Raw genomic sequence first — 72,089 nt, 5'->3', positions numbered from 1 at the left:
AGCACATCAGAGAAATCTGTTCCCGTGATGCCTACACCAACTAGAGAGGAAGCTGATGATGATGATCATGAAACTTCAGATCAAGTTACTACTGGACCTCGTAGGTCGAACAGAGCACGTTCCGCACCAGAGTGGTACGGTAATCCTGTCCTGGAAGTCATGTTACTAGACCATGGTGAACCTACGAACTATGAAGAAGCTATGATGAGCCCAGATTCTAATAAATGGCCTGAGGCCATGAAATTTGAGATAGGATCCATGTATGAGAACAAAGTGTGGACTTTGGTGGACTTGCCCGATGATCGGCAAGCCATTGAGAATAAATGGATTTTTAAGAAGAAGACGGACGCTGATGGTAATGTCACCATCTACAAAGCTCGACTTGTCGCGAAAGGTTTTCGACAAGTTCAAGGGGTTGACTATGATGAGACCTTCTCACCCGTAGTGATGCTTAAGTTAAAGTCAGTCTGAATCATATTAGCAATTGCCGCATTTTATAATTATGAAATCTAGAAAATGGATGTCAAAACTGCATTCCTTAATGGATATCTCAAAGAAGAGTTGTATATGATGCAACCAGAAGGTTTTTTCGATCCTAAAGGTGCTAACAAAGTGTGCAAGCTCCAGCGATCCATCTATGGACTGGTGCAAGCATCTCGGAGTTGGAATATAAGCTTTGATGAGGTGATCGAAGCATATGGTTTTATACAGACTTACGGTGAAGTCTGTATTTACAAGAAAATGAGTGGGAGCTTTGTAGCATTTCTGATATTATATGTAGCTGACATATTCCTGATTGGAAATGATATAGAATTTTTGGATAGCATAAAAAGGATACTTGAATAAGAATTTTTCAATGAAAGACATCGGTGAAGCTGCTTACATATTGGGCATCAAGATCTATAGAGATAGATCAAGATACTTGATAAGATTTTCAATGAGTACATACTTTGAAAAGATTTTGAAGGAGTTCAAAATGGATCAGTCAAAGAAGGAGTTCTAGTATGTATTGTAAGGTGTGAAGTTGAGTAAGACTCAAAACCGGACCACAGCAAAATATAAATAGAGAATGAAAGTCATTCCCTATGCCTCGGTCATAGGTTCTATAAAGTATGCCATGTTGTGTACCAGACCTGTTGTGTGACTTGCCAAGAGTTTGGCAAAGGGGTACAATAGTGATCCGGGAGTAGATCACTAGATAGCGGTCAAAATTATCCTTAGGTACCTAAAGAGGACTAAGGAAATGTTTCTCGGTTATGGAGGTGATAAAGAGTTCATCGTAAAGAGTTACGTCGATGCAATCTTTGCCATCACACTACTAGGGAAAACCTTATACATAGAATCTTACCAGTAGCGAGGGACAAAAACAAACGCTACTAATACTTACCAGTAGCGCGTGGCATTCAAACGCGCTGCAGCTAAGTTCATAGTAGTAGCGCGTCTCAGGGAAGAAGTGCTACAACTATAATTCCCCTACTGTTCTCGGCAGGCTACCAATAGTAGTAGCGGTCTTAGGAAAAGCATGCTACTGCTAAGGTTGTTGTAGTAGTGTGTTTCACGGGAAAAGCGCTACTGCTAATGAAAGGAAAATAAAATGAAAAACATATGGAAAAGTAAAGGAAAATGAAAGAAATAGAAAAAAGGGGAAGGAAAAAAAGAAAATGTGAAGGAAAACAAATGAAAAATAAAAATAAAGGAGAAAGGCGTAGCAGCAGCATGCTTTCTGGACAGGCGGTATAGCTAACTTAGCAGTAACGCACTTTGTCAGCACGCGCTATAGCTAAGTTAGCTATAGCTAATGTAGCAGTAGCGCAATTCCTTGAATGCGCTACTGCTACTTCTGACTTAAACGCATGGTTCTTTCTTCCCCACGGCCACTTCCCCCAAATCGAAATCCTCCGCTGTCCCTGCTGTCGTTGCCCAGCATCGCCTTCGGCCACCGCATGCTCTCCCGTCGCCCTCCGCATGCCCTCGACGCCGCCCCCAACCCCGACCTCGACGCCACCCCGACCCCAACCTCGACGCCGCCCTCCGCCGCGCGCCCCAGCCCCGACCCCGACCTCGACGCCGCCTGCCCCTCTCTCGCCGCCAGCACCCGAGGTGAGCATGCCTCCTCCTCCCCCTCCCCTACCTCTGCCTAGCTAAAGTTCCTAGGGTTCATCAAATTTTCGAGTGCATCAAATTAGTTAGGTTTCATCAAATTAGATGCTAATTAGGGCAGTAGTTCCTAGGTAGGTTCATCTAATTAGTTAGTAAGAACTAGGGCAGTAGTGTTTAATAGAATTAGTAAGAAAATTAATAGAACTAGTTTATTTTTAGTAAGAACTAGTTGACTTAATAGAACTAGTGTATTTTTAGTAAGAAAAATAATATAACTAGTTGAACTAGTTTATTTTTAGTAAGAACTAGTTTATATTTATTTATAGTAAGTTTATTTTTAGTAAGAACTAGTTGAATTAATAGAACTAGTTGAACATGTCACATTTGTTGTTATTTTTTTAGGTAAAGCAATTATTCCCGCATCGACGTCGACGATACCTATCCCGCATCCTCGTCGTCCTATTCTGGAGCTATGATCATGTGATGGTTCCTTCTCTTTGGGTGTCCACCGCCCGCGCCGATACCCGTCGTTCGCTAGGGTTTTAGTTGTATTAGTGATGTTATATGTATGATACTATTCGACATGTATTAGTGATAATATTCGATGATGTACGGACGCAAGAGATGATTTACTTTTGCTTATTGAATGCATGCTAATTTGAATACTTATTTATTTTACGATTTGGTTTTGCTTATTGAATGCTCAAATTGGAGAAGTACTCCTATTTTGAATGCTCAAATTGGACCCCCACTATGCAAGGCGTATGCATTTGATTAGTTGATAGCTTATAGGGTTTTTGTTTTTGCAGAAATCTAGGAGCCCCTCCATCATCCCCACCGTCGTCCCCGTCACCGACCCCCTCCGACCTCGAGGTGAGATCAGCCAAATCTCCATGTCAATATGAGTCCTCTAAGATATTTTAAAATGTTTTTGCTCATATTTTCAACCATTGAAATGCAATGACCATCAAGTTTGAATGATCATATGATGTAGATAAAAACATGTATATCTTGTGTTGCTCAAATAGGATATGTGCTTGCCCAAGTGGTCGGTCATGTTTGCAGGTTACACCTCCGAGTGACCTATGTTTTGCCGGAGTGTTGATTAATTTCCGTTCCGGCAAATTTCAGGCGCTCAATATGTCCATTTTTACCAAAGGTCATGCCGGATTTTTCCGTGAATTTTGGCATGACTTGTGCTAGAATATGTAGGAAATATCGAGTGGCCTAGATTTTCTAGAAAGATAATTAAACGATATTTCGGGTTGACTTTAAGTCTGTCGAGGCTCCACCATATATGAGAGGACGAAGAATCTCGACTGTTGTCGTGGGGGTCGTTTCTCCTTCTTCTCCTTGTGCTAGACCTTTGTTAGGCACTAGGGGAAGGAGGAGTAACGACCATCACCGACAGTCGCAAATGTTAGAGAGGAATCAGTGAGGGAGAGTCTCCACCATATATGAGAGGACGAAGAATCCCGTCTGTTGTCGTCGGGGTCGCTTCTCCTTCGTTCCTGTGTGCTAGACATTTTGGTGTAATGCACTCGGGGACGAAAGGAGGAGCGATCATCACCAACGGTCGAATGTATACACCACGTGAGCTGAGAGTTTTCAAGAAAAGACTCGGCAGACCGATAGTCAACCCGTGATGAATAATAATGATCTAATTTAGTTTTTGTAGTACATATATTTAATTGTACAAGTTTAATATTTGAATTATGAACATATAAAATGTCGTACTCGGACGACGAAAGTCTCCCGGGGGAGTGCGACTGGTGCAACGATGACCGAGGTCTGTGCGACAGGCCTCACCTGGACGAAGATCGGCGCTTCAGCATTAAGCTCCAGGAGACCTTCGATGTTGAAACGGTATGCAACGACGACAAGTGTTTTTTTGTAATTAAGCATGACTTCAACTATTTCAACGTGTAATTTTCATCTTTTTCAATTCGACTAGCTTATCTCATGCCATGCAAGACGCTATGTCTTGGAGAGGATGGGTTTTGAAGACCATGAAAGTTTCGAAACAAAGAAAATTCACCTAAGGACCCATCATGGTATGGATTTTGAAGTAAATCTGTACAATTCTCAGAGCGTAACCCGTTTTGGTCCCACAAATTGGGAAGCACTTTGCAAGATGTATGGTTTTTATGAGGATATGCTTGTCACCATGGATCTTGGTGATCCTGACATCGAGCAAGACAATATGGACATTTGGGTCCTTGTTCATACGCTTCCAATTCTACCGCTATGAGAGTTTCTCAAACATAGTTATTAACTAATTTATATTGTTTATTTCAAAATAGTTGACAGCTTATTTTCATTCTTCAAACAATGTGCGGAAGATGGTAGACAGAACCTACTACACCGATGGCTCCGAATTAACTTATCAGGAGAAAAATCATCTGATCGCATTTTGTACTGAACTTGAGAATTACAATATCTATTATCAAACTCCTCCGCATTATGGTCAATACGTGCCACTAGTGCACGTGTTGAACCACGGTAACATCCATGGAGATGCCATGGTAAGATGTTTTACTATTACGACATCCGTGCATCTTTTGCATACTTCCAAAACTGAACTACATTGCTAACTATGAAGTTATTACTATGTTTTCAACATAAAAACTCGAAGTATTGTGTGCCTCATCTGATGTATCAGAATGGTCGCCTTGATGTTTTGAACATACAGCCGTGTCATCCTACGAATCTCACATGTCCATATCGGATTTCTAAAACCGGTGAACACATGGTAATCAAAGAATGGAAAAAATGTATGGACAGTCGTAAGGAGGTTCTTGGAAGCAACATTGTGTGAAAGGCAAGAATTGGAGACAGGATAATCTCCATTCTCCATAATGGAGAGTCAGGGGCTATCTTGTTTTATGCTATTTTACCTAAGAAAATATAGTAGGTCCTAAGAGAATGTAGTAGGTCCTATGAGGTACAATGTTTATTATGTGGTACAATGTGTTAGAGCTGATGATGAGGAGTAGTTGTGATTATGACTAGTGACCAACTTGCTATGTGATGTCTCATTGATCAAAACGATGATCATGAGGAGGTGTTATATGACAATGATGTATTATGATGATAAGTTGTTAATGATATGATGATGATGATATTTATAATATCATTGGGTGAAAGAACCGCGGATTAGTTTCAAGTGCATGTCCATCCACTTGAAACTAGTCGACGGTTCTTTCACCAAGTGATGTAATAACTCATTATGATGTAAAAACAATGTCAAAATTGCTGCTGTATGAAAACTTGTATAAAGGTGTATGAATACAACATGAAATTAAAAGGAAATAAAATACGGAATAATAGTAGTAGCGCGGGCTGGGAGAGGCGCTACTAGTAATTACCAGTAGCGCTCTTTGGAGAAAGCGTTACTACTAAGTCGATATAGCAGTAGCATGGGTTAACCCATGCTACTGCTAACCTTTAGCTGTAGCGCCGTACCAGTAGCGCTTCTTCCCGCCCTACTGATAGGCCTAAAACACGCGCTATTGCTAGGCTTTTCCCTAGTAGTGTCAATCCGGATGAATCTAAGTCTCGATCTGGATACATATTGAAAGTGGGAGCAATTAACTAGAGTAGCTCCATGCAGAGCATTATAGACATAGAAATTTGCAAAATGCATACGGATCTGAAAGTGACAGACCTGTTGACTAAACCTCTCTCACAAGAAAAAGATGATCACACCTTAGTACTCTTTGGGTGTTACTCACATGGTGATGTGAACTAGATTATTTACTCTAGTAAACTCTTTGGGTGTTGGTCACATGGCGATGTGAATTATGGTTGTTAAATCACATGGTGGTGTGAACTAGATTATTGACTCTAGTGCAAGTCGGAGACTGATGGAAATATGCCCTAGATGCAATAATAAAATGGTTATTATTATATTTCCTAAATCATGATAAAGGTTTATTATTCATTCTAGAATTGTATTGATGAGAAACTTAAATACATGTGTGAATACATAAACAAACACCGTGTCCCTAGTGAGCCTCTATTAGACTAGCTCGTTGATCAAAGATGATTAAGGTTTCCTAACCATGGACATGAGTTGTCATTTGATAACAGGATCACATTATTAGGAGAATGATGTGATGGACAAGACCCATATGTCAGCTTAGCATAATGATCGTTCAGTTTGTTGCTATTGCTTTCTTCATGTCAAATACATATTCCTTCGACTATGAGATTATGCAACTCTCGGATACCGGAGGAATACCTTGTGTGCTAACAAACATCACACTGTAACTGGGTGATCATAAAGATGCTCTACAGGTATCTCGGAAGGTGTTTGTTGAGTTGTCATAGAACAAGATTAAGATTTGTCACTCCGAGTATCGGAGAGGTATCTTTGGGCCCTCTCGGTAATACACATCATAAGCTTGCAAGAAATTACTAAGGACTTAGTCGTGAGGTGATGTATTATGGAACGAGTAAAGAGACTTGCCGGTAACGAGATTGAACTAGGTATGAAGATACCGACGATCGAATCTTGGGCAAGTAACATACCGATAGACAAAGGGAATTACGTATGTTGTCATAACGGTTCGACTGATAAAGATCTTCGTAGAGTATGTAGGAGCCAATATGGGCATCTAGGTTCCACTATTGGTTATTTACCGGAGAGGTATCTCGGTCATGTCTACATAGTTCTGGAACCCGTAGGGTCCACACGCTTAACATTCATTGACGATATAGTATTATATGAGTTATGTGATTTGGTGACTGAATGTTGTTCGGAGTCCCGGATGAGATCACACGGACATGACGAGGAGTCTTGAAATGTTCGAGAGGTAAAGATCGATATATAGGACGATGGTATTTGGACACCGGAAGTGTTTCGGGACGTACCGGGAAGGAATCGGGTCATCGGAAGGGGTTCCGGGCACACCCCCCCCCCCGGCAAGTTATGGGCTTAATGGGCCAAAGGGAGGGACAGACCAGTCCAGTAAGGGGCTAGTGCACCCCTCCACTTCTTTCGACAGCCCTAGGCAGGGAAAAAAGGGAGGGCTAGCCCCTCCTGCCTTTCCCTCTCATGGGAGAAAGGAAAGGGAGGGGTGCCACCCTCCCCTGCCTTTCCCCGCACTCCAAATAAGGAAAGAAGGGGGTGCGGCTTGGGAGGGACCCCAAGTAGGATTCCTCCTATTTGCAAAATCTCTCTGGAATTTCTTAAAATGGGCATAACTTTTGCATACGAACTCGGATGAAAAAGTTTTTTATATGAAAAATCATCTACTCGAAAAGTTACATCCGAATTTAACGGGGGGAACCTCGTTAAACATTTTCAAAATCCTCAAAAACCTAACAGAAAAAAGTTACGGGGCTTTTAAGATCTGGAGAGGCAAAAAATGCAAAAAAAATTCAAACTGTGGTCAAACTGTGGTCAAACAATGGTCAAACTAATTATTCTAGAATATTAGTGTTACTAAATAATTATTTCAGTTTTTTTGAATTTTGGTCAAATCTGGTCAAACTGTGGTCAAACAGTGGTCAAACTAATTATTCCAGAAATATTAGTGTTACTAAATAATTATTGTTTTTTAAAATAATAGTTTCAAGCTCAAACAGTGAAATGTGTCACTTCATGCTCAAGCTAAATTACTGAGGGTTAATAGGATTGACATCTTACTATTGTCAGGAAAACAACATGTGCAGACTTGGAAACGAGGGAGAATAGAACCCGGAAGTTAAGCGTGCTCAGGCTGGAGTAGTGAGAGGATGGGTGACCGTCCGGGAAGTTAGATGATTTGGAATGATGAGGGTGATTAGAGATTAGAGGATAAATTGAGCAGTGATGAGGGGTGGTGATTAGAGATTAGAGGTTAAAATAATTCAGAAATTTGAAATTCAAAAAAAAATTCGCAAAAAAAATTTTGAATTTTTTTTTCATAAAATCTCCTCTAGTCCCGGTTGGTGTAAGAACCAGGACTAAAGGGGGGAGGCATTAGTAACGACCCTTTAGTCCCGGTTCAAAAACCGGGACTAAAGGCCCTTACCAACCGGGACAAAAGCCCCCTTTTCTACTAGTGGCTCCCGCCCTCCCACCTACATATATGTGAGAGGGGGCCGCCTAGCACAGACCAAACAATTGCCAACTCGTGTGCGACGCCCCCCTCCATCGTTTACACCCCGATCATATTTTCGTAGTCCTTAGGCGAAGCCCTGCGGAGATCCACTACTAGAAAAAGGCTTACTAGTGGCGCACCAGTTTTGCCTACTAATGGCGCACTACTGGTGCGCCATTAGTATCCCACAGGTGCGCCATTAGTAACTGGTATACTAATGGCGCACCAGATGGAAGTGCGCCATTAGTAGCATTTTTTAAAAAAAATCGTTTTTTTCTTAATCTCAGGTCACTATTTCACATATGATATATCCAACACATATATATACAACAAGCATCCATATAACTATCATATCCAACACACAAGTTTCATCATATATACATACATAGCCAACACATAGTTCCATCGTTACATATTACAAAAGTTTCACATTGTTCATCCAACATCGTTATCCATCCAACACCATATTACAAAAGTTTCACATAGTTCAGTTCTCATTGTTCTTCTCCTTCTCCTTCCTCAGCCTGATGCGCCAAGAGCGGCGAGGCGGTGGAGGCAGCTGTGGGATGTAGTCTTCTACCACAATTGGCGTGGTCATGTCGCCCAGCTGTGGGATCGCCGGCGCCACCACCGGTGCGTGGTCATTGTCAGGCACCACCACCATCGCGAGGCCACCTTCACGCAGGATGGGCACAACCATCGCTAGGTCATCCTCAGCCACCACCATCTCTTGCCCATGGTCAGCCACCACCATCTCTTGCCCATGGTCAGCCACCACCATCTCTTGCCCTTGGTCAGCCACCACCAGCGCTAGGTCATCCTCAGCCTGATGCCCATCGTCATCCTGCAGCGGCCCACTCTGCTCCTCTTCTCCCCCACTCCAGTCCGGATCATCCTTCTTGTTGTCTTTGCTGTTGCCAGAATCGCTGCTGCTTTCGCTAAAGCCAGAATCGCTGTTGCTTTTGCTACAACCATAATCGCTGCTGCTTTGGCTGTAGCCAGTGTCGCTGCTGCTGCTCCCATTGCCTGTCCAAATGCAACAATGGCCGTTAACAATCGATGTGAGACAAAGCCAAATGTAGAGGAATAAGAAGAGGCAGAACGCACTGGCATCTTCGTCGTCAGTGTAGCGCATGCGACACATAGTCGTGTTGAAAACCTTCACGATGAGCATTGTGGCGTCATCGTCGTACCTGAAGAGAAGAAAGTACCCGGTCCGTAGGTCGTAGGCACTGTAGAACTTCTCCCAGCCACGGCACAGGTACATGTGGCCCTCCTCGATCACCAACTCCACGTCCCACAGCCTGCGAACCCCGCTGCCGGCCTGTCGGAGCTTCACATTATGTGGCGGATCTTCACCCAGCATGTTCATAAAAGTGTCAGGCAGCCTCTGCAATTTGGGACAAGGAGTGATGTAGCAAACAACAGAGTTATCATAATGAGATGGGTGAAGGGGAGATCTCTCGTTTTATATACCTGCCTCGTGGCTGATACTGAAGTCCCAAGTATGATACTGAAGAACTCGAAAGCATCCAACTCGTACTCCGGTGAGGCAGAGCGGCGGTGGCTGCTTCCCCCCATCTCTGATAAGCAGCAGAAGAGACCAATTAGTACCAGGATTATACATCGACTAATTATACATCTGACCCAATTTATAAAACATGCGATGTATTCCACAATACAAAGAACAACTACCATTAATAGGTTGTTGTTTAGAAGGTTTCCCACATGTGTATCAGAGAACAAACATATGATCTAAGGTGAAACATTAGTGCCATGGTTAGTGGTAATTGGTAAATGCTATTTCTTTCTTTAGTCGATTTCATTTGCCTTGGTCTGAGAAAAAAATGCTACAGTTAGGAAATGCAAACATCAGATTAGAAATTATGTAGAATAGATAATCAACTTTGCTGATTCCTAATAATAGACTTATTGATTGACATTTAGGATCAAAATGCAACCAATGAAAAAAGAAAACAGAGGATCAGAGACAAGCCATGTCTTGCATTGTTTCTATTTTTGTGTTTACGGAAGTACCTAATGGTATTTTTATGATGTTTTGCAGCTGGTGAAAACGTATGAAATTGCATTGTTTTGCAGCTGGTGAAAGAAGCACCTAATTGCATTAACACATGTCCAGTTCCAATAGAAATCTTGGGGTACATTCATGCTTGAGACCCATAACAGGAGCTTACTAGCATTAACACATGCATTAACACATGCATCAAGCACCAGCTGCATTGTTTTGCAGCTGGTGAAAGAAGCACCTAAACTACAATACCTTACATGTAAGCAGTGCAAAAGGAGATGAAGAAGATATCAGTTGCTAAACCCGACAGCAATTGTTACACCGCTTTAATATCTCTCAACACTTTCTAGTAGCAACTAACAACCTGTATCATCACATAAGGTTTGCCCTATTGAAGTTTTGCACGATTTGGAATATATAACAGTTAATGATGTAATATGGCAATGAAGCAATTGCATTAAAAAAACTAAGACATGTGGAAGAGTGGACATTGTACCTGTCAAGGGAGAGGATTGCTCTGCGACACCACCACTTCTCAAACTTGGCCTTCACAACACACTACATAGACAGATGTAAACTAAAATATGAATTCCTTTGCACTGGGATCATAAAACAAAATATTTAGAACTGAATCATATAGTAATTAATCACAATCTACAGGGCTGCTGCACTCTAATCTTTGCAAAAGAACAAAAAAATAACATTGTTTTAACCTAAACAGAAGTGCCAAATACTAAACAATGACCATTGTTGTTATACTAGTGAACTATCTGCTAGAGATTCTACACCCATACTGAAAGCAATGTACGAGGCTACGAGCTGCCACCTTTTTGGCGCACCAGGGAGCTGGAGTGGCTGGAGGTCGAGCTGGGCTGCTAGACGTCGACGGGGCGGATCTCGACTGCGAGGGAGTCAGTCCATGGTGATGGAGTCGGCGCTGGACAGGTGGGAGGGAATGGGGAATGGTGGAGAGAGGGAGGAAGGAGGAAGGAGGAGAGGTACCTGGTCGCCGGAGGGGTCGGGGTCGGGGTCGGCGAAGGGGTCGCGGTCGGGATCCGAGCTCTTCCGGGTCCTCGCTCGCCGCGGTCGAAGGAGAGTAGGGGCCGGTGGCGGAGGACGGCAGGGGCAGGCGGGATGGGCGCGTCGGGGCCGCGCTCGCCGGCTGCTGCAGGGGCTGGAGGAGGCCCTCGCTCGTCGGAGGGAGGAGGAGAGGAAAGGAGCGGGCGGCGCGCGCTCGGCCGATCCCGTTCGGGGGGCGCGGGGGTGGCGGGGGTGGAGTCCCGCGGGGGTCGGGGCGGCGTCGTCGAGGCAGCGCAAGACCACAGCGGCGGCGGCGTCGCCGACGGCGTGCAGGCGCGGCGGACGGAGGGGGCGGAGCAAGGGGCGGCGGCGTACGGTTGGGGTCGAGTGGATCTGGCGAGGGAGGGAGGGAGAGGCCACGCACAGTGCGAGGGGAACAAGTGGAGTGGGTTAGCAATGGCGCACCTCCCCCTACTGCGCCATAAGTACGTCGATTCTAATGGCGCACCGCCCCCTGGTGCGCCATTAGAATTTTGTTTTAATTACTAGCCCGACTGCTCAGGTTATATTTCCACCTAACCCTATCTCCATCAGAACACGCCTACTAGCCCGACTGGTCAGCATGCAGCACACACACTAGGAGGTCCTGGGTTCGATTCCCAGGCTCCCAAATTTTTGTTTTTATGCATTTAAAATGCTGTTTGATATTTATTTGTGTTTAAATATGTTCAAAGTTGTTTAAATCATAACAGTAATAATTTTTATAAAAAATGCATTTAAAATGCTGTTTGATATTTATTTGTGTTTAAATATGTTGAAACTTGTTTAAATCATAACAGTAATATTTTTTTTATAAAAACAGTAATAATTTTTATAAAAACAGGGTGCGGGGAGAGGGTGCGGGGGTGCTCGGCGGCGGTGGAGCGGGGGAGGGTGCGGTGGGTTGTCGGGGGTTGCGGGGGGTGCTCTGTCCTTGTCGTTACTGGTGTAGGATTCCATCGTTACCCCGGAGTTCTGATAACCATCGCTCTTCATGTCCTTGTCCTCGGTGTAGAATGTGTAGCTGTTGAATGCGAGGCGGAGGTTGCGGCGCGCGCGGGCGAGGGCGAGGTTGGTGTCGGCCTTGCGGCGCTGCTCCGGCGAGAGTGGGGTGGGGTCGGAGGGGAGGATGGGGAGAGGGAGGCGGCGGGGGCGCGGATTGGGAGCGGACGGAGAGGAACTGGCGCGGGGGAGAGGGACGAAGGGGAACTGGCGAGGGAGAGGGAGGAATTAGCTATAGCATTCATTTGTGACGGTGGAGCAGGCCGGAGAGGGTGCAAGGGGTCGGCGGCGGCGGTGGAGCGGGCCGGGAAGGGTGCGGTGGGTCATCGGCGGCGGTGGAGCAGGGGAGCTAGGGTGCGGTGGGTCGTCAGCGGCGGTGGAGCGGGGGAGGGTGCGGTGGGTCGTCGGCGGCGGCGGTGGAGCAGGGAAGGGTGCGGTGGGTCGTCGGCGGCGGTGGAGCGGGGGAGGGTGCGGGGCGTCGGCGGCGGCGCCCGGTGGAGCGGGGTAGAGGGTGCGGGGGTGCTCGGCGGCGAGGGGGGCCGGATCTGGCGAGGTGGGATAGCGATCGAGATGGAGGGGGATCACTAGTAATGGCGCACTGCACCAGGTGCGCCATTAGTAGTTTTGCAAAAAGGTAAAAAATAAAAAAAAAATTAGTGGCGCACTATGCTGCTGGTGCGCCATTACTAGTTACAACTAGTAATGGCGCACTATGTCCTGGTGCGCCATTAGTATGTCTGGCAAAATAAAAAAAATTGTTACTAATGGCGCACCTTTTGTCTGGTGCGCCATTAGTGTCTTTCACACTAATGGCGCACCACATGTCTGGTGCGCCATTAGTGGCCATTCCATCTATAGCCCTTTTCCTAGTAGTGATCACTTCACCATCACTGTCACCATGCCGTCGTGCTGATGGAACTCATTTACTACCTCGACGTCTTGTTGGATCAAGAAGACGGGGGACGTCACCGAGCTGAACGTATGCAGAACGCGGACGTGCCGTGCGTTCGGTACTTGGTCGGTTGAAGCGCGAAGAAGTTTGACTACATCAACCGCGTTGTGAAACGCTTCTGCTTATGGTCTACGAGGGTACGTAGACACACTCTCCCCCTCGTTGCTATGCATCTCCATGAATAGATCATTGCATGTGCGTAGACTTTTTTTGTTTTCCATGCAACGTTTCCCAGCATTATGAGTACCACCGCCTTAATGCCGCTTGCACTTGCCAGATAGCACATTGTGTGTGCGACGGAGGAATATGTACTTCCTCTAACTTGGTTTATGGGCTAGTTTCGTTTGAGGCCTGGACTTCACACCTGGGAGAAAATGGAGCCTGGCCATGGCCTGGAGACATGAAGAAAATTGCCTGGCCAGGCCTGCCTGAGTGCTATGTGTTTGGTTCATGTCATGTGCCCGTGGAGCAATTGTTAATGTATCAGACTATAAATAGCTGCTGGCCCACAAGAAAAAAGCAGCATTAGAACCCTAGGCTCGAGCCAGGCGAGCGGTGCAGAACGCCTGGTCCAGGCTAACGATCATGCCTGATGTTTCAGTCAGGCTAAGGACTATAGCAGGAGCTCCAGGCCAGGCTAGTATTTCACTCTTCAGGCACCAACCAAACAATTTTCAGGAAGGTCTCAGGGAAGGAGGTCCAGGCCAGGCAATTTTTTGCCAGGAATTGAACCAAACTAGCCCTATAAGTCGCGCACTTGTTTTAATAAAAAATCTTTAATTTTATCAACAAAATATGAGTTATATGTATCAATTATACTCCCTCTGTCCCAAAATAAGTGGCTGAACTTTAGTACAACTTTATACTAAAGTTAGTACAAAGTTGAGACATTTATTTTGGGACGGATGGAGTATTATTTAATTGTTCTCTTGATTGTGATTCAAATGATACTATTTTTCTAGGTCTAGAGTAAACCTGAGCATTCGTTGGGCCAGGCTCTGTAAAGCCCGACCTCAAAATCTCAAGCTCGAGCCCGACCTGGTCCGGCAAAAAAACATGTGTATAATGTCCTTTTTAAATTAAAATAAATAGTTTTGGGATAGTTAAATAATATGTTGTACCTATATTTGTAATAAAATAGTGATTTATGCCCTTTTGGGCTTTTGGGCCAGGCTTCGGGAGGAAAAGTTCAGCCTGAGCCCGGCCAGGATGTCAGGCATTATGGGCCGGGCTGTCCATGCCCGGGTCTAGTCTAGAGTTTGTATAGTGAGTGAGAGTTCATATATATCCTTCACAGAAATCATTGTTTAGGTCAAAAGCATACATGTATGTCAATACTTTTGAGTTTGATTTGTGCCATATAGTTTGGGTTTGGGGAATAGTTTATTCATTAATTAAGATGGCGAAGTGTTATCAACCAGATATGTTCACACATACACGCACATACTTTAATTAACCAGCTTTGTTGATTACATAGGATGAGATACATCATGCATGCTTCCAAAGTCTCCTTGATCGTCTCATCAGCTATGCCTTTTTCTTTTCTAATTTGCAGCAAGATAGCTGTCTCATTGTGTGTGGTTCTGTTAACTAGTTCTTGGTGTTGTAACGGAAGCTTTGAGTTAAAGGCTTAAAGCTGCATTAAAAAACTGAAATGCATGATGGGTGCTTGAACACATCACATCGGCATGAGAACTATATGTTGCATCACGTATCCGATATCATATTCAGGGCATGCATAAACATCAACCCGTGCACGCGTGATAGGGTGGCGTAAATAATGTTGATGCCCTCAGCCCTCTCTAATTAGTTAGGTGAAGTGATCCCTTCCTAATGGATGCTCTCCTCTTGTGAGATCTGGAAGGAGCTTAACGCGTGAGAGAACAATTGTTCCCTGACGAGTGCTTTTGGTTATATAGTATCCTGTATTTTTTTATTTTTTTCTGCTTTAGATATCATATATAAAAATGAGATCAACCCAAGAGCTAACCTTCATTGGCATTCTTTTATAGAAGAAACTTCACGAGCGCCGCGCGTCCAAGCCGGGGCTCAAACTTGGGTGGGCTGACAGCTACCCCAGCTGCCCACTAATTTACTTTTGTGAACATGTAAACATGTCACCTCAATATGCAAACACGCATTAGAAAATGTCCACCATAACGTGCAACCATGTAGAGGAAAAAAGGCATGGTCAATATGACCCGAATATCTAGTGAATGTTAGATTCTTAGACATGGCAAATCGAACCAATTTTCGTGGCAAACTATTTTGCTTAAATGACAAGTTTAGTTCGCGAGCAGGGCAAATGCGTCTCAGTTCATTTTTTTGCCAAGAAATTGCCGTGCTTACAAACTAAATTTGCCATCATTGCGCCAATATAAATTAACATGAAAAACGATCGCTTTGCCATGCCTTCAGATTTTTATTGTTTCCCTTTTTATTCTATTGTGTTATTGACATATAATAAATATTTGAAAATTATATAATAATTAAATCTTATAAATCATACGTGTCTTCGGTTTCAGTTACAATATTATCAATCCAAATAGTCATGGTCCATATGACCAAATCTTATTGAAATACATCACTCCCAATTTCCACAAAAACGTGCAGATATCATCTAGTATTAGATAGAGTTTTTTTCAATTTAGAAATAAAAAAATGGATAGGCAAGTGCAACATGAGAAAAGTCAATGGCATCCACAATGGACCTGTTTTTGTTCCCATGCTTTTTTTGAAAGGAATAGTTTTGTTGGTACCATTCGCTATGCTTACGGTAGATGATATGTGCCACACGTTGCGGCAGCAGTTGGTTTATATGTCAATGAGATATTGTTGTATGAAACATGAACATTTTGATTAATAATATGAGAACAAAAATAAAAAATGCAAATTATTTATTCAATTTGATTACTGTATAGTTGTTAAATATATATTAAATATAAGTAACTTAATAGAATGAAAGTGGTCGACACTTTTCGCATGCGTGGTTGCATGCCGAGGTGGGCATTTTCCCATATATGGTTGCATGTTGAGGTGACATGTTTGTAGTGTATATTGAGAGAAAGAAGTTAATGGAGACCACCACCTATTTATATATATAGTAGATTCCCTCCTTTTGTTTTTAATCTGCATATAAATTTGTACGAAGTCATTTTTTGTAAAGTTTGAGCAACTTTATAGAAAAAATATCAACATCCAAAATATGAAATCAATATTATTAGATGCATCATGAAATTAACTTTCGCATTATATAACTTTAGTATTCTAGATCTTGATTTTTTTAATACAATTTTAGTCAAACTTTGCGTAGTTTATTTTCATACAAATCTTATATGCGAAGTAAAAAAGAAACAAAGAGGGTATAGGATTAGTGTGGAAAACATATTTAATATCAGTCAGACTCAGAAGCTTTATCACACAAGGGGGCATGTAATTGAAAACCTGGCGGTCCAAACCGACCGGTCCATATATTTTGCGTAGTAAGTTACTAAGGCTCCATAGGTCTCCTGTTTACGCTTACTAAGGCTCCATAGGTCTCCTGTTCACGCTCAGCTGTATTCATATTTTCTTCTCAAAAATAAAAGTATTCATATTTCTATCCACTTGTTTTCCCAGCCTCCATAACGAACGGTGTTCTCTTGATCTCTTCCCTGGGAAGTGGTTCTGCATCTCAACGAGCCACCCTGGCATAGGCACACTACTGCGTCTGTCCCATTTCCTAGGCACTTCTCTCAACTGTTTGGCACAGAGAGACATTGCTTAAATATGTTTGATTATTCTATCACAGAGCATGTGCCAATACTTGATTCTTTGGGACCATGTATATTCTAAGAATCATCGTACAGTATATATTCATGTCATGCCAATGAAAAGATCCCTCTCGCTTCCAAAATATGAATAAACAAAAAGATTCCTCCGCATTAGTGATGAGATATCTGAATTGGATCGTGGTCCATGAGGATAATTGGATCATGGAAGGAAGCTGTGCGTCGTTGATCATTGAGTGGGTAGTGCACTGTTCGTTGCTGCACTTACATGCATGGCTCCAAAATATCTGAATTGGGCCAAAGCAAACCATCATTTGGATTTCAGCATCTCTTCTTGCCAACCTTTTTTTTCTTTGACATAATTTCTTCTGCCAGCCTGAAACTACACTCCAGGAATTCATCGTCCACTTTCTGCAGCAGCTCTGCTGGTGTTCCGTGTTTTTTTTAGGGCTGTGTTGCAGTGTTGGTATAGCGCCAATAATATGTTTGGCTTCCAGTCTCATCCTTACCACCACACCATTGCGCTATACTCATATATGATATCCATACAGTTAATTTTAGCGGTAGAAGTGTTGGTTCTGCCAAAAGTTGTACCCTTAAAAACTGCATCAAACTTTAAGAAGTTTGACTTAGGACGAACCTAAACTTCAAGTAATTTGAAATTGATGGAGACATGGAGTATTAACATCAATTACATCTCATAAAAAAATTAGTGCTCGAAAACTATGTGTATCGTACAAGTCAGTCTCGTTTCCTTCCCCTCTTAAGCGGCGGCTAGGGCGAACTCGTCCCCTCTAGGCTTCATCAGCGAGCGCATGGTTTTGCCTCCCCTCCGCCAGCCGCTCCAATGACCGGTGGCGGGGAGAGGGATCTCGGTGCCTCGGCTATGGCTAGTAGTTTAGATTAGATTTTTCTAGTCCTTGAAGGGAGCGCGCTCGGACAGATGGAAGCACTTTCTTCTTCGAGCTAGTCTTTCGGGATCTAGTCCTCTTGAAGTTATTTAATTGGGATGGAATAAAATGGTGCTCCGCTTGCCATCTACTTGGAACAACGAGAATAGGCACTAGTAGAAAAAGGCTCATTTGTCCCAGTTCTAGAGGCCCATTTGTCCCGGTTCCGGAACCGGGACTAAAGGATCGGTACTAAAGTCCATTACCTTTAGTCCCGGTTCGCCTACGAACCGGGACAGATGGGGCTCCACGTGGCCGCTACGGCTTGCCCAGGCAGGAGGACATTTTGTCCCGGTTGGTAGCACCAACCGGGACCAAAAAGCATCCACGCGTCAGCAGTTCAGGGCCTGGGGTTTTTGTTTTTCTTTTTGAAAGGGGGAGGGGGGTTTGGTGGTTTTGTAGGGTTAATTTAGGGGTTTCATATATTGTGTTAGCTAGCTAATAGAGAGAAGTGTCCTCTCTTATCTCCATGCTTGGTCGACGCTACGTACTATATGTATAGAGAGGACTCGACACCCTAGCTAGTAAGCAAATGAAGGAAACCATTAAGTACAGAAGATCGTCATGAACATATACAGAGAGAAGTGGTCGACCTCTCCTTCTCCGAGAGATTGGTCGAACAATAAGTTTTCGTATATCTATCCGACGCTACTGGCAACATATATACAATATAAGATCTCTTACAATCCCCTAACATCTGAACTCAAGTTCCACATGGTATTCTCCAGCTTTATTGATGACGTGGTCAACAAAGAATCCCGCCAATTCCTCTTGAATTGCTCGTATGCGATCTTGTGGTAGGAGTTCATTCCGCATCTGCCACATCTAATTTGAAGAAGAGGGTCAATACATATATATGAATGAAACTCAACACAAATGATGGTAATAAAATGAAATTGTGAATATTATTGCTTACGCACTTCAAATTTTCTTTTAGAGTAGCCCCGCTTATTCTTGGTCGTCGCGTTGTAGATGAACTCGCAAATGTAGTATCCACAGTAATCATTCCCGGGTTCCTGCCACAAGCACTTTACGAGAAATAGAGGTCAATCAAACTGATAATGAAGCATTATAAATGGTATTGATGAAAGTAGCTAGAATCAACGGGAGATGCGCGGAACTAGCTAGCTAGTAGTACTTAATTTCGGGGGTGTAAATCGCAGCTCCCCGGGCAGTCCCGGAGCTTGTGCGGTGAACTTTTTCCAAACCCTGCCAGACAAAGAAAACAATTACTTGATATCACGAAATGAACAAAGTTGCCGATATGGTGCGATTATGATCGATTGAACTTACTTCTCGAGCATTTTAGTCATGGCCGCATACTCCTCGAGGTCTTTTCATCTCGAGTCTAAGACGGTTACTAGTCCCTTCTCAAGCTTAATCTCTAGGAGAATAAAGTGGAAGCTGCGCACGCATGCATAACTCATTAATTACATTACTATAACCTCGAGTAATAAGGGAAACCAAATATGCACAAGACAGTAACACTCACTTGAAGTTGTAAGAAAAGAATATTTTATCTTTGTTTTGATTTTGAAGCAACGATCGTAGCAAGTTGGCCTCGGTTTGTGTGGCATCATATTTAACCGTCCATTCATCTATGAGATTTGTGTTAATGAACCCAATATCATAGATTTCTGCTTTTCTGCATTCGACGATCTTCAATCTGCATAATATAGTGAGGATAATTATATATACATGCAATGAAAAAGCTGAGCTATATATAGAGACTTAATTACAGAAGTAGTACTTACAGACAGTGGCAAGTGACGATTGTTTTATCGAGGGCCTTTTGAATGAAAAACTAGAAGAACTCCTCAAATGGAACAGACAAAAGATCATTTCCAATGAGGTCGTGCTCCTATTTAACTCTCAGCGTCAAAGTATCCTTCCCTGACTCTCTGCAGGTGTCCATGTACCACTCATGGAATCTTCGCATCATCATTGTTAGAGGAGGATGACCAGGTTTGACGAGAGGCTTCCCGTGCCGGTATTTGAAATCGTCCACCTCCATTGTATCAAAATGTGCATCATCGGGCAGGTAATCTCCAGGATTGGTATCGGGCACCATCCTCGGATGATTAGCGACGATATCGCTAGACACCTTGAGCGGGGGGCACGATTGGTTCGCTCGTTCGCTGAGCTGGGCAATTTTTTTCCCACTTCTTCGTTCTGCTAACCTTCGATCACTGCAAGTACTTCCCGACTGCTCCGCTTCGATATATGACCTTTCAATAATGCGCTCATAGTTGGTTTGCGGCGGAGACGGTGGCGGTCGCTTCAGGGCATCGACAGTGCGCTGAACTTTCACGGGATCTATCTTCTCCTCCGGAGGTGGATGCCTCATAGCTCTTCGTGTTTCAAAGAAGTCCCTCACTTGGGCTTGACAGATCTCCGCGTTTTCCTCCACGGTCATCTCGTATGGTAACTTCTCTAGAGGCTTCAGAGATGGACCGAATCTCTATTGCGTCCCGCCTCTGGTTGTACTGCTAGACGCCGGAGCAGCCGGAGCGGCGGCGGCTATCTTCCTTCATTGCTTACGAGACGGAGAAGGAGGCGGAGTGCTACGACGCGCAGGAGCAGCCGGAGCGGCGGCGGCTGTCTTCCGCCGTTGCTGACGAGGCGAAGGAGGAGGCGGGCTGCTCGGACGCGCCGGCGCAGGCAGAGAAGGAGGCGGAGTGCCGCCACGGGCCGGAGCAGCCGGAGAAGGAGGCGGAGTTCCCTAATCACTCGTCATAGGAGGAGGAGGAGGAGGAGGAGGAGTGCCCTGACTCGCCGAAGGAGGAGGAGGAGGAGGAGGAGGCGGAGGCGTCCAATTCGGAAGCTTGATGAGCTCCTTCCGCCATAGACATGGAGTCTTCAGAGCAAGAACCAACTGAGTCTCCCCTTCACCGGTAGGGTGGTCAAGCTCAAGCTCCTCAAATCCCTCCGTTATTTCATCCACCATCACAATAGCATAGCCTTGTGGAATGGGAAGACAATGAAAAGTTGCGCCGGGTTCAGGAGGTGCAACAGAGCCAACGGCCGCCTTGACTTTGAGGTTATGCCATTGCACCATAAGGTGGCAATCTTGAGCCTCCATGATAGCATCCACGGGGTAGCTAGGAGCCATGAAGTCAGGCTGTTGAAGGAGCTCGATGGAAGCCACGCTGCTTCTCCGCTGAGATGGCGGGGCAGCTTCTGGGGTAACTTCGGCAGGTCGCTGGCTGTGAACTGCTTGTTCCTGTAGCGCTCGTACTCTTGGATTCAGCTTCTGCAGTTCGGTCTGTGATACGTCCATTTTGCATAATGCTTTTATATCGATATTTATTACAATATGGGCTATTATTGCACATTATGTCACAATACTTATGCCTATTCTCTCTTATTTTACAAGGTTTACATGAAGAGGGAGAATGCCGGCAGCTGTAATTCTGGGATGGAAAAGGAGCAAATATTAGAGACCTATTCTGCACAACTCCAAAAGTCCTGAAACCCCACGGAAGTTTGTTTTAGAATATATAAAAAATATTGGGCGAAGAAAGTACCAGAGGTGGGCCACCCACCATCCATGAGGGTGGGGGTGCGCCCCCTGCCTCGTGGGCCCCCTGGCAGGCCTCCGATGCCCATCTTTGGCTATATGAAGTCTTACGCCCTAGAAAAAATCATAAGCAAGCTTTCGGGACGAAGCACCGCCGCCACGAGGCGGAACCTGGCGAAACCAATCTAGGGCTCCGGCGGAGCTGTTCTGCCGGGGAAACATCCCTCCGAGAGGGAGAAATCATGACCATCGTCATCACCATCGATCCTCTCATCGGGAGGGGGTCAATCTCCATCAACATCTTCACCAGCACCGTCTCCTCTAAAACCCTAGTTCATCTCTTGTATCCAATCTTTGTCCCAAAACCTCAGATTGGTACGTGTGGGTTGCTAGTACTGTTGATTACTCCTTGTAGTTGATGCTAGTTGGTTTATTTGGTGGAAGATCATATGTTCAGATCCTTTATGCATATTAATACCCCTCTGATTATGAACATGAATATGATTTGTGAGTAGTTACGTTTGTTCCTGAGGACATGGGAGAAGTCTTGCTATAAGTAGTCATGTGAATTTGGTATTCCTTATGTTGTGTTTCCTCTAGTGGTGTTATGTGAACATTGACTACATGACACTTCACTATTGTTAGGGCCTAGAGGAAGACATTGGGAAGTAATAAGTAGATGATGGGTTGCTAGAGTGACAGAAGCTTAAACCCTAGTTTATGTGTTGCTTCGTAAGGGGCTGATTTGGATCCATATGTTTCATGCTATGGTTAGGTTTACCTTAATACTTCTTTTGTAGTTGCAGATGCTTGCAATAGGGGTTAATCATAAGTGGGATGCTTGTCCAAGGAAGCGCCTTTGGTAGGTGGAATTTGGTAAGGAAAAATTTATATAGTGTGCTGAAATTTACTGTCACTTGTTACTATGGAACATACTTTGAGGGGATTGTTCGGGGTATCTTCACCCCAACCAGTAGAGCAAAGAGTTGCTCCTCAACCTACTGAACCTACTGAAAATGTTTACTTTGAAATTCCCTCGGGTATGATAGAGAAACTGCTAGCTAATCCTTTTACAGGAGATGGAACATTGCATCCCGATTTGCACCTAATCTATGTGGATGAAGTTTGTGGATTATTTAAGCTTGCAGGTATGCACGGGGATGTTATCAAGAAGAAGGTCTTCCCTTTATCTTTGAAGGGAAAGGCATTGACATGGTTTAGGCTATGTGATGATATTGGATCATGGAACTACAACCGATTGAAATTGGAATTTCATCAGAAGTTTTATCCTATGCATCTGGTTCATCGTGATCGTAATTATATACATAATTTTTGGCCTCGTGAAGGAGAAAGCATCTCTAAAGCTTGGGGGAGGCTTAAGTCAATGTTTTATTCATGCCCCAATCATGAGCTCTCAAGAGAAATTATTATTCAAAAAATTTATGCTCGGCTTTCTCTCAATAATCGCTCCATGCTCGATACTTCTTGTATTGGTTCTTTTATGATGAATACTATTGAATTCAGATGGGATTTATTGGAAAGAATTAAACGCAACTCTGAAGATTGGGAACTCGATGAAGGTAAGGAGTCAAGTATAACACCTAAGTTTGATTGTGTTAAATCTTTTATGCATACCGATGTTTTCCGTGAATTTAGCACTAAATATGGACATGACTCTGAGATAGTAGCTTCTTTTTGTGAATCATTTGCTACTCATGTTGATCTCCCTAAGGAAAAGTGGTTTAAATATCATCCTCCCATCAAAGTAAAAGTAGTTGAACCTATTAAAGTTGAAGAAAAGACTATCACTTATAATGTTGATCCTATTGTTCCTACCGCTTATATTGAGAAACCACCTTTCCCTGCTAGAATAAAGGATCATGCTAAAGCTTCAACTGTGGTTCGTAAGAGTAATGCTAGAACATCTACACCCTCTGAGCAAATTAAATTTGAACATAGTATTGCTATGGTTAAGGATCTCTTGGTCGAAAATATTGATGGGCATGTTATTTATCTCTGTGATGAAGCTGCTAGAATTGCTAGACCCGATACTAAAAATAAACATAGACCTATTGTAGGCATGCTTGTTATTTCTGTTAAAATAGGAGATCATTGCTATCATGGTTTATGTGATATGGGTGCTAGTGCGAGTGCAATACCTAATTCTTTATACGAAGAAATTATGCATGATATTGCACCTGCTGAGTTAGAAGGTATTGATGTTACAATTAAGCTTGCCAATAGAGATACTATTTCACCAGTTAGGATTGTAAGAGATGTTGAAGTCTTGTGTGGGAAAGTTAAATATCCTACTGATTTTCTTCTTCTTGGTTCCCCACAAGATGATTTTTGTCCCATTATATTTGGTAGACCCTTCTTGAATACTGTTAATGCTAGGATAGATTGCGAAAAGATATTGTTTCTATTGGATTAGGGGATATGTCTCATGATTTTAATTTTGCTAAATTTCGTAGACAACCCCATGATAAAGAATTGCCAAGTAAAGATGAAATTATTGGTCTTGCTTCTATTGCCGTGCCTCCTAATGATCCTTTAGAACAATATTTGCTAGACCATGAAAATGATATGTTTATGAATGAAAGAAGGGAAATAGATGAAGTATTCTTTAAATAGGGACCTATTTTGAAACACAACTTACCTGTTGAAATTCTAGGGGATCCTCCTCCACCCAAGGGTGATTCCGTGTTTGAGCTTAAACCATTACCTGATACTCTTAAATATTCTTATCTTGATGAAAAGAAGATATTTCCTGTTACTATTAGTGCTAACCTTTCAGAGCAGGAAGAAGAGGAATTATTGAAAACTCTGAAGAAGCAACGTGCTGCTATTGGATATACTCTTGATGATCTTAAGGGCATTAGTCCCACTCTATGCCAACACAAAATAAAATTGGGAAAGACGCTAAACCAGTTGTTGATCACCAACGACGGTTAAATCCTAAGATGAAAGAAGTGGTAAGAAAAGAAATACTAAAGCTTCTGGAGGCAGGTATAATTTATCCCGTTGCTGATAGTTAGTGGGTAAGTCATGTCCATTGTGTCCCTAAGAAGGGAGGTATTATTGTTGTTCCTAATGATAAAGATGAATTGATCCCACAAAGAATTGTTACAGGTTATAGAATGGTAATTGATTTCCGTAAACTGAATAAAGCTACTAAAAAGGATCATTGCCCTTTACCTTTTATTGATCAAATGCTAGAAAGATTATCCAAACATACACATTTTTTCTCTCTAGATATTTATTTTGGTTTCTCTCAAATACCTGTGTCAAAAGAGGATCAGGAAAAGACCACTTTTACTTGCCCTTTCGGTACCTTTTCTTATAGACGTATGCCTTTTGGTTTATGCAATGCACCTGCTACCTTTCAAAGATGTATGACTGCTATATTCTCTAACTTTTGTGAAAAGATTGTTGAGGTTTTCATGGATGATTTCTCCGTTTATGGAACTTCTTTTGATGATTGCTTAAGCAACCTTAATCGAGTTTTGCAGAGATGTGAAGAAACTAATATTGTCTTGAATTGGGAGAAGTGACACTTTATGGTTAATGAGGGTATTTTCATGGGGCATAAAATCTCTAAAAGAGGTATTGAAGTTGATAAAGCTAAAGTTGATGCTATTGAAAAGATGTCGTGTCCTAAGGACATTAAAGGTATAACAAGTTTCCTTGGTCATGCCGGTTTTTATAGGAGGTTCATTAAAGACTTCTCAAAAAATTCTAGGCCTCTGACTAATCTCTTACAAAAAGATGTTCCTTTTGTCTTTGATGATGATTGTGTAGAAGCATTTGAAATACTTAAGAAAGCCTTGATTTCTCCATCTATTGTTCAGCCACCTGATTGGAATTTACCCTTTGAAATTATGTGTGATGCTAGTGATTATGTTGTAGGCGTTGTTCTAGGACAAAGAGTTGATAATAAATTAAATGTTATCCAATATGCTAGTAAAACTCTAGACAGTGCCCAGAGAAATTATGCTACTACTGAAAAAGAATTTTTAGCAGTTGTATTTGCTTGTGATAAGTTCAGACCTTATATTGTTGATTCTAAAGTAACTGTTCACACTGATCATGCTGCTATTAAATACCTTATGGAGAAGAAAGATGCTAAACCTAGATTTATTAGATGGGTTCTCTTGCTACAAGAATTTGATTTGCATATTATTGATAGAAAGGGAGCTGAGAACCCCGTTGCAGACAACTTGTCTAGGTTAGAGAATGTTCTTGATGACCCACTACCTATTGATGATAGCTTTCCTGATGAACAATTAGCTGTCATAAATGCTTCTCGCGCTGCTCCATAGTATGCTGATTATGCCAATTACATTGTTGCTAAATTTATACCACCTAGTTTCACATATCAGCAAAAGAAAAAGTTTTTCTATGATTTAAGACATTACTTCTGGGATGACCCACACCTTTATAAAGAAGGAGTAGATGGTGTTATTAGACGTTGTGTACCTGAGCATGAACAAGAACAGATCCTACGCAAGTGTCACTCCGAAGCTTATGGAGGACACCATGCTGGAGATAGAATTGCGCATAAGGTATTGCAACCCGGTTTTTATTGGCCTACTCTTTTTAAAGATGCCCGTAAGTTTGTCTTGTCTTGTGATGAATGTCAAAGAATTGGTAATATTAGTAGACGTCAAGAAATGCCTATGAACTATTCACTTGTTATTGAACCATTTGATGTTTGGGGCTTTGATTATATGGAACCGTTTCCTTCCTCTAATGGGTATACACATATTTTAGTTGTTGTTGATTACGTTACTAAGTGGGTAGAAGCTATTCCAACTAGTAGTGCTGATCATAACACCTCTATTAAGATGCTTAAAGAAGTTATTTTTCCGAGGTTTCGAGTCCCTAGATATTTAATGGCTGATGGTGGTTCACATTTTATTCATGCTGCCTTTCGTAAAATGCTTGCTAAGTATGATGTTTAATCATAGAATTGCATCTCCATATCATCCACAATCTAGTGGTCAAGTAGAATTGAGTAATAGAGAGATTAAAATAATTTTGCAAAAGACTGTTAATAGATCTAGAAAGAATTGGTCTAAAAAACTTGATGATGCATTATGGGCCTATAGAAATGCATATAAAAATCCTATGGGTATGTCTCCATATAAAATGGTTTATGGAAAAGCATGTCACTTACCTCTCGAACTAGAACACAAGGCATATTGGGCCATTAAAGAGCTCAATTATGATTTCAAACTTGCCGGTGAGAAGAGGCTATTTGACATTAGCTCACTTGATGAATGGAGAACCCAAGCCTATGAGAATGCCATACTGTTTAAAGAAAAGGTTAAAAGATGGCACGACAAAAGGATACAAAAGCATGAGTTTAATGTAGGTGATTATGTTTTGCTATACAACTCTCGTTTAAGGTTTTTTGCAGGAAAACTTCTCTCTAAATGGGACGGTCCTCACGTTATCAAGGAGGTCTATCATTCCGGTGCCATAAAAATCAACAACTTCGAAGGCACAAATCCAAAGTTGGTGAATGGTTAAAGAATCAAACATTATATCTCAGGTAATCCAATAAATGTTGAAACTAATGTTATTGAAACCGTAACCCCGGAGGAATACATAAGGGACACTTTCCAGAACGTTTTAGACTCCAAAAAGGAATAGGTATGTGGTACGGCAAGTAAACCGACTCCAAAACAGTTCTAATGGCAATTTTTCTCTGTTTTGGAATATTTAAGAAAATAGGAAAATAAGAAGTAGTCCGAAAGGGACACGAGGCATCCACGAGGGTGGAGGGCGCGCCCCCTGCCTCGTGGGCACCTCGTGTGCCCTCCGGACTCCGTTTTCTTGCACGATACTTCTTTTGGTCAGTAAAAATTCATTATATAATCTCGTGAAGCTTTTGACCATCATACCACGTAAATATCTCATGTTTTTGTTTCGAGCTGTTTTCTGCCAGAGTTTTCAAGGCCAAGCATCATGTCGTCCCCCTCCTCCAACAACACGGGTGACGATGCTTGGCTAATGAAGATAGAGCTGAAGAGAGAAGAACCCGGGGAGATCAACAAGGACGATAGGATCAAGAAAACCACGAAGGATCAAGCTCCGGTAGCAGAAGAAGAAGACATCCTTCAACCTCATTACAATCTTCTCACCCCTCCTGAAATTGAAGCTTTCAAGATGATTGACATAGTTCAGGTGCAGAACAAGTATCTAACTCGTGAAAATATTCTGTTGCAAGAGCATATCACCGCACTCAAGGGCATTATTCGTAAGTTGGAGCACCTACGCTCAATGTTGGATGACAAGCCTACATCATCAACAACTCCATCATCACCACCTCCGAAGAAGGAGAGCTGAGTATCGGGTATGGCCACTCCCCTTAGCAACTGCCAAGCTTGGGGGAGGTGCCCCGGTATCGTATCACCATCACACTCCTATCTTTACCATTTTTCTTAGTTCGATCCTTTTAGTAATATCTTGATCTAGTAGAATAAAGTTTTAGTATGATCTAATTTTGAGTTTTGCTTTATGATCCTTCTATGTAATCGAGTTCGTGAGCTATATATAATAAAGATTAGTTTTGAGTCAAGGGCTTGATTATCTTACTATGATCTTGAGGGAATAAAAGAAAGAATAAAAGGATCATATTGACCTTATGGAGAGTAATGACTTCACATATAAAAGAGTATGATGAATAAAAGTTATTGAGAGTTGACAAACATAGTTTTGGTCATCGTTGCAATTAATAGGAAGTAATGAAGAAAGAGAGGTTTTCACATATAAATACCCTATCTTGGATATCTTTCATGACTGTGAGCACTCATTAAAATATGACATGCTAAAAAGTTGATGTTGGACAAGGAAGACAACGTAATGGGTTATGTTTTCTTATATCCGAAATAAAGTATATTGTCATGGATCATCCAACATGTTGAGCTTGCCTTTCCCCCTCATGCTAGCCAAATTCTTTGCACCAAGTAGAGATACTACTTGTGCTTCCAAATATCCTTAAACCCCGTTTTTCCATGAGAGTCCACCATATCTACCTATGGATTGAGTAAGATCCTTCAGGTAAGTTGTCATTGTTGCATGCAATAAAAATTGCTCTCTAAATATGTATGATCTATTAGTGTGGAGAAAATAAGCTTTATACGATCTTGTGATATGGAAGCAATAAAAGCGACGGACTGCATAATAAGGTCCATATCACAAGTGGCAATATAAAGTGACGCTCTTTTGCATTAAGATTTTGTGCATCCAACCACAAAAGCACATGACAACCTCTGCTTCCCTCTGCGAAGGGCCTATCTTTTATTGTTATCTTATACCTTATACAAGAGTCATGGTGATCTTCACCTTTCCTTTTTACATTTCATCCTTCAGCAAGCACATTGTGTTGGAAAGATCCTGATATATATATATATATATATATATATATATATATATATATATATATATATATATATATATATATATATATATATATATATCCAATTGGATGTAAGTTATCATAAACTATTATTGATGACATTACCCTTGAGGTAAAAGGTTGGGAGGCAACACTATAAGCCCCTATCTTTCTCTGTGTCCGATTAAAACTCCATACCCATAAGTATTGCATGAGTGTTAGCAATTGTGAAAGACTAAATGATAGTTGAGTATGTGGACTTGCTGAAAAGCTCTTCTATTGACTCTTTCCGATGTTATGATAAATTGCAATTGCTTCAATGACTGAGAGTATAGTTTGTTGGTTCTCAATGAAGTTTCTGATTCATACTTGACATTGTGAATAGATTGTTACTTTAGCATAAGAAATCATATGACAATATATATATATGTATGTATATATATATATTGTTGTTATAAGAATGATCATGATGCCCTCATGTCCGTATTTTATTTTATCGACACCTCTATCTCTAAACATGTGGACATATTTTTCGTTATCGGCTTCCGCTTGAGGACAAGCGAGGTCTAAGCTTGGGGGAGTTGATACGTCCATTTTGCACCATGCTTTTATATCGATATTTATTGCATTATGTGCTGTTATTACACATTATGTGACAATACTTATGCCTATTCTATCTTATTTTACAAGGTTTACATGAAGAGGGAGAATGCCGGCAGCTGGAATTCTGGGCTTGAAAAGGAGCAAATATTAGAGACCTATTCTGCACAACTCCAAAAGTCCTGAAACCCCACGGAAGTCAGTTTTAGAATATATAAAAAATATTGGGCGAAGAAAGTACCAGAGGGGGACCACCCACCATCCACGACGGTGGGGGGCGCCCCCCTGCCTCGTGGGCCCCCTGGCAGGCCTCCTGTGCCCATCTTTGGCTATATGAAGTCTTTCACCCTGGAAGAAATCATAAGCAAGCTTTCGGGACGAAGCACTGCCGCCACGAGGCGGAACCTGGCGAAACCAATCTAGGGCTCCGGCGGAGCTGTTCTGTCGGGGAAACATCCCTCCGGGAGGGGGAAATCATCACCATCGTCATCACCATCGATCCTCTCATCGGGAGGGGGTCAATCTCCATCAACATATTCACCAGCACCATCTCCTCTAAAACCCTAGTTCATCTCTTGTATCCAATCTTTGTCCCAAAACCTCAGATTGGTACGTGTGGGTTGCTAGTAGTGTTGATTACTCCTTGTAGTTGATGCTAGTTGGTTTATTTGGTGAAAGATCATATGTTCAGATCCTTTATGCATATTAATACCCCTCTGATTATGAACATGAATATGATTTCTGGGTAGTTACGTTTGTTCCTGAGGACATGGGAGAAGTCTTGCTATAAGTAGTCATGTGAATTTGGTATTCGTTCGATATTTTGATGAGATGTATGTTGTCTTTCCTCTAGTGGTGTTATGTGAACGTCGACTACATGAAACTTCACCATTGTTAGGGCCTAGAGGAAGGCATTGGGAAGTAATAAGTAGATGATGGGTTGCTAGAGTGACAGAAGCTTAAACCCTAGTTTATGCGTTGCTTCGTAAGGGGCTGATTTGGATCCATATGTTTGATGCTATGGTTAGGTTTACCTTAATACTTCTTTGTAGTTGTGGATGCTTGCAATAGGGGTTAATCATAAGTGGGATGCTTGTCCCAGGAAGGGCAGTACCCAAGCACCGGTCCACCCACATTTCAAATTATCAAGGTAACGAACGCGAATCATATGAGCGTGATGAAAACTAGCTTGACGATAATTCCCATGTGTCCTCGGAGCGTTTTCCTTTATATAAGAGTTTGTCCAAGGTTTTCCTTTGCTACAAAAAGGATTAGGCCATCTTTCTGCACCTTATTTACTTTTATTACTTGTTACCCGTTACAAATTACCTTATCACAAAACTATCTGTTACCGATAATTTCAGTGCTTGCATAGAATACCTTACTGAAAACTGCTTGTCATTTCCTTCTACTCCTCGTTGGGTTCGACACTCTTACTTATCGAAAGGACTATGATAGATCCCAATACTTGTGGGTCATCAGTCTTCTCCATTTTCCTCTTCCTCTCCCTGGTTTTGTAACCGCCTGCACCGGGAAACCCAACCTTCCACGCAACTGAGCCTGCCGTGCCTCGTGTTCGTCTAGGGTGCTCAGGATTGCCGAGGGCCTGTGTGAGCTCATCGTTCTCTCTGTCGGGAACGAACGTCCCTTGCTGCGCTGCGGCGATATACTTCTGAAGCTTTTTGATGGGTATTTCCAGTTGCTGGTCCGTCCAAACGCACTTCCCTATTTCAGGGTCCAAGGTTCCCCCAACTCCGAAGAACCAAGTCCTTGAACGGTCTGGCCAGTTCAATATCTCTGGTTCGACCCCTTTATCAAGCAGGCCATTCTCAGCCTTGTCCCACAATGGTCGGCCTTTGAGGTAGCCACCTGACCCGTGCAATGGTGATGCTCCTTCTTTGCAGCATTTATCTTGTTTGTCGCTGACATCTTACTCTTCTCCGATATCTTGTGGGCCACAAATGCGGGCCAGTGATCTCTTATCTTCTCAAATTAGCCGGTGAATTTTGGAGTCTTCCCTTGTCGACAAACGTTGATTTCAACTCATTCTTCCACCTCCTGAATAGATCTGCCATCTTCTTAAGAACATGAGCCTTGACCAATGGCTCTATAACTGGCTTATCTGGATCCTCCTCTGGCGGTAGGGTGAAATTGGCCTTCAGCGCGGTCCAAAGATCATCTTTATCTCTATCGTTGCCATAAGACACTTGAGGGTCTTTGCTCTTAGGCTTATTCCATTGATGGATGCTGATCAGGATCATGTCCCTAACAAGAACCCCTCACTGAGCAGAAAATGCTTCCTTGGTCCGGTTGGGTTCAACCAGTTGGCCATCGCCCTTGATTGCTGTGATCGTGAACCTTTCATCCTAGCGCAACTTTTTCTTCGTACCTCGTCTCGTTACCGAAGTTTGGCTCGATCCGGAGGGCTAGAAAAGAAGAAAGAAGAGAGTTAATATGTGTACATACCAAAACAATTAATGCATCAATTAGCTAGTCCACACAGGCTTAATTAATATATATACCTGGCCGGACTCCGTTCGGTCACCGGAGCCATCATCACGGTCTCCTTCTTCCACCGGCATTCGGTCACCGGAGCCATCATGATTATTATGTCCTTCCTCCTCCATTGTTCGATCACCGGAGCCTGCTCCACCCTCTCCTTCCAAACCATCGGTGTCGTTGAGATAGTATGAGACATCACCTCCATCGCAGATTATGTCCCCCAACAACTGTTCTGTTTCCAAGTCTTGGTGCTCCATAGTTTCTGCAAATATTAACATGGCAATTAATATACAAACATGACAGATGGATATATTAGTGGCAAAGGTAGACCTAGCTAGCTAATCACAACAATGAAGCATATTAGTGGCCTCGACGCTTCTACAGTTTGGGGTGGCCTCGACAACGCTTCTAGTGTTTGGGGTGGCCTCGACGACAATGCTCTTTTAACTTGGTAAATTTGGGTGGCCTCGGCAATGCTTCTAGGGTTTGGGATGGCCTCGGCAACGCTTCTAGGGTTTGGGGTAGCCTCGACGACAACGCTCTTTTAACTGGGTAAATTTGCGTGGCCTCGGCAACGCTTCTAGGGTTTGGGCCGGACCGCCTCTCTCATGAATGTCCGACGTCCGGACCGACAAGGGATTTAACAAAATGGCGCCATTCTGGATGTGAAGAAAATGGTCCATATTTTTCCTGATCTCATCTACCCTTCTATATGTCACGTTGTCTAGTGTCAAAGAATTCAAGAAAACCATGACTTCATCATTAGCTGGAAATGACAGGCGCATAATGGTACGAAGCTCTTCAAAGTTGTTTTGGAACGGAGTTCTCGATAGAATAATTCGCTTTTTGGTACAAAGTTCAGCAAGAGCCTTTCGAATATCACTATTTGGAAGGCCTTTGCTGAAATTCGTACCAAAAGGCCTATTATTCTATTAGGAACTCCGTTCCAAAACAACTTTGAAGAGCTTCGTAGCATCATACGCCTGTTACTTCTGGCAAATGATGAAGCCATGAATTTCTTCAATACTTTGACACACAACGTGACATATAGAAGAATATATATATATATATATATATATATGAGATCAGAAAAAAATTGGATCAACTTGTGCACATCCATAATGGGGGCATTCTTGATAAATCTGGACCCTCGACCCCTGGACGACCCTCGACCCCTCTACGACCCTCGACCCTCGACCCTCTACCCTAGTTCACGACCCTCGACCGCTCGGTGATCCACGACCCTCTACCCTAGTTACCGACCCTCTACCCAATCATGTAATGTCCGATGTCCCCCCTCATGTCATGTCCGACGTCCGGACTGACAAGGGATTTAACAAAATGGCGCCATTCTGGATGTGCAGAAAATGGTCCCTATTTTTCCTGATCTCATATATCCTTCTATGTGTCACGTTTGTCTAGTGTCAAAGGATTCAACAAAACCATGGCTTCATCATTAGGCGAAAGTAACAGGCGCATGATGGTACAAAGATCTCCAAAGTTATTTTGGAACGGAGTCCCAGATAGGATAATTCGCCTTTTGGTACGAATTTCAGCAAAGGCCTTCCAAATATTTCGCTTTTTGGTACAAAGTTCAGCAAGAGCCTTCCAAATATTGCTATTTGGAAGGCCTTTGCTGAAATTCGTACCAAAAGGCGAATTATCCTATCCGGGACTCCGTTCCAAAATAACTTTGGAGAACTTCGTACCATCATGCCCCGGTTACTTTCGGCTAATGATGAAGCCATGGATTTCTTCAATACTTTGACACAAGGCAACCTCTCGACCCCTCGGCGATCCTCGACCCTCGACCCCTCGACGACCCTCGACCCTCGAACCCTCGGCGACCCTCGACCCTCTACCCTAGTTCCCGACCCTCGACCGCTCGGCGATCCTCGACACCCTCGTTCCCGATAAAAATTAAGAAGAGGAAGAAGAAGAAAAGAAAAGAGGAGAAGAAGAAAAAAAGGAGAAGAAGAAGGAATAGAGGAGAAGAAGAAAAAATAGATTTCTTCTCCTCTCTTTTTTTCTTCTTCTTCCTCTTCTTTTTTTTCTCCTCTTCTTCCTCTCCTCTCCTTCTCTTCTTCTTATCCTTCTTTCTCTTCTTATTTTTTTCTCCTCTTCTTCTCTTTTTTCTCCCCTTTTTCCTCTCCTTCTTTCTCTTCTTATTTTTTTCTCCTCTTCTTCTCTTTTTTCTCCCCTTTTTCCTCTCCTTCTTTTTCTTCCCTTCTTCCTTCTTCCTTCTTCCTCTTTTCCATGCATATAAAAAGTTTAAAAAATACATACATACAAACAAAAAAATACATACATACATATATAAAGAAAGCATATATAACAAAAAAAGCAATGCAGCGGCGGCGGCGGGGCAGGGCAGGGGCGCGGTGCTCACAGAGGAGGCGTCGGGGCGGGGCGGGCGGCGTCGGGGCGGGCCGGGCAGCGTCGGGGCGGGCCAGGCGGCGTCGGCGTCAGGCCGGGGGGCGTCGGGTCGGGCGGCATCGGGGCGGGTGGTGTCGGCGATGATGGCGTGGTGGAGCAGCCTGACAGCGTCGGCGACGACGCGGTGGAGCAGGGCTCGGCGGCGACGGCGATGACGAGCAGCGCTGGGGCGTCGGGCGGAGAAAGAAGTGATCTGCAGAAACTGCTAAGTCTTTGCTATATATACACGAAGCATTGGTCCCGGTTCATAACACCATCCGGGACCAATGCCACCCTTTAGTCCCGGTTGGTGCCACCAACCGGGACTAAAGGGGGGCATTGGTCCCGGTTGATGCCACCAACCGGGACCAAAGGGGCGCATTGGTCCCGGTTCGTGGCACCAACCGGGACCAATGGCCTTGCACAGCGGCGTGGTGGGAGTTTAGTCCCACCTCGCTAGTTGAGAGTGTGCCGCACCTGTTTATAAGGCGTGGTGCGCCTGAGCCTTCGAGCTCCTCTCCAAAACAGGCTTACGGGCATAACCACTCTGTATCTGCCTGTGGGCCTACTGGGCTTTCTGCGGGCCTGAATCATGGCCCAACAGGCTAGTTGGGTTTCTAGTCGTATTCAGGCCATGGTGGCCCAGTAGGCGGCATTTTTAAAAAAAATTCCAGTATTTTTGTTTTGTTTTTTTCATTATTTATTTTCTTTTGGTTTTTTGCTTCATTTTTAAATTCTTTTTGCTTTTAGGTCAGAAAAATTATAAACTTTCTGTTAGTGCCATTAGTTTTCAAATTTGAATTGTTTAAATTTGAATTCTTTGAAATTTGTGTGAATCACTAGTTTGTGATTAACTTTACTATAAAAATAGATTTTCGAGTGATTCTTTTTCCTGCTATTTAATATTACTATGTTTTATCATTATATTCAAAAATAGTTTTTGTTATTTTAGTTTCTAACAAAAAAATCTTTATGATAATTCTTTTTGCTATTAAAGTTTCTACAAAAAAGTTCTTTATGAAAATTCTTTTTTCTTTTAATGTTTTGAACAGAAAATACTTTGATAATTTTAGTTGCATAAATTTTATATAATATTAGTTTCAATAATAGTAGAGGTTTATAAAAGCTTTTTAGTTGATTCCTTTTGCGATTAGAATTTCATTAAAGTTTTCTAGTTCATTCTTTTTTCTATTAGAGTTTCATTAAAGTTTTCTAGTTCATTCTTTTAGTTTATTATTTTTGCTATTAGAGTTTCATAAAAGTTTTCTAGTTCATTCTTTTTATATTAGTTCATTCTTTGAGCTAAATGACCCTGAAATTGAAAAGCACTTCAGATGAACTCTGAAGAGGTTGAAAATTGGCATGATATCATCATTTCACCCACATAGCATGTGCTAAAAAGATGAGAGGATTACGGCAAAACTGGATGCACTTCGTGTACAAAATGGACAATCTCTTTCGAATTATCAGGGTTTCGAACGAAAACTCATCTGTTACAAAAGGATTTCATTTTTTTGAACTTATTTGAACTCCAGACTTTTTGTGTGGTCAAAATGAACCATTCAAAGCCACATCATCAATTTTCAACCCTTTCTGACTTCATCTGTTATTTTTCATGCATTTACTGATTTTTTTTGAGCTAAATGACCAAGAAATTGAAAAGCACTTCAGATGAACTCTGAAGAGGTTGAAAATTGGCATGGTATCATCATTTCACCCACATAGCATGTGCTAAAAACTTGAGAGGGTTACAGCAAAAACTGTATGCAATTCGTGTACAAAATGGACAATCTCTTTCAAAGTATCAGGGTTTTGGAAGAAAACTCATGTGTTACAAAGGGATTTCATTTTTTGAACTTATTTGAACTCGAAACTTTTTGTGTGTTCAAAATGAACCATTCAAAGCCACATCATCAATTTTCAACCCTTTCTGACTTCATCTGTTATTTTTCATGCATTTACTGATTTTTTGAGCTAAATGACCCTGAAATTGAAAAGCACTTCAGATGAACTCTGAAGAGGTTGAAAATTAGCATGGTATCATCATTTCACCCACATAGCATGTGCTAAAAAGTTGAGAGGGTTACGGCAAAAACTGGATGCACTTCGTGTACAAAAGGGACAATCTCTTTCACAGTATCAGCGTTTCGGACGAAAACTCATCTGTTATAAAGGGATTTCATTTTTTTGAACTTATTTGAACTCCAGACTTTTTGTGTGTTCAAAATGAACCATTTAAAGCCACATCATCAATTTTCAACCCTCTCTGACTTCATCTGTTATTTTTCATGCATTTATTGATTTTTTGAGCTAAATGACCCTGAAATTGAAAAGCGCTTCAAATGAACTCTGAAGAGGTTGAAAATTGGCATGATATCATCATTTCACCCACATAGCATGTGCTAAAAAGTTGAGAGGGTTATGGCAAAAACTGGATGCACTTCGTGTACAAAACGGACAATCTCTTTCGAAGTATCAGGGTTTCATACGGAAACTCGTCTGTTACAAAGGGATTTCATTTTTTTGAACTTATTTGAACTCCAGACTTTTTGTGTGTTCAAAATGCACCATTCAAAGCCACATCATCAATTTTCAACCCTTTTTTACTTCATTTGTTATTTTTCATGCATTTACTGATTTTTTTAGCTATATGACCCTGAAATTGAAAAGCACTTCAAATGAACTCTGAAGAGGTCGAAAATTGGCATGGTATCGTCATTTGACCCACATAGCATGTGCTAAAAAGTTGAGAGGGTTAAGGCAAAAACTGGTTGCACTTCATGTACAGAACGGACAATCTCTTTCGAAGTATCAGGGTTTCATATGGAAACTCGTCGGTTACAAAAGGCATTTCATTTCTTCACACGTAACTGCAGTGATATTCTAGATCAAAGGCATCATCATAATAGTTGTGGAGAGAAAGTCTTCACTTTTTCTTTTCTTGTGTCCTTTTCTTATTGCGCCGTAACCATGGATATTCTTCATAGCTTAACAGGGTGCTTGGGTCAGCCTTGACTTTGAAGGGAGGAATTTCATGAAACTTTTCATAATCTTCAGACATGTCTGTCTTCCCTCCAATCCCACGATGTATCTTTTCCCTGAAAGAACTATGTGGTGCTTTGGCTCATCGTTTGATGTATTCGCTTCCTTATCTTTTCTTTTCTCGGTTTGGTAGACATGTCCTTCACATAGAAAACCTGCGCCACATCATTGGCTAGGACGAATGGTTCGTCTGTGTACCCAAGATTGTTCAGATCCACTGTTGTCATTCCGTACTGTGGGTCTACCTATATCCCGCCTCTTGACAGATTGACCCATTTGCACTTAAACAAAGGGACCTTAAAATCATGTCCGTAGTCAAGTTCCCATATGTCCACTATGTAACCATAATATGTGTCATTGCCCCTCTTGGTTGCTGCATCAAAGCGGACAACGCTGTTTTGGTTGGTGCTCTTTTGATATTGGGCGATCGTGTAAAATGTATTCCTATTTATCTCATATCCTTTGTAAGTCAATACAGTCGAAGATGGTCCCCTGGACAACGAGTACAGCTCATCAAAAACAGTGTTGTCACCTCTGAGACGTGTTTCCAACCAACTACCGAAAGTCCTGATGTGTTCACATGTAATCCAGTCGTCACACTGCTCTGGGTGTTTGGAGCGCAGAATGTTCTTTTGTTCATCGACAAACGGGGTCACCAAGGTAGAGTTCTGTAGAACTGTGTAGTGTGCTTGAGACCAAGAATGCCCGTCCCTACATATTATTGAGTTCCCTCCTAGCGTGCCTTTTCCAGCCAGTCTCCCCTCATACCGCGATTGAGGGAGACCAATCTTCTTAAGGCCGGGAATGAAGTCAACACAAAACCCAATGACATCCTCTGTTTGATGGCCCATGGAGATGCTTCCTTTTGGCCTAGCGCGGTTACGGACATATTTCTTTAGGACTCCCATAAACCTCTCAAAGGGGAACATATTGTGTAGAAATACGAGGCCCAGAATGACAATCTCGTCGACTAGATGAACTAGGACGTGCGTCATGATATTGAAGAAGGATGGTGGGAACACCAGCTCGAAACTAACAAGACACATCACTCCTTAGCCTTGGTAGGATTTATGGATCGATCACCTTCTGAGAGATTGCATTGAGGAATGCACATAGCTTCACAATGGCTAATCGAACGTTTTCCGGTAGAAGCCCCCTCAATGCAACCGGAAGTAGTTGCGTCATAATCACGTGGCAGTCATGAGACTTTAGGTTCTGAAACTTTTTCTCAGTCGTATTTATTATTCCCTTTATATTTGACGAGAAGGCAGACGGAACCTTCATACTGAGCAGCCATTCAAAGAAGATTTCCTTCTCTTCTTTGGTAAGAGCATAGCTGGAAGGACCTTCATACTACTTTGGAGGCATGCCGTCTTTTTCGTGCAAACGTTGGAGGTCCTCCCGTGCCTCCGGTGTATCTTTTGTCTTCCCATACACGCCAAGAAGCCTAGCAGGTTCACGCAAAGGTTCTTCGTCACATGCATCACGTCGATTGAAGAGCGGACCTCTAGGTCTTCCTAGTAGGGTACGTCCCAAAATATAGATTTCTTCTTCCACATGGGTGCGCGTCCCTCAGCGTCATTTGGAACAGATAGTCCATCGGGACCCTTTCCAAATATTACATGTAAATCATTGACCATAGCAAGTACGTGATCACCAGAACCATGGCGGGCTTCTTCCAGTGATCTGCCTCGCCTTTGAAATGCTTGCCTTTCTTTCGACATTGATGGTTGGTCGGAAGAAATCAACGATGCCCCACGTACACATTCTTCCTGCATTTGTCCAGGTATATACTTTCGGTGTCAGCTAAACAGTGCGTGCATGCGTGGTATCCCTTGTTTGTCTGTCCTGAAAGGTTACTGAGAGCAGGCCAATCATTGATGGTTACAAACAGCAACGCATGCAGGTCAAATTCCTCCTGTCTGTGCTCATCCCACACACGTACACCGTTTCCATTCCACAGCTATAAAAGTTCTTCAACTAATGGCCTTAGCTACACATCAATGTCGTTGCCGGGTTGCTTAGGGCCTGGATGAGAACTGGCATCATAATGAACTTACGCTTCATGCACATCCAAGGAGGAAGGTTATACATACATAGAGTCACGGGCCAGGTGCTGTGATTGCTGCTCTGCTCCCCGAAAGGATTAATTCCATCCGCGCTTAAACCAAACCATACGTTCCTTGGGTCACCTGCAAACTCAGCCTGGTACTTTCTCTCGATTTTTGTCCACTGCGACCCGTCAGCGGGTGCTCTCAACTTCCCGTCTTTCTTACGGTCCTCTCTGTGCCATCGCATCAACTTGGCATGCTCTTTGTTTCTGAACATACGTTTCAACCGTGGTATTATAGGAGCATACCACATCACCTTCGCAGGAACCCTCTTCCTGGGGGGCTCGTCGTCAACATCACCAGGGTCATCTCATCTGATCTTATACCGCAATGCACCACAAACCGGGCATGCGTTCAAATCCTTGTACGCACCGCGGTACAGGATGCAGTCATTAGGGCATGCATGTATCTTCTGCACCTCCAATCCTAGAGGGCATACGACCTTCTTTGTTGCGTACGTACTGTTGGGCAATTCGTTATCCTTTGGAAGCTTATTCTTCAATATTTTCAGTAGCTTCTCAAATCCTTTGTCAGGCACAGCATTCTCTGCCTTCCACTGCAGCAATTCCAGTACGGTACCGAGCTTTGTGTTGCCATCTTCGCAACTGGGGTACAACCCTTTTTTGTGATCCTCTAATATGCGATCGAACTTCAGCTTCTCCTTTTCACTTTCGCACTGTCTCCTTGCATCAACAATGACCCGGCGGAGATCATCATCGGGCACATCGTCGGGTTCCTCTTGATCTTCAGCCTCCCCCATTGCAGCATCACCGTATTCAGGGGGCACATAGTTGTCATCGTCCTCTTCTTCTTCGCTGTCTTACATCATAACCCCTATTTCTCCGTGCTTGATCCAAACATTATAGTATGGCATGAAACCCTTATAAAGCAGGTGGGTGTGAAGGATTTTCCGCTCAGAGTAAGACTTCGTATTCCCACATATAGGGCGTGGACAACACATAAAACCATTCTGCTTGTTTGCCTCAGCCACTTCGAGAAAATTATGCACGCCCTTAATGTACTCGGAGGTGTGTCTATCACCGTACATTCATTGCCGCTTCATCTGCGTGCATTATATATAATTAAGTGTGTCAAAAACTATTACAAAACATCATGAATAGATAAGTGACCAAATTAATAGAAGTTCATCATCACATTAAAACCAAAGTACATACATAGTTCTCATTGAACAACATATAGCTCTCCAAAGCATCTAATTAAACCATACATTGAAACTATGTAAAACATTTCAATGCAACAACAAATGTGATCATAATCGCAACCAAGGTAACAATTGATCCAACGGCATAATGATACCAAGCCTCGGTATGAATGGCATATTTTCTAATCTTTCTAATCTTCAAGCGCATTGCATCCATCTTGATCTTGTGATCATCGACGACATCCGGAACATGGAACTCCAATATCATCTTCTCCTCCTCAATTTTTTTTATTTTTTCCTTCAAGTAATTGTTTTCTTCTTCAACTAAATTTAACCTCTCGACAATAGGGTCGGTTGGAATTTCCGGTTCACATACCTCCTAGATAAATAAAATCTATGTCACGTTGGTCGGCATTATTGTCATAAAACATAAATGAACCAAATAGTTATAAAAGATAATATATACCACATCCGAATCATAGACAGGACGAGGGCCGACGAGGGCGGATACCAAAACCATCGCACTATATAATAACAAGCAATAATAAAAGTAAGAAAATTAGATAAGTATCTATCTAATCATACAAGTAAGAATATTTTTCTTTTAGAAAGAAGATAAGAACAAGAGGCTCACCATGGTAGTGTCGGCGACGAGATCGGCGCGGGCGATCGACGGCAGTGAAGACGGGGACAGGACGTGACAGACCGCTAAACCTAAACAAATCTTAAGGAAAATGGAGCTTGGAGGTCGAGTTTGGAGAGGAGAAAGCTTAAGTAGTGTGGCTCGGGCATTTCATCGAACACCTCATGTGCATAGGAGGTGAGCTAGCGCACCACAAAGCCCTCCCCTCGCCGGACAGAAAAAAACAGAGCAGTGGAGTGCTCTGCTCGCGGGCGAGGGGTATATATAGCCACCTCATTGGTCCCGGTTCGTGGCTGGAACCGGGACAAAAGGCCACCCTTTGGTCCCGGTTCCAGCCACGAACCGAGACCAATGGATGTGGGCCAGGAGCGAGGCCCATTGGTTCCGGTTCGTGTCTGGAACCGGGACAAAAGGGTCCAGACGAACCGGGACCAATGCCCCACGAGGCCCGCCCGGCCCCCTAGGCTCACGAACCGGGACGTATGCCCCCATGGGTCCCGGTTCGTAACTGAACCAGGACTAATGGGCTGGCCAGGTCTGGACCAAAGCCCTGTTTTCTACTAGTGAGGGTTTCTCACGTGCGCCATGAAGGAATCTGGTGCCATGCGTTTCTGATATGATTCAAGGATGATGATATTTTTATCCTGGAGGTTTATAGTTTTGCATCTACATCAGTGTCCCTGGCCACCATAGGCACCACCAACCAAACCCCTAATCGCACCAATGTGGATTGTCAAGGTCATATTGTACTCTTGAAACACTAATGGGAATGAAGTCCAACCTACTAGACAGGAGATCATGCCACACCAAGCAAAATGTGATACTTATGGAGGATGGTTTTTTTTCTAGCGATGCCCATATTGGTTGGTCAAGCCATTATGTTTATCACGGCTTACTGAGCCAAGAACAATCCTAGACGATCGGCATATGCCGCATGTTTCCACGATTGCATGACTTAGCCCAAGGAGCGCACCTGACCACCACCGGCTCAAGGATAACCCCACCATCCAACACAAAGCCCTCTTTGGTCTATGGTGCCACACACAACCCATAACTGGCCATGTATACGGCCCGTTCTGATGTCCTCCAGCTTCCAGCTTTGCGAGAAGCTAGCCGATCGGTGCAGCTCCCAGAATCCAGCTCCTGGAGAACGAGCAGCCTGCAGTGCAAAAACGAGAAGCTGGTCGAACCCAGCTCCCAAAATCGAAGGAGGAGAAGTTTGACATAATTACCCAATATATGCCACCGCCAAGTGACCCTGAGGCAGCGTACCGGTTCGCTCGATCTCTTTCTCTCGATACGTTCTCTCCCTCGTACGAAAAACCACCCAAATGGGCTCCAAATGGTAGCCAAACAGAACCGGAGTTTTTTCGGTTAGAACAGCGTATCACTTGCAGTGGTTACACACTTTCAGGGCGCATGCAATTGAGATAGAGAGACCAGGAGGGTCCGCCCCCCTAGCAGTATGGACTACTCTCTGGAAACTTCCGGTCCCACATAAAATTCAGATTTTTTGTTGGAGGATTCTGCGAGGAATAGTGCCTCTTAAAGCTATACTGGCAAATAGACATGTTGGATCCATTGGTTCTTGTCCTATTTGTCACCAAGGGGCAGAAGACATCCGACATCTTCTGTTTAGATGCACACATGCAAGGGAGCTATGGGAGCGATTGGGTATGCTGGAATTCATTGAGCATTCTTTACATGTAGATAGATCAGGCTCGGCCATATTTGAGTATATGTTGTCACTACCGGATAACCACCTACAGGTACATCCAAACGTCAATTTTAAACAAGCTCTGGTTGTAGGAAGTTGGTATCTATGGTGGATCCGACGGCAAATCACGCATAATGAGTCAGTACCACCAACATGGAGATGGCCGATCTCAGTCCTATCTATAGTAGGGAACTTTCATATGGCTTCCTCATGTACTGTAGTATTGCCTGAAACAAGATGGAGTAAACCTGACCCAAGATATACTAAATTAAATGTCGATGCAGCATTCTTTGCAGATGAGGGGCTAGGTGCGACAGCGGCTGAGCTTCGAGATGATAGGGGGAACTTTGTTGCTGCGCAATGCAAGTTCATCCCAAATGCGGCTGATGCTATTACCACTGAAGCAATGGCTATGAGAGATGGTTTGGCATTTGCAAATTCTCTCGGTTTTTTGCAGAGTGTGTGGATATAGGTACTATGATCGGGAAGGTCACTTTCAAGCATTGTCTTCGCTCTTGTAATCAAGTGGCTCACGTGCTAGCAAGTCATAGCTACTGTAATAAGTCTTCTTTTAGTTGGTTAAATGAGCCCCTTGACATTGTTGTCGGTAAGCTCGTAGACGATGTAACCGTATTTTAATTTTAATAAAGCTAGCCATGATGGCCTTCTCTCAAAAAAAAAGAAACCACCCAAATGGGCTCCAAGCGTGTTTCCTGGGCTGCCGGCCCATGCAAACGGGAGCTGGAGCAGCCGCTGCTGCCGTACGCAGCGCTGGCTCCCGCGAGAAGCCAGCTCGCCCAGCTCCGGCGAGAAGCTGGCTCGTTTCGGAAGCTTGAGAGATTGAATGCTTCTTTGTTAACGTAGTGCTATCTTTCTTTGCCCAATCCAATTTGAGGATCTCTCTAATAATGTATCTGGCTCAAGATTGAATGCTTCTTGGAAAACACACGAGAAGAGATGCCTTGTCAGTACCACCGCGTTAATAGCGCTGAGGAATATGTCTACTTCCTCTAACTTGGTTTATAAGTCGCGCACTTGCTTTAATAAAAACATCATTAATGTTATCAACAAAATATGAGTTATATGTCATCAAAATTATACTCCCTTCGCCCCACAATGTAAGATTGTTTTTGAAGCTAAAATAATTTTATAATATGAGACAAATTGTTCTCTTAATTGTGATTCTAATGATACTGTTTTTCTAGGTCTAGAGTTTGTATAGCGAGTGAGAATGCATATATATCTTTAAAAAATCATTGTTTAAATCAAAAGCATATGTGTATGTGAATACTTTTGAGGTTGATTTTTTCCATATAGTTTGGGTTTGAGAAATAGTTTATTCATTAATTAAGATGGCGAAGTGCTAACAATCAGATCTGTTCACACACAGAAACATACTTTAATTAACCAGCTCCGTTGATTACATCGGATGAGATACATCATGCATGCTTCCAAAGTCCCCTTGATCGTCTCATCACTATGTCTTTTTTTTTCTAATAATTTGCAGCAAGATAGCTGTCTCACTGTGTGTGGTCCAGTTAAGTAGTTCTTGGTGTTGTAACGGAAGCTTTGAGTTAAAGGCTTAAAGCTGCATTAACAAACTGAAATGCATGGTGGATGCTTGAACACATCACATCGGCATGAGAATTATATGTTGCATCATGTATCCGATATCATATTAAGGGCATACATACACATCAACCCGTGCACGCTGATAGCTAGGGTGGTGTAAATAATGTTGATGCCCTCTCTAAACTTCGTTAATTAGTTAGGTGTAGTGATCTATGCTCTCCTCTTGTGAGATCTGGAAGGAGCTTAACGCGTGAGAGAACAATTGTTTCCTGACAAGTGTCCTGTAAACCAAGATACCGCCACTTTGCTCTTTTGGTTATCCAGTATCCTGTATTTTTTTTTCCCGCTTTAGGTATCATATATAATTTAGTAGATGATCCCCACTAATTTATTTATGTTAACATGTAAAGGTCACATCAATATGCAACCATGCATTAGAAAAAACCAACATGTGGTTGGATGATTAGGAGGACAGCGGTATCTCCGGCATACGAGACTTCAAGTCCTCAACTTGACATTGGTGCTAGCATTTTCCGGGATTTATTTCAGGCCTTCTGGCGTTGCACATTCAGTGAGACGAGACATTCCCATCGACTATGGAGACATCTGTGGCGACTTCGTCAATATCAAGATGATGTGTCGGGTCAATCTCTCTAAGGTGCTCATAGCGGTAGGATGTGCCTGTGTGCGTTTCTGAGGGAGAGTGTGTGTGCGTATGTGTGAGTGTCCACGTCTGTACTTTGTTAAAAAAAACCATGCATTAGAAAATGTCCATCACATCATGCAACCATGTAAAGGAAAAAAGTTTTGGTCAATATGACCCGAATATTCAGTGAACGTTAGATTTTAAGGCATGGTAAATTGAATGATTTTTATGGAAAAAATATATTTGCAGAGAATGGCAAGATTAGTTGGCGAGCTTGGCAAATCCGGCTCAGTTCATTTTTTGCTAGAAAATTGCCATGCTTGCAAACTAAATTTGTCATGAAAAACGTTCGATTTACCATGCCTAAAAATCTGTCGTCGGATTTTTAGCGCTCATTTTTATTCTATTATGCTATTGACATATAATAAATATTTAACAACTATATAATAATTAAAATAATATAATAAATCATGTGTGTCATCGGTTTTAGTTCTCATACTATCAATCCAAATAGTCATGTTTCATACTACCAAATCTTATTGAAATACATTGCTCGCAATTTCCGCAACACCGTGCAGATATCATCTAGTATTAGATAGAGTTTTGATTCCAGTTTTAGAAAGGAAAAACGGCTAGGCAAGTGCAACATGAGAAAAGTCAATGGCATCCATAATGGACCTGTTTTTGTTCACATGCTTTCTTTTTATGAATAGTTTTGTTGCTACCATTCACTATGCTTACAGTAGATGATATGTGCCGCACGTTGTGTCGGCAATTGGTTTATATTTCAATGAGATAGTGTTGTATGGAACATGACTATTTTGATTAATAATACAAGAAAAAACACAAAATGCAAATTATTTATTCAATTTGATTATTGTATAGTTCTTAAATATGTATTAAATATAAGTAACTTAATAGAATGAAAATGGTTGAGACTTTTCCCATGCATGGTTACTTTAGATGCATCATGAAATTTCTTTTCATACTATATTAGTTTAGTATTGTAGATCTTGATATTTTTTTAATATAAATTTGATCAAACTTTGTGTAGTCTGACTTCAAACAAATCTTATATGCGAAGTAAAAAAGAAACGGATAAAATATAGGATTAGTGTGGAAAACATATTAAATATATAGGATATCAGTCGGAGACTCAGAAATTAACGATTGGTTAGAAACTTAGAAGTTTTATCACACAAGGGGGCATGTTGATGAGGAGGACGGCGTTGTCTGGCGTCGTGGTGGTGTCGATGGCAGAGAGGCCTGTCAAGGTCGATGCGTCGGTATCTGATCTGAGGATGGATCGATGGATGAAGAAGATGACGGCCCTTGCAGCGTGCGCATGTGGTGCCCACTGAAAGTGCGCCAGACCAGTGTGTAACCCAGTCCAGGTATTGTGGCTTGGATGGGGCATCCGGCATTAAATTTTAGGTGTTGGTGCGATGTCCGTTTTGGTATTAGGCTCGGACATTCGGCACCCCTTCATCACGGGGATAGGAGTAGCGGCAGATGTTGCCAAGATGGTGGCTTTTGTGAATAATTAATAAAATGACTGTATGCATCGCTCAGGTGCAGAGACCAGGGGTACATTCTCCTTTTCCAAAAAAAAACATGGGGGCATGTTATTGTAAGCATTGTAATTGCAAGGCTGGCGGTGCAAACCGAACGGTCCAAATATTTTGATTCCTATATAGGTTACTAAGGCTCCATCGGGTTACTCGCAAAAAAAGAAAAAAGAAAAAGGCTCCATCGGGTTCACACTCAACTCTATTCATATCCATTTGGTCGGCACAGTAATGGGACTGCGTCTGTCCCATTTCCTCGATTTCAATTACAGATCATGTGCCAATAGTTTGCTTCTTCTATCACATATCATGTGCCAATACTTTGATTCCTTGGGACCATGTATACTCTACTCATATCATGCCAATGAAAAAGATCCCTCTCGCTTCCAAAATATGAATAAACAAAAAGATTCCTCTGCATTAGTGATGAATTATCCTTTCGTTCTAATCATGCACAAGTATGCAGCATCTGGTCCATGAGTATAATTGGATCATGGAAGGAAGCAGTGCGCCGTTGATGATTGAGTGGAGGCTGCAGTGTTCGTTTTTGCACTTGCATGCATGGCTCCAAAAAATCTGAATTGGGTCCAAACCAAACCATGCATGGACCAGTGTAGGGTGCGAGTTCGAGATCGCAACGTTTGTGTGCTTGCCGTTAACGGAGGAATGTGTCTATTTAATCAGGTCTAGAGCTTTTGTAACGAGCGAGAGTTCATATATATTTCTCTCTCACTGTGTAGAATCTTTTGGGCCTGAATCATGAGCTGAGTTGAGGTCAAAAGCATCTGTATGCCAATAGTTGTGATGTTGTTTTGTGCTATATACTTTAGGGAACAGTTAACTCATTAATTAAGATGCCGAGGTACTATCCCTCCCGACCCACCCCTCCCGCCCCCCGCAGGCGGCGGGGAGGGAACCCTAGCCGCCGCCGGTCTCCTCCCCTCCTCCCGCCCCCTTCCTCCCCCGCCGCCGCCACAGGGCGCGCCCAGGCAAAGCCTGGCCGGCGCCGGCGCTGGCGGGCCTTCTTGTCCCCTCGCGTGTGGCGCCGGTGCGGGCCGCTTCCACGGGCTAGGGTGCCGCGATTGGTGGGTCGCGGCGGCGCGGCGGGTACCCTTCCGACGACGACGGCTGGTGGCTTCCGCGGCGCGTCGGGCTGCTGGCTGGAGGGGCGCGCTTGCTGCTCCCGCGCCCCGATCTGGCGCTGGGAGCTATGGATGGCGCCGGCCGTGGGCGGCACGGGGCCGGCAGCCGCTGCGGGTCCTAGACAGCGGTGGCGGCCGGCCGTGGTGGCCCGGTGAGGTTCGGTGGTGGCAGCTGTTGCTGGCGGCTGCTGGATATCCCGGGGTGGCGGGGCGTGCTTGGGGAGGCGGCGATGGACCCTGCGGATCTGCATCAGGGGCTCGTCTGGTCGCCTTCTCGTGGGCGACGCGGGCTATGGTGGCGCGGGCTGGCCATCGCCGGTGGCTTCGGATGCTGGTGGTGGTGCGGCGTGGTGGTGTGCCCTGTCGAGAGGGTCCGGCGGTATGGCCGCGGTGACCGGCTTGACCGGGGTGCGGGTGGAGCGGGGCGGTGGGGGCAGCGGCGCTCTCTGGTGGTCGTGCCCCATTGGCGGATGTGATCTTCCTTCTCCTCGGTCTAGAATGGCTATGATCGGGGGCGCGTTCTCGGGAGGATCTGATCAGGGCCCGAGGCGTGTCGGAGTTGCCGCTCCGGGTAGGTGAGATTGGGCTCGATCTGGGATGTACCCACGGGCGGCGAGTCCCTCCCTCCGTGGGTACGGTGGTCGTTGGTGGTGGTCGGGACTTCACGGTACTGTCGGGCAACACGGAGTCGAGGGCCACGGACATGGCGTTGTTTGAGTCTACTCAGCGATGGTTGTCGGGAATCATGGAGGTGTGTCCCCCCCTCCCAGTCCACCGGGTTTGGCTGGGGACATAGGGCTGGGGCCCCTACTGTGCTGGCGCTGGCCCAGCCTCCGTGGCTCATGTCGGGCTAGGAGTGAAAGATGTGGACTTTCGCTTTTCCTACCGTGGCTGGTACTCTGTGGTGTGGGCGGTGGGTGAGGTCTTGGACTTGGATGCCGGAGCGGCGGCTCCAGATGATGGTTCGCATGGTTGGCTCTCCGGCGGGCGCCATGTCGGCGGTGGTGGCTCCCTTCTTGATCGTGCGGGCGACGACAGGGGTAGCAGTTGGTGGCTCGGGCGCGTCCTCTGCTAGACGTCGCCCAGATCTGGATCTGGGGTCTGGGCACGCCGCATCTGCCCTAGGGCCTCGATGACTTAGGGCGGGGTGCCGAGCGAAAGCTCTGCGCTTTTGCGCCGGCGACGACGACGCTTGCGGGCACCGTTCTCTTCTTGAAGACGTCGTCGTGGACCTCCTCGCCGCGTCAGAGTTCCGGGTGAAGACCCTTGCCCGTGGGGCTAGGCAGCGACGACGCTCTGCGCCGTTCTCTCTCTTGGGGGCGTTGTCTAGGAGCTTAGGTATCCTAGGGTGTTGCGTGATTGTGCTCTATTCTCCCTGTGTTCTCCTTCGGTCTGCTTCGTGATCCAGGTAGCCTAGAATCAGCTTTGTAAGAGGGTCACCTCACCACCATGTATCATTCGGCCGTGTACCTTGTTTGGTTTGTGCCTTTATTTATAAAGGGGGGCGAAAGCCTGTTTCGAGGTACTATCAACCAGATCTGTTCACACACATACTTTAGTAACCAGCTCCATTGATCATCTGATCAGCTATGTCTTTTATTTCCTTTCTAATCTGCAGCAAGATTGCTGTCTCATTGTGTGTGGTCTAGTTAAGTACTTCCTCGCTAAAGAATTATAAGATCGTTTAGATCACTACTTTAGTAACAGAAGCTTTGAGTTAAAGGCCTAAAGCTGCATTAACAAACCGACATGTATGGTGGGTGCTTGAACACATCACATCAGCGTGGGATTTAATTATATGTTGCATTACGTATCCGATATCATATTAAGAGCATACATACACATCGACCAGTGCACGCGTGGCGTGATAGCGCAGAGTAAAAATGTTGATACTCTTGATCTCTCTACCTAACGGAGATCACTCTTGACATACGCACGGGGTACTTCGTTAATCAGTTAGGTAGAGTGATCTCTTGATCCCCTAGTGGAGTTAAAGAAGTGAAGAAGCTGCTGCTCTCCATCCAAGACTTCGAGGTGAAATGGGCTAGGCGCACGGCAAATGGTGCTTCTCACAGATTAGCCAAGGAAGATTGCTGTAATGAGAGTAAAATGCACTAGGGGTCATTGAACTTGCATCGATAGCTCATTTTGGTCATCGTACTTAATAATACGGTCAATACGGTCACTATATATGACTGTTGGTGATTATACGGTCACTGCCTCACCGTATGGCTTTGTATTTTTTTTCAAGTGACTGGTCAAACAATCCAAATGGTGCCTCATCAGCTCAGGTCCCACATGTCAGTGGGATATACAGAAATAAACAAAATAAACTAAAATTATGTTTGTTAGGCGAATCGACACAGGGACCTCTTGGTCCAACCCAGAAGCGCTAGAAAATTGAGCGCGCGCGGAAACCTTTGTGATGCAAAATTGGATCAACCTCTTATTATTTACTGTATTTCTATTACTAGTACAAAGCACGGACAGCACACACCCAGCACGCATGCACGTGCGCCCACAACACACAGGTGCAAGAACGCGCGCGCACACACTCACACACCGACACACGCGATTACTCTCCTATGCATGAGTATTTGACAAAAAACTACCACATTAGGGGTTACCGTCCCACAGAACTACCACATTAAAAAAGTGACTGATAACTACCAAAAAATTCTAATTTTGTGACTAAAAACTACCACATTTGAAAAATGACCGGTTTAGACGATTTAAACATGTTTATGACATACGGGACCCACCCGTCAGGGGTGACGTGGCGGCACGGTCGACCTTGTTTATTTTGACCGTTAAGTTGAGCGTTATGACAAGTGGGGCCCACACGGTATTCTTCTTCCTCCTCTCTGTATCTTCCATTGGCATTTTACCAAACACCTCCTGTGCATGGGAGGGAAGCGGGTCAACTCCGGTGACGCGCCCGCCGTGAAGACGCCCCGTCGCTCCTGACCGAGGAAGATGGTCCAGAGGACGCCACATCCTCGCGCGCCCAGGACGACAGCGAGGTGCGCGCCTCACCTGCCCGAGGTGCTTCGCCAAGGTGCTCGCACGTGCTGCAGGAGCTGCTCCTCGTGGTGCTCGCGCTGCTGGTGCTCGCGCACTGTGGCCGAGCCTCGTGGAGGGCGGGAGCCTCAATGTCTCGTTCCAGCGGAAGGGGAGGAGGGTGTTGCGGAGCTCTGGCTCACCCGCGGTCGTCGCAGGAGGCGAGAGGAGGCCGGAGCTGTGGTGCTGCTGCTTGCGGCCGCTGCTACTGCTCCTATGCTGGAGGATGTTGCGGTGGTCTTTTTGGAGGTGGCAGCGAAGGACACGGCTTCGACGGCCGAAACACGGTAGTGGCCACGGCCTTGGCGAGCACCCCGGACACCTCGACCTCCGCCGCGCTGTTGGACGCGGAGGGCATGGGGAACTTGACCGTGGCGTGCACAGAGGCGGAGAGGTGGGCCAGGTCATTCTCGGCGCGACGCAGGGACCGAACCGCGAATGCGAGCCTGTTGCCGCCTCGGCGCCGGAGTGCGGCCTGCGGCTCGGCGGCGAGGGGATGAGCGGGAGCTCGACGTGCGCGTCGAGGCGAGCGAGGCCCGTGGTGCTGTTGCTTGCAGCCGCTGCTACTGCTCCTTGCCGCTGATCACGAGCTCTAGCTCGAAGGGAGGCCGGCGAGGGCGGCAGCGGCAGGGCCTAGAGCTCGCAGCACCTCGGCTTCGCGTGCGGCTGCGCGGGCTTCTCCTCCGGCACCCTCTGGCATGGAAGGCCACCGGAGTGCAGGGCGGCAAAGGCCACCGGAGCATGAGGGGGCGACTGGGCGCCCACTGAAAGCAGCATAGGATGATGCACAGGAGGTGTTTGGTAAAATGCCAAAGGAAGATACAGAGAGGAGGAAGAAGAACGGCTGTGGGCCCCACCTGTCATAACGGTCAACTTAACGGTCAAACTAAACAGAGTTGACAGTGCCGCCACGTCACCCCTGACGGGTGGGTCCTGCATGTCATAAACGTGTTTAAATCGTCTAAACCGGTCATTTATCAAAAGTGGTAGTTTTTAGTCACAAAATTAGAAAAAATTTATACTTATCAGTCACTTTTTTGAATGTGGTAGTTCTGTGGGAACGGCAACCCTTAATGTGGTAGTTTTTTGTCAAATACTCCCTATGCATGCACATCACTTCTCGGTGTCTTGCTGATGGCGTAGCGGTCGACGGCCCCGGCGTCGACGCCAAGCGCGCGTGGTCGTGGGCTTACGTATCTCGCCTGTCGGGCGGCGGCTGCAGCCGAGCTGGTCGAAGGTAAGCCGTCGACGAGAGCGGATGCATGGATGATGCTCGGTGCGTCAAGACTCGCCCGACGTGTGTGCGCGTGTACTAGTGTGAGTATTGTGCTGGGTGTTCGTTGTGTGCATGCCTGCTGACTGCTGTGTGCTAGCGCGTGCGTGCGTACAATGTGTTCACGTCCTGTGTGCGTCGTGGGTAATTTATACGGAGTATTAAGTATCAACTAATTTTTTTACACAAAAAAGGTTGTGCGCTCAACCGGCTAGTTTACGTGATCGGCGGCGGCGAGCGAGAGATCCATGCTAACGTCCATAATTTTAGTTTAACCCACTCACATGCGGCGATTAACATAGGCAGAGAATACGATTTTTTTACCCCACTGACATACTGCCCCCGCACAGGCAGTGAGAGAACGCGAGTTGATGTGGCGCCACTTGGACTGTTTGACCGGTCAACCAGAAAAAATACGAAGCCATACGGTGGGGTAGTGACCGTATAATCACCAACAGTCGTATATAGTGATCGTATTGACCGTATTCTTAAGTACAATGACCAAAGTGAGCTATCGACGCAAGTTCAATGACCGCTAGCGCATTTTACTCTTGTAATGATCTATGCAAGACATGGCTTCATGTGCCTCCGGGTTGTATCACGGATGTTTTGTCCTCGGACATGTCCGAGGAACATGAATAAATATAAAAAATTCCAACTAAAAAAACAACATGGTCAGGCAACATGTAAGTAGGCCTCGAGTTCTCATCGTCGAGTTCAAAACCAAATACATTATCAAACTCTGCTTTATTCATCTTTAGGGAGTCCAATTTCAGTGATTCAATCCAAACAGCACCCATGCCATCTTCTCCAAACAAGAACTGAACAACAACACCCCGCGAACTCCGCACAGCACCATCATGTTTCACCATGATGTCCTCCATAGCCTTCACGAGCCTCCGCTGAATGCTGTCTCGGAGTTTTCACAGCAGTGGCAATCAAACCTTCTCTACTAACCATAGCATGGAAGAAAAACTCCTGTGGTGCCAGACCTCGAAGGTAAGAGTTCTGAACAAACCCACGACTTTCAGGGCCGTAGTCATCTTTCGTGAAGTGGGGTAATGTGCGATCAACAAAACCAAACGGAATCCGCTTGCCCTCAATTTTCTGCTGTCCGAGACAAGCAGTCATTTGTGAAATATTAATGAAACTGCCATTCGAGCCTGCAGTGACCATAGCTTTCAAATTGTTGCTCTCAGACAAACCCTTCTGAGCACTACTCCCAGCATCATCATAAGCCTTGCTGAGAATCTGATTTACTCGGTTTTCAAATGATTCCATCATTGTGAGTCCTGGCTCAGGTTCCAAGTTCTTCTCTTGTGCTTGCTTAATAAGCTCCTTCAGATCATTCTTAGCTGTTCCAATTGTCACATCAATCTTCTCCATAGTATCTGCATCTGCAATTGCATCTCCAATACCAATACTGAAACCATTTTGCAGAAGCCAGTAGTTGACCAGCGACTGTGTATTACCCAAGAACTTCAGTGCAGCATCTGGCCCTGCCTCTTCCCAAATAACACGAATGAGACTTCCAGTTGAGGTCCCGAGTGTTTTTTTGCAGAGTGTACCAGACAGAAGCTCTCCCTTCTCTATCCGGACCATAGTATCACCAGGAGTAATAAATCCACACTCTGTTTCAGCATGCCAGGCTGAGAAACTTATTAAATTGATTAGCTTGGGGATAATCAAGTTGAAAACTTGTTTGCCAGTCCAAATCGGCCTTGGTTTCAAAATGGCAGGGGCAGGGACCTTCCCATCAAAATCTTCCCACCACATTAACATGTTCATAAATACATCCTTTTCAATAAGAGTGTCCCTTTTGGTGATTTTTCGACACCCAAGAAGTGTGTCCTGGACAATACCCATAGCAGGTATATTCGCTTGAGGTGAGACAATGCATTTTGACACCATCATCAACTCTAAAACTACAGCTGTGGTCTCAAATGACTGAGGAACATGCATATTCATTTCATCCGCATCAAAATCTGCATTGTACGGTGATGTGACAGACAAGTTCAGGCGGAAAGTTGAGCAGGGCATAATTTTAACACGATGCCCCATGATAGGCATTTTATGAGGGCTTGGTTGCCGGTTGAAAAGAACAAAATCTCCATCATTGAGGTGTCTTTCCACCTTGTAACCCAGCTCCAAATGCTGATCACTACTTTTCTTCACATAGCGAAGATCCAGCCTCTGACCATCTTCCCTGATAATGTACTTTGCACCTGTCTTCCCTGGGGGAGGGTGAGGCCCATATTCTACTAGCTCTTTCAACCTCTCGATGTTATATGGAGTGACAGTTTCTGGGTATGTCAGATTCAAAGAAACACTCCATGGTACCCCCAATTGATCAATGTTGATGTTTGGATCTGGTGTGACGACAGTACGAGCTGAGAAATCAACACGCTTCCCCATTAAGTTTCCTCTAATCCAACCTTCTTTTGCTTTCAGCCTGCTGCAAATTGATTTTATAGGCCTTCCAGAATGCTGATTTGCCCTTGGTTGTCCAGGAAGATCATTGCCGAAGTACGTTGCAATGTGAAACTGCAACAGCTGAGCGAACTCTGTTATAATGTGAGTTGGGGCTCCATTTCTCTCTTGCCTCCTCAAATTCTCATTATGTCGAATTATCATCGCTAATTGATGAGTCAAATCATCCTCAGTTCTGGAGGAAGTATCCACCGTGACAGATGGTCTCACAGGCGGTGGAGGAATCGGAAGAACTTGCAGTATCATCCAATCAGGACGAGCGCATTTAGGATTCAGGCCCAACAAAAGACAGTCCTCATCACTTATATGCTTGAGAACATTAAGGACCCTCTCAGCACAGAGAATTTGCTTTCGCTCCACTAGTTCAGGGAGTTGATCTTGATCATCAGTTTTCTTCTTTGTTGCTTCAAACTCCGCAACCATCTTCATACCATCAACTGTGATACTTGGCTGCTGAGCACCACAACCACCTCTTTTCTTTACTGGCTCATCAGTGTCCTGCTGATCTTGAACCTCAAGTTCATCACTCCCAGCACAAGTCTTTTTGCTCTTGCAAGCATCATATATTCTTCTTAATCTATTTTTTGGGTTACTGATTTTCAGAGCCTGCTTGAACTTGGTATCCTCCTCATCTGCCAGGATCTTGGAACAGTTGAAGCACACACATCGCATTATGGAGAGTACAGTCTTGATGAAGCCGATGTGGAACATTGGCTTTGCAAGCTCAAGGTGGCCAAAGTGGCCCGGGCACTCAGCCATCCCAGCCATACATGTATCACACTTGATCTTCTCGTCAATAGTACCCAAACGAGGGTCACTCAAACCCCCAGGCTTCGCCTTTCCCCTCTCCATGGTCTCTGCGTGCTCTATCACCGCCACTGACATTTGCCTCTACAAGGAAGCAAAGCAACACAAAATCTATCAGATTCGATCCTACATCCACAATGCTACACATTTCTTTGGGCGCTCCGTATGGACCAGTTAAGGAGACACTCCTCCCACCATCAGTACAACGGTCAATGGTCATTTGAACCAAATAAATCATAATACTAAATCCTCTCAAATCCATCTTATTAGAAACACTCTGCAAATCAATAGTGTAAGACCAGCAACCAGATGCGTGTAGCCTTATTCAAACTTCTATTGAACTGAATATGACCCGATCGAAAGCATTGTAAAATATAGAAACACTCTGCAAATCTATAGTGTAAGGCCAGCAACCGTGTGTAGCCTTATTCAAACTTGTATTGAACTGAACATGACCCAATAGAAAGCACTGTAAAATCATGTGTAATAATACACAAACTGTGCAAACTGCTAAGCACAACCAAACTGCCAAGCTGATAGTACCTCACAAGTAATGAGAACATTGCCATTTTGCTAGATCGGTCAAAACTTTGATGTACATGTAATACAACTGCGAAGTCAACTTGACCAAATATCCCACTTCAGTAGTATTACAGGGAGCACAACTTCTAACTCAAACCGAACTAGGGACTTACAACCAAGCATTCTTCTTCTCAAAGTTTAACTAGTTCCCCAAGTTAGCAAAACACTCATATCACTGTGTCAGAACCTTTGGTAAGTTGCAATGTATCAGCTTCAACATCTATTTGTCAGATCAAACTCGGCCAGTTCGCTACCCAACCAACACCACAGACTGAAGCTAACAAACAACCAGCACCCCAATAACAGTTCATCCATCCATCCAGAATTTAAAATTAGCCAAGCGCCCACACAAGCTCGAGCTCCAAGTTCAGCCAGAGAGAAGCGAAACTAAACAGAGGCGGAGGCGGTGGGGGAGGCGAGGTATTACGATTTCATCCGGGCTGAGGATGCCGAACTGCATGAGCTGCACCTTGGCCACCTCGGCCGGCGAGTACGGGAATCTCGCGTCCATTTCGCCCCCACGGCGCCGGCGCTGCCGCCCCCGCCGCTCTAAGCTTCGGCGGTGCGGCGAGTCGCTGTCTGGAGCACGCTCAGCTTTTTGGCGGCCAAAATCGATCTCGAATGGGATCGATCCGACCGGGGTCTCCGCCTCCTCCGCGAGATGGGAGGGGAAATGGGATCGGATTCGGGAGAGAGTGCGTGAGAAAGCCACCTTGCGCTTTTGATCGACGATCGCCCATGGAGCCCTTTTTTTGTTCCCTATATCTTATCCTGTACACTTTGTTTAATTTTGCTACCAACTGATTTCTTTGGACCTAACTAGGTGTTCCTACGAATTGATTTCTATCAGAGTTAATTACACTGTTAGTACAGAAAACTTGCATGGTGCGTACAAATTCATAGTACTACATAAAGTTATAAAAGACACAAATTAGCCCTATAACTTGTGTTTGAGGTACATTTACATACATTTTCGTTAGTGGCTGTTAACTCTCGATTAATTTTTGCCTACGTGGCATGCCAGCGAGGCCGGGCCCGCACTCTCTTATTTGTGGGTCTCACCTGTAAGTGGCAAAAGAAGAATAAATAGAAAAATAAAACTGTGCAGCAACTGCAACTAACTTTGAGATCACTTCCAGAGCTTTTCGTTTCTTCTCCTATAATTTTGCAAACCGAGCCGACTAGCCTTTCGGTTCAGATTTTTACCGGTCAGACCGCCGGTCTACTGGTCAATCAACTTGTTTTTAGGCACTACATAAAAAGAGATCAAATACCACCAGTTTCTATAATTATTTTCTTTTTAGAAAATATTTTCTAGAAATAGATTTTTTTAGACAATAACATGATATCTTGGGTGTGATGGTTATTGGGCCAAACCTGAAGGCGATTACTGTAACGACCTAGGATCGAATCAAAATCCATGCGGATTAATTTTTATTATAATTTATCGATGCGCGTATGGCTCATTGGACGGCCTGGGTTTTACCCCGGTTTATAAAAAAAGAGTCTATTCAGGCGGTTCAAACTTGTTCGATAGCATAGTACAAAGAAATGAATTCTTGAACGTAGCTAAGCCAATTCTGCCTGTTCAAGTAATAGAATGTGGAAATGTTTTGTTCCATATTAGTTCTCGTTTCCTAAGATATATAAACATGTGTATCTCAATGCAACTAAGGAACAAAAAGTGGTGCACTTGCTAGTGCAACACCCCCGAACCGGGAGCTCTTGTGTTCAAGTTATGCCACCGTGCTGCGTTATTTTTTCTTTCTCTTTCTCACTTATAGGTGGGACCCACAAATAAGAGAGTGTGGGCCCGGCCTCGCTGGCAGGCGTGCCACGTAGGCAAAGTTAGCAGAGAGTTAACAGTCACTGACGGAGATGTATGTAAATATACCTCAAACACAAGTTGTAGAGCTAATTTGTGTCATTTTTCAACTTTATGTATGAATTTGTACGCGTCGTGCAAGTTTGTGTACTAATAGCATAATTAACTCTTTTTGTCAAGGGCATCTCCAACGCCAGGCACAGATCCGCACACCAGGTTAATTTCCTACTCGTTTAGGGAAAGGCAATCGTAGTTTATTAAACTTATGTTAAATAATGATTACATCGTTTGCAAGCACTTCAAGCATCCAGCTCGGAGAATCGTCAATCCAACTACAAGAAAGCTTATTTAAATACAGTTGGCTAAATCTCAGTCGACAAAGACTTGGTTATGTCTCATATGATGTTATGCCTATTAGCTAGATGTGTCAAGAAAAATTGTTTGGATTTTTATTTTTTATTTCTTATATGTAATGTCACTTGAGAGCCTCTCGAATCAAATCTAACTGCCTGCGCCTCGGCGAGTCGAGCGGCGGTTGATCCGCTCTTTTCGGTGGCGTCCCTGTGTGCCCTCCCTTCGCCGCCGCCAGTCGGTGTCATCGGGCTTGCCCGGGCGGCTGACGGCAGCGGCAGGGTTCCGCTCCCGTGGATTTTTGGGCAACGTTTGACGAGGTGTAGATGGCGGCTAGAGGTTGTGAAGGTTGATGTTACGGCAGCGGCTCCGGCGCTCCACGTATCTGGCGGAAGCATGGCTTGGGATGGCTAGATCAGCACCATGTGCGCTCGTGACGCAGTCATCTTCATCCATAGGATCACGGGAGCATGAAACGCATCTGTTGCTCCTCTGCGTCTTGTGTTGTGACTTCCTCCGATGCATCCAACATGGGAGCACACCCATGCTAGGGCCGCTGCTCCACGGGTTCATCTTTGGCGTTGGTGTGTAGTGCTCATGGTGGTCCTCCGCTCAGGCTCGGCCATGAATCTGGTCTGCATGCTGCTGTGTGGTGTGGGTTGGTCCGGTTACCTGAAGAGGTTCAACCTGGATGATTTGCGTCAATAGGCGAGGACGGCGGAGCTAGTGGCAGCTCATGGAGTTGTGTCTGATATAGATCAGTAACCAAGCTGCTACTTGTGAGGATGGTCTATGCCTTCAGAGTGTCCCCATCCCAGGATTTTGGTGGTGCTGATAGTCCTTCTTCCCCGTCAAACACTTCGTCGGATGGTGGCGAGAGAAATTCTTCTCTCGTTTTGTCAGCTTACTCATACTGGCATGGTCATCCCTCGCCGAAAGGATCGTGCGCATATCCAACTATTGGGATCGAGGAAAGTTGAGGAGACAACATAGGGCGACTTCGATTGGGTGGTACTTCTCCAGTACCTAGTCTCGAGCCTCGTGGTGAAAACCATAGGTTTGACCCTAGTTGGTCATATCTTGCAATGGCGGCGTTCTTTTGCATCGTTACCGTGATGAGAGCATTGCTCAGAAGTGGATCGGACATGGTATTCAAAGCGAAAACCCATGATCTAACCTCGGTGGTTGGGTCCGGTGATGGCGGTGCTTCAATGTTGTTCCCTTCATGAAGGCGACGCTTTTGGAGAGCCTTTCTCGGAGTCCTTGGTTGTCAAGATATGGTTGGCGCCGGTAGTTACTGTTGTATATTGCCAATAATTGTTTTCAATTCTTTGGTTTTTTTCTTCCTCCACCTAGGCATAGCGTCAGTCTTTTATGACTTTGCTCTTTGCCGACGTGATCATTTGGGTGTGTGTGTGTTATTTTTGTTGTGTGCATTCTAGTTATGTAGAGGCCGGGTATGCACTCATTATGATTGTATCCCTCGATGCTGCATTTAGTAAGTAAGAAACACCCTTGGAAAATGTGATGTCACTTGACTGAGACTTGGTTAAGTCTCAGTTGAATGAGACCTAGCCACACTCATTTAAATAAATATACTTAGCTTGCTCATGAGAGACGTGCCATTTGACCAGTCCGACAACGCGGACCCTCGTACCCCTCGATCGCCCCTTTCTAGGGCGATGCGAGGGCAACTCCTCTACCTACAACCGCCTCCGCCCTTCCTCTGCCCCACCCGCCGCCGCTGGAGGATGCCGCCCGGTGAAGCTCGCGTGGCTGACGGTGGCGGCGGGGCCCATCTCTCCCCCCCCCTTTCTCTGTGGGTGACAGGACCTGGTGGTGGCCGGCAACGTCTCGGTTAGATGCGCATCTGGGCGTACAACGGCGGGACTCGTGTTGGGGAACGTAGTAATTCAAAAAAATTCCTACGATCAGGCAAGATCTATCTAGGAGAACCATAACAGTGAGTGGGGAGAGTGTGTCTACGTACCGGATGTACGGCACCTCCGTGTTCAGCACACGTTCAGCACGATGACGTCCCTCGAGCTCTTGATCCAGTTGAGGACGAGGGAGAGTTTCGTCGGCACGACGGCGTGGCGACGGTGATGATGAATTTAGCGGCGCAGGGCTTCGCCTAAGCACTACGACGATATGACCGAGGTGTTAAACTGTGGAGGGGGGCACCGCACACGGCTAAGAGAAGACTTGTTGTGCCTTTGGGGTTCCCCCCTCCCCCGTATATAAAGGGGGGGGGGAAGGAGGCGGCCGGCCTAGGGGGGCGCCAAAGAGGGGAGTCCAACTAGGACTCCCAATCCTATTTGTACTCCCTTTCCTTTGCTGGAGAGGGGGAAAGAGGGAATGAGAGGAGGGGAAGAGGGAAAGGGGGCCGCGCCCCCTCCCCTTCCTATTCGGACTCCCCTTGGGGGGGGGGGCGCCTCCCTTGTGGGCTGTCCCCTCTTCTCTCCCATGGCCCATGAGGCCCATGATTTCCCCCGGGGGGTTCCGGTAACCCGTCGGTACTCCGAAAAAATGCCCGAACCACTCGGAACCATTCCGATGTCCGAATGCAACCTTCCAATATATGATTTTTTACCTCTCGACCATTTCGAGACTCCTCGTCGTGTCTGTGATCTCATCCGGGACTCCAAACAATATTCGGTCATCAAATCACATAACTCATAATACAAATCGTCATCGAACATTAAGCGTGCGGACCCTACGGGTTCGAGAACTATGTAGACATGACCGAGACACATCTTAGGTCAATAACCAATAGCGGAACCTGGATGATCATATTGGCTCTGATAGTCTCCAACGTATCTTTAATTTTTTATTGTTCCATGCTATTATATTATCTGTTTTGGATGTTTAATGGGCTTTACTAAGCACTTTTATATTATTATTGGGACTAACCTATTAATCGAAGGCCTAGTGCAAATTGTTGTTTTTTTGTCCTATTTCAGTGTTTCGCAGAAAAGGAATATCAAACGGAGTCCAAACGGAATGAAACCTTCGGGAGAGTTATTTTTGGAACAAACGTGATCCAGAGGACTTGGAGTGGACGTCAAGAAAGAATCGAGGAGGCCACGAGGCAGGGAGGTGCGCCTGCCCCCTAGGCGCGCCCCCACCCTCGTGGGCCCCTCGCAGCTCCACCGACCTACTTCTTCCTCCTATATATACCCATATACCCCAAAAACATCCCGGAGCACCACGAAACCCTATTTCCACCGCCGCAACCTTCTGTACCCGTGAGATCCCATCTTGGGGCCTTTTCCAGCGCTCCGCCGGAGGGGGAATCGATCACGGAGGGCTTCTACATCAACAACATAGCCTCTCCGATGATGTGTGAGTAGTTTACCTCAGACCTTCGGGTCCATAGTTATTAGCTAGATGGCTTCTTCTCTCTCTTTGTATCTCAATACAAAGTTCTCCTCGATCTTCTTGGATATCTATTCGATGTAATTCTTTTTGCGGTGCATTTGTCGAGATCCGATGAATTGTGGGTTTATGATCAAGGTTATCTATGAACAATATTTGAATCTCCTCTGAATTCTTTTATGTATGATTTTTTATCTTTGCAAGTCTCTTCGAATTATCATTTTGGTTTGGCCTACTAGATTGATCTTTCTTGCAATGGGAGAAGTGCTTAGCTTTGGGTTCAATCTTGCGGTGTCCTTTCCCAGTGACAGCAGAGGCAGCAAGGCACGTATTGTATTGTTGCCATCGAGGATAAAAAGATGGGGTTTATATCATATTGCTTGAGTTTATCCCTCTACATCATGTCATCTTGCTTAATGCGTTACTCTGTTCTTATGAACTTAATACTCTAGATGCATGCTGGATAGCGGTCGATGTGTGGAGTAATAGTAGTAAATGCAGAATCGTTTCGGTCTACTTGTCGTGGACGTGATGCCTATATACATGATCATACCTAGATATTCTCATAACTATGCACTTTTCTATCAATTGCTCGACAGTAATTTGTTCACCCACCGTAATACTTATGCTATCTTGAGAGAAGCCACTAGTGAAACCTATGGTCCCCGGGTCTATTTTCCATCATATTAATCTCCCGTCAACTATCTATTTCTGTCGCCATTTGTTTTGCAATCTTTACTTTCAATCTATATCATAAAAATTACCAAAAATATTTATCTTATTATCTCTATCAGACCTCAATTTTGCAAGTGGCCGTGAAGGGATTGACAACCCCTTTATCGCGTTGGTTGCAAGGTTCTTATTTGTTTGTGTAGGTACGAGTCGGCTTGCGTGTAGTCTCCTACTGGATTGATACCTTGGTTTGCAAAAACTGAGGGAAATACTTACGCTACTTTGCTGCATCACCCTTTCCTCTTCATGGGAAAACCAACGCAGTGCTCAAGAGGTAGCAAGAAGGATTTCTGGTGCCATTGCTGGGGAGTCTACACACAAGTCAAGACATACCAAGTACCCATCACAAACTCTTATCCCTCGCATTACATTATTTGCCATTTGCCTCTCGTTTTCCTCTCCCCCACTTCACCCTTGCCGTTTTATTCACCCTCTCTTTCCGTTCGCCTCTTTTTCCGCTTGCTTCTTGTTTGCTTGTGTGTTGGATTGCTTGCTTGTCACAATGGATCAAGATAATACTAAATCGTGTGACTTTTCCAATACCAACAACAATGATTTTCTTAGCACCCCGATTGCTCCTATTACCGATGCTGAATCTTGTGAAATCAATGCTGCCTTGTTGAATCTTGTCATGAAAGATCAATTCGCCGGCCTTCCTAGTGAAGATGCCGTGACCCATCTAAACAGCTTTGTTGATTTGTGTGATATGCAAAAGAAGAAAGATGTGGATAATGATATTGTTAAATTGAAGCTATTTCCTTTTTCGCTTAGAGATCATGCTAAAACTTGGTTTTCGTCTTTGCCTAAAAATAGTATTGATTCTTGGAATAAGTGCAAAGATGCTTTTATCTCTAAGTATTTTTCTCCAGCTAAGATCATCTCTCTTAGAAATGATATTATGAATTTTATGCAACTTGATCATGAACATGTTGCACAAGCTTGGGAGAGGATGAAATTAATGATACGTAATTGCCCTACACATGGTTTGAATTTATGGATGATTATACAAAAATTAAGCCGGATTGAATTTTGCTTCTAGAAATCTTTTAGATTCGGCCGCGGGAGGCACTTTAATGGAAATCACTTTAGGAGAAGCTACTAAACTCCTAGATAATATTATGGTTAATTATTCTCAATGGCACACTAAAAGATCTACCAGTAAAAAGGTGCATGCAATTGAAGAGATTAATGTTTTGAGTGGAAAGATGGATGAACTTATGAAATTGTTTGCTAATAAGAGTGTTTCTTTTGATCCCAATGATATGCCTTTGTCTACTTTGATTGAGAATAATAATGAATCTATGGATGTGAATTTTGTTGGTAGGAACAATTTTGGTAACAACGCTTATAGAGGAAACTTTAATCCTAGGTCATATCCTAGTAATTCCTCTAATAATTGTGGTATTTCCTACAACAACTCTTATAGAAATTTTAATAAGATGCCCTCTGATTTTGAGACTACTGTTAAAGAATTTATGATTTCCCAAAAGAATTTCAATGCTTTGCTTGAAGAAAAATTGCCTAAGATTGATGAGTTGGCTATGAACGTGGATAGAATTTCTCTTGATGTTGATTCTTTGAAACTTAGATCTATTCCACCTAAGCATGATATCAATGAGTCTCTCAAAGCTATGAGAATTTCCATTGATGAGTGCAAAGAAAGAATCGCTAGGATGCGTGCTAAAAAAGATTGCTTTGTGAAAGCGTGTTCTTCTAGTTTGCATGATAATAAGGATGAAGATCTAAAAGTGATTGATGTGTCTCCTATTAAACATTTGTTTTGCAATATGAATCTTGATAATGATGGGACTGGAGATGAGTCAACTTTAGTTAAAAGGCGTCCCAATGATTCGGAGTTTTTAGATCTTGATGCAAAAATTAGTAAAAGTGGGATTGCAGAGGTCAAAACTTTACATAGTAATGAACCCACTATTTTGGATTTCAAGGAATTTAATTATGATAATTGTTCTTTAATAGATTGTATTTCCTTGTTGCAATCCGTGCTAAATTCTCCGCATGCTTATAGTCAAAATAAGGCTTTTACCAAACATATCGTTGATGCTTTAATGCAATCCTATGAAGAAAAACTTGAATTAGAAGTTTCTATCCCTAGAAAACTTTATGATGAGTGGGAACCTACTATTAAAATTAAAATTAAAGATCATGAATGCTATGCTTTGTGTGATTTGGGTGCTAGTGTTTCCACGATTCCAAAAACTTTGTGTGATGTGTTAGGTTTCCGTGAATTTGATGATTGTTCTTTAAACTTGCACCTTGCGGATTCCACCATTAAGAAACCTATGGGAAGAATTAATGGATGTATTATTGTCTCAAATAGGAATTATGTGCCCATAGATTTCATTGTCCTTGATATAGATTGCAATCCTTCATGTCCTATTATTCTTGGTAGACCTTTCCTTAGAACGATTGGTGCAATTATTGATATGAAAGAAGGAAATATTAGATTCCAATTTCCGTTAAGGAAAGGCATGGAACACTTTCCTAGAAAGAAAATAAAATTACCTTATGAATCTGTTATGAGAGCCACTTATGGATTGCATGCCAAAGATGATAATACCTAGATCTATCCTTGCCTTTATGCCTAGCTAGGGGCGTTAAACGATAGCGCTTGTTGGGAGACAACCCAATTTTATTTTATTTCTTGCTTTTTGGTTCTGTTTAGTAATAAATCTTTGATCTAGCCTCTGGTTAGATGTGTTTTCATGTTTTAATTAGTGTTTGTGACAAGTAGAACCTTTGGGAAGACTTGGGTGAAGTCTTTTTGATCTTGCTGTAAAAAACAGAAACTTTAGCGCTCACGAGATCAGCCACAACTTTTTACTGGAGAGTGCTATTTAGTTGATTATTTTTGGAGATGATTAATAGATAAATTCATCACGTCCAGAAATTTATTTCAGAATTTTTTGGAGTTCCATATACGTTTGATACAGATTACTGCAGATTGTTCTGTTTTTGACAGATTCTGTTTTTCGTGTGTTGTTTGCTTATTTTGATGAATCTATGGCTAGTATCGGAGGTTATGAACCATAGAGAAGTTGGAATACAGTAGGTTTAACACCAATATAAATAAAGAATGAGTTCATTACAGTACCTTAAGGTGGTGGTTTGTTTTCTTTCACTAACGGAGCTCATGAGATTTTCTGTTAAGTTTTGTGTTGTGAAGTTTTCAAGTTTTTGGGTAAAGATTTGATGGATTATGGAGCAAGGAGTGGCAAGAGCCTAAGCTTGGGGATGCCCAAGGCACCCCAAGGTAAAATTCAAGGACAACAAAAATCCTAAGCTTGGGGATGCCCCGGAAGGCATCCCCTCTTTTGTCTTCGTCCATCGGTAACTTTACTTGATGCTATATTTTTATTCACCACATGATATGTGTTTTGCTTGGAGTGTCTTGTATGATTTGAGTCTTTGCTTTTTAGTTCACCACAATCATGCTTGCTGTACACACCTTTTGGGAGAGACACACATTAATCGGAATTTATTAGAATACTCTATGTGCTTCACTTATATCTTTTGAGCTATATAATTTTGCTCTAGTGCTTCACTTATATCTTTTAGAGCATGGTGGTGGCTTTATTTTATAGAAATTATTGATCTCTCATGCTTCACTTATATTATTTTGAGAGTCCTATAGAACAGCATGGTAGTTTGCTTTGGCTATAAAATTAGTCCTAATATGATGAACATCCAAGATGGGTATAATAAAAACTATCATATAAGAGTGCATTGAATACTATGAGAAGTTTGATACTTGATGATTGTTTTGAGATATGAAGATGGTGATATTAGAGTCATGCTAGTTGAGTAGTTGTGAATTTGAGAAATACTTGTTCTAAAGTTTGTGATTCCCATAGCATGCACGTATGGTGAACCGTTATGTGATGAAGTTGGAGCATGATTTATTTATTGATTGTCTTCCTTATGAGTGGCGGTCGGGGACGAGCGATGGTCTTTTCCTACCAATCTATCCCCCTAGGAGCATGCGCGTAGTACTTCGTTTCGATAACTTATAGATTTTTGCAATAAGTATGTGAGTTCTTTATGACTAATATTGAGTCCATGGAATATACGCACTCTCACCCTTCCACCATTGCTAGCCTCTCTAATACCGCGCACCTTTCGCCGGTATCGTACACCCACCATATACCTTCCTCAAAACAGCCACCATACCTACCTATTATGGCATTTCCATAGCCATTCCAAGATATATTGCCATGCAACTTACCACCGTTCCGTTCGTTATGACACGCTCCATCATTGTCATATTGCTTTGCATGATCATGTAGTTGACATCGTATTTGTGGCAAAGCCACCTTTATAATTCTTTCATACATGTCACTCTTGATTCATTGCATATCCCGGTACACCGCCGGAGGCATTCACATAGTCATATTTTGTTCCAAGTATTGAGTTGTAATCTTTGAGTTGTAAGTAAATAAAAGTGTGATGATCATCATTATTAGAGCATTGTCCCAAGTGAGGAAAGGATGATGGAGACTATGGTTCCCCCACAAGTCGGGATGAGACTCCGGACGAAAAGAAAAAAAAGAGAAAAAAAGAGGCCATAAAAAAGAGAAAAAGGCCCAAATAAAAAAAAGAGAGAAAAAGAGAGAAGGGACAGTGTTACTATCCTTTTACCACACATGTGCTTCAAAGTAGCACCATGATCTTTTTTTGAAAGATGAACGACAGTGGGAGAGGCTCCCACTGACTTTGTATTACTCACAAAGGAACAGTTACATATGCATTACAAAGGGTTTTTGTGGCCCCCAGGCCATGCAAGCTAGCTACAACCCTAGTGACCCAAATTTACAATGTAACTAGACAGGAAGGGGCGAAGTTCCTCTCTGCAGTTATGTGTTAGCAACTCCAAGAGATGCTTGAATCTAGCCAGCCATGCTCCGAAGGAATGTTGAATCCCTCTGAAGTGTTGGTTGTTTCTCTCCATCCATAGACTCCAAGCAGCCAAAAGAAATATATCCATGAAAAGAGGTTGCCTCCAGTTATCCCTACCCCCACGCAGCAAAGCCAATCTGTTGGCACCTATCGGCCACGCCAATCCAACTTTACTCCAGCAGTGTTGACTAAAGGGGCAATTGAAGAACAGATGTTCCACAGTTTCCTCGGGAGGGTTTTGACAGAACATGCATGTGTAGTTGCCCCCCGCGACAGCAAAATGTCTGCGTTTGAGCATATTCCTGGTATTCAGACGATCAACTAGGAGTAGCCACCCGAACATCTTGAATTTGATCGGGCTCTTGGCTTTCCAGAGCCAACCGAACACCTCATCTGCCCCAACCTGCTTGTAGCAGTGATTATAGAATTTCTTGGACGAGAAACGCCCGAGCGTGCATTCCCAAATGTCACAACGGTCGTTGGCCACACGAATTTGTGTCGACCCCTGCTGGATCTCTTTGATTTCCTCTCTCGCCTGGATCGAGAGAGGTAAACTAAAGATCATGGCTGGGTCAGTTGCAGTAAGAACCTTAGCAATGGAGTCATCTTCATTCAAGCAAAATGAGAAAGCCCGTGGGTACATGTCCATGAGTGGGGAATCCTGACTACTATCAAACCAAACATATTTCCAAAATAAAGAGCTAGAGCCATCCCTCGGGGTGACTTTGGTGATCCCCTGGAAGACCCCATTGAGTTGCATCACGTCCTTCCACCAGAAAGAGCCCACTGCATCAGTTGCATGCGGTATTTTGTTTCTGTAGTAAGCGTCCCAAACCAGCTCCACCCAGGGGACATCTTCATGATTATAGAATTTGAATAGATGTTTCAGGAGAAGGGCAACATTCTGTGTTTTGATATCAATAACACCAAGGCCTCCGCAGCGTTTTGGGCGGCAGACAAGTTCCCAGGCCGCAAGGGAGTTGTTCTTGACCCCATCATCAGAATTTTTTGCCCAGAGGCAATATCTGCGCAGTTTGTCCAGATGCTCGATCACTTTTGGGTGCAATTTGATTGTGCACATTACATATATCAACATCGAAGTCACAATAGAATTGACCAAAGTCAGTTTGGCCCCGGATGACATCAGCGACAACGCAGTGGACGTCTTCCTCTCGACTGCATGTACTAGCGGCATGAGATCAAGAACACTTGGCCTCGTCATCCCCATTGGGAGGCCGAGGTAGGTGAAAGGCATGGAACCAACAGAACAGCCAAAAACCCCAGCCAATTCAGAAGCACGCTGGTGATCAATGTTAATGGGTATAAGAGTTGATTTATGGAAATTGATCTTCAGCCCAACCGAAACAGCATAATCCTCCAAGATAGTTTTCATACGGGCGGCCTGTTCAGGACATGCCTGCATAACCAAAATCGTGTCGTCAGCGTATTGAACAACGGGGAAGTCACCCGCACTGTCACGAGGGAGGGGAAGCTCAACTAGTCCTCTAGCGAAAGCATCATTAATTGCTGCTTGGAGAAGGTCAGCCGCAAGGACAAAGATCAACGGTGAGAGAGGGTCACCCTGTCGCACACCACATTTACAATTAAATTTCCGGCCAGGAACTCCATTAAGGAGTACAGAAGAAACCCCCGAGCCAAAGATCGTTTTCATCCATCCGAGCCATTTGTCATCAAAACCCATGTGCTTCATGATCTCCATCATGGGGGCGTGCTCAATCGTGTCAAACGCCTTAGCAAAGTCTAACTTGAGGAGGATAATTTCCCGCGCTGAGGTATGGCATTGATGGATGTATTCAAACGACCACGCCAGGCAATCTTGGATTGTCCTCCCTTTGATGAAACCGTACTGGTTTTTGTGGATGATTTTGAGGATGACTTTCTGCAGCCGGTTAGCCAAGATCTTTGTGATGATTTTCAGACAACAATTCAGTAAAGTAATTGGTCTATAATCATTTGCAGTTTCTGGAGAAGAGATCTTAGGGATCAAGGTGATGTACCCCTCACTAATGCTGGTGATATCTAGCCCTCCAGCATGAAAGGCATGGCACAGCTTATAGAAATCCGACTTGATGATCTGCCAGCAGCTCTTAAGGAAACAACCATTAAAACCATCAGGGCCCGGAGCCCTGTCACTCGGCATTTCCTTAATTACAGTATAGATCTCTTCATTGGAAAAGGGTGCCGACAATTGATCCAGTCCCTCGATCGGACGAATGATTCTAGAAAGATCAAAACGCATGTTAGTGGGTTTAGAAGAACCCAAACGTTCCTTATAGGTTTTGAACAGCACCCCTTCCTTGCCAACGTGGTCATGGATTTCCACAGCATCATCACGAAGCATGGCAATAGAATTGTGTCTATATCTCTCAGTGGCCAGAGATTGAAAGAGCTTGGTGTTTTCATCAGCAAATCTGAAATACCTGATCGTGCATCTTTTCCTCGAGTACTCGTTCTGAAACTTGAGCAGTGTCTGCAAGTGAGATTTCAAAATCCTCCTAAAGTTTGACTCCTGGATAAATAGAGGTCTTTTGTCCTCGAGATTATCCATCATAACTAAAGATTCATTACTGTTCTAGATCATAATTTTTAGCTTTGAGATACCTCTGCTCCATCTCTTGAGATCATATCTCAGAGTTTTCAGATTTTTACAAATGCAGGCAGCAGCGTTCGGGGCATGGCATGCCTTGGACCAAGAGGCGGCAACCACATCAGTAAACCCAACATGGTTAACCCAAAAATTCTCAAAGCGGAAGAGCTTGGACTTGGGGATATTAGATTCAATTGCAACCACACACAGAATATGATCAGACACCGGTTTCCCCAATGGCAGGACCATCGTGTTTGGGAAGGAGGTAGTCCAACAAGAGGAAGAAAAGAACCAATCGAGCTGTTCGAGCAGGGGGTCGTCTTGCATGTTGCTCCAGGTATATGCTCTGCCCTTCACAGGTAACTCCATCAGAGACTGCGCTCGAATGATTTCATTAAACAGCAACATGTCCGCAGCGTCGCCCCCAGGCTTGTTTCTATTATTCGTAGAACGAATAAAATTGAAATCTCGAAGGATCAACCAATTTTCATCATCAGGTATATTTAGGTCAAATAACCAGTTAGTAAAATCCACCCGACGCTGACCAGAGCATGGACCATAGACATTGATCAATTTCCAAGAATCACTAGACTGAGTAGCAACAAAAGAGACACCCACAGCAAACAAGTCAACATACCAAGGCGTGCCCACAAACATAGAACTATTCCATATTATAATAAGACCACCAGAGGCACCCACTGATGGTGCAAACACAAATTTATCAAAACGCTTAGGGCAGAAAGTTTTAATAAACGCCAGATCAAAAGATTCACGCTTAGTTTCCTGGATACATAGCACAGAACAACCGCTAGTATCAATAGCATTCCTAAGAGCCAAAGTCTTAGCATCAGAGTTGATGCCCCTGATGTTCCACGACAGTACATTCCATGACTTATTCATGAGCGAGCGAAAATTCAGTCGCCAGCTCCAGTGGACGAGCGCTGATCATCCAGCAGCTTCTCGGGAGAAAGAACATCCTGCGCAATCCCGCAAGGGCTACCCATCTGTTGAAGATCTTCAATCGACGTAGGAGGGGGACAAGCACCAGTCATAACCTGCACGGGGGCAGCAGCCAAAGAAACAGCTGTGATAAAAGAGGTCTCGCGTGGTTTCACCCGTGACTTAGAGCGCTTGGTGTCAGAGACATGATTGATCTTGAAGCCATCATACTTGTTAGATCGAGTGCTTCTTCTGACAGTGGTTGTGTCTAGAGGCACTAGCACATTGCGGGGCTGAGGATCATTATAAAGAGAAGCAGAAGCAATCACCTGAAGAGCAGTATCTTGATTTGACAGGGGCACTGACTGTAACTCTGCATCTTCAGAAACAAATCGTGAGATGGCCTTGAGACCAGGAGAGCGAGCCGCCATCTCCCAATCAGTATCTATCACTTCAGACCTGGGCTCAACAGACTCCTGCAGCAGAGACGAGGGTATGATAACAGCCCCCAACTGAAAGGTTGAGCTGAACACCATTGACATAACATCACGCTCTCGGACCATGCCTTCAAGCCAGGCAGCCACAGCAGCATTCAGTTGGTTCTGGAGAAACTTGAACGGATTAAGAGGTAACATAACAGCCTCAGATTGCTGAAAGGTGAGGGCCAGCGTATATATGCGTTTGAGAATCCCCCCATCCAAAGCAACAGCTCATGATCAACAACCACAAAGAAATTAACTGAATCCCCTCCTGCTCTGACAAACGCCAGTCGTGCAGCAGGATTCCCAAGCACAAAACCATCAGCCAGCGCTTCCACCGCCTGAAACTCTGAATCAGAAGACCAAATATCAGACAGGTTGTCCTGAACATTGTTTTCTGGGTCCACACCATCCATCAGGGATGGCCCATCGTACTGGAAGAAAGTTCTAAAACTGAACCCTGTGTATGGTGGAGGAACCACGGGCCACATAGGCCAACCATTTTCTTGAATGTGCTCCTGGGCAGGTTCCGGGGCGTTCCATGCCTCTTCATTCAGAGCATCTTGTGCAGTCATCTCATCAATTCTTGCCTGTTGCATGAGGGTGTAGTATGGAAGCTCATATGGGTGGGGTGATGCATTCAGAAGGGGAGGAA

The 72,089-nt window shown here is 44.1% G+C and overlaps 1 protein-coding gene across 1 annotated transcript; it reads right to left on the bottom strand.

The window, feature by feature from the left end:
- Positions 1 to 52,886: 52,886 nt before the first annotated feature.
- Positions 52,887 to 56,952, bottom strand: LOC123166819 (DNA-directed RNA polymerase II subunit RPB1). Its single transcript, XM_044584627.1, has 2 exons — positions 56,636 to 56,952; positions 52,887 to 55,710 (listed from the first exon to the last, which is right to left on the bottom strand). The coding sequence occupies exons 1-2, from the start codon at positions 56,717 to 56,719 to the stop codon at positions 53,188 to 53,190; spliced, it is 2,607 nt and encodes an 868-aa protein (XP_044440562.1). The 5' UTR covers positions 56,720 to 56,952; the 3' UTR covers positions 52,887 to 53,187.
- Positions 56,953 to 72,089: the final 15,137 nt, after the last annotated feature.

Source organism: Triticum aestivum, chromosome 7D, assembly GCF_018294505.1.
Source record: "Triticum aestivum cultivar Chinese Spring chromosome 7D, IWGSC CS RefSeq v2.1, whole genome shotgun sequence".
NCBI classification, from domain to species: Eukaryota; Viridiplantae; Streptophyta; class Magnoliopsida; order Poales; family Poaceae; genus Triticum; species Triticum aestivum.
The sequence above is the reverse complement of the archived record's forward strand: the minus strand, read 5'-3'. Positions and strand labels throughout refer to the sequence as shown.

Coding starts and splice junctions, on each gene's coding strand:
- LOC123166819 (XM_044584627.1), bottom strand. CDS start 56,719: ATGGACGCGAGATTCCCGTACTCGCCGGCCGAGGTGGCCAAGGTGCAG. Junction 55,711..56,635: donor TCCTCAGCCCGGATGAAATC/GTAATACCTCGC, acceptor GCTTCCTTGTAG/AGGCAAATGTCAGTGGCGGT.